At 42.0% G+C, this 72,089-nt stretch overlaps 2 protein-coding genes and 1 long non-coding RNA gene across 5 annotated transcripts; 1 reads left to right on the top strand and 2 right to left on the bottom strand.

Moving 5' to 3' along the window:
- Positions 1-19,457: 19,457 nt before the first annotated feature.
- On the bottom strand, positions 19,458-30,802 carry LOC308631874. The gene is made up of 3 exons (XR_014018364.1): positions 30,664-30,802; positions 21,671-22,328; positions 19,458-19,730 (listed from the first exon to the last, which is right to left on the bottom strand). It is a non-coding gene; the product is annotated as an uncharacterized lncRNA (long non-coding RNA).
- A 9,925-nt stretch (positions 30,803-40,727) lies between these two features.
- Positions 40,728-55,225, bottom strand: NFIL3 (nuclear factor, interleukin 3 regulated). 3 transcript variants are annotated; one of them, XM_081262534.1, is made up of 2 exons: positions 55,091-55,225; positions 40,728-42,587 (listed from the first exon to the last, which is right to left on the bottom strand). In XM_081262534.1, the coding sequence occupies exon 2, from the start codon at positions 42,418-42,420 to the stop codon at positions 41,029-41,031; it is 1,392 nt and encodes a 463-aa protein (XP_081118660.1). In that variant the 5' UTR covers positions 42,421-42,587; positions 55,091-55,225; the 3' UTR covers positions 40,728-41,028. The 3 variants fall into 3 exon arrangements, with proteins under 3 accessions (XP_081118660.1, XP_081118658.1, XP_081118659.1); XM_081262532.1 differs by lacking the exon at positions 55,091-55,225 and adding an exon at positions 54,431-54,575; XM_081262533.1 differs by lacking the exon at positions 55,091-55,225 and adding an exon at positions 44,817-45,313.
- LOC308632069 (uncharacterized protein) lies at positions 54,300-56,465 on the top strand (the record flags this gene model as incomplete). Its single annotated transcript, XM_081263714.1, has 2 exons — positions 54,300-55,510; positions 55,654-56,465. 2 exons carry the CDS (start codon positions 54,300-54,302, stop codon positions 55,964-55,966), a joined length of 1,524 nt encoding a protein of 507 aa, XP_081119840.1. The 3' UTR covers positions 55,967-56,465.
- Between the last annotated feature and the right edge of the window lie 15,624 nt (positions 56,466-72,089).

The following is a 72,089-nucleotide window of genomic DNA, read 5'->3' as shown; positions in this document are numbered from 1 at the left end:
CACACTGACAAAAATATTGACTAAAACAGAGATAGGTACAAAAAACTGAATAATTACTATGATTTACCTGACCATATGTTCAGAAGCCTTTGGAGCTGTTGTAAAGGGAGGAATTTTGAAAAGTTTAGAGATGCAAGATGGAAAAGTTTTAGAATATTTTAGGAGTTTGATAGTGAATACCATTGGGAATTCAAAAAAAATACCAAATTACTGATAGGACCGTGGACAATAAAGACAGGGCTCATGAGGTTTCGGAAGAAGAGGAGGACTCTATTGGAAATTGGACTAGAGGCCATTCATGTTACATTCTGGCAAAATAAATAAATAAAAATTGTCTATATTTTGCATGTCTTGAGACTTTGAGACTAAATTTAAAGGTAATGGACTAATTAATTAACTAATTAATCTGGTGGAGGAACTTTCAAGGAAGCACAGTCTTTAAGTGGTGACATGGATATTGCTGGAGGCTTTTAGCCAAGTTTAATGTGATACTCAGAATCAGAAAGCAAAAACCTTAGGTATATTGGGAAGAGGATAATCATGAATAAAAGACACTCCTCTCCCCCTGTAACAAGAAATCCCAAGGGAATTTCCAGTTTCCAGCTACCAAATATAAATTTCTTACTGTACCATAATATCACAAACCTTATGATGGGCTTCTTATCCAGAACCTCTTTTTTCACCTAATCTGAATTCATGCAGTCTCTGATTTAGGATGATTCACATTATAATTTTTTGAATTGACAATGATGTGAAAGCCATTCACATTCAGGAGAAATTGAAATCATAGAAGGTCTTTTATTAATGAATTTTATTTTGAAACTGACCTTTCAAGAACATGCACAGACATACAAAGATAAATACACAACCTTTCTTGTCATCCAACTAAAAAGCACCATTTCTCATCTTCCTTTCTATAAAATTCCCCTGTTACCAACTGATAAGGAAACAGGTTTGAGTTTCTAGGTCCTGGGATCCTTGACTGTCAGCAGTGCAAAAAAAAAAAAAAAAAAAAAAGCTCATTTTAATGAAAGATGCAATATTGGACAGCTGCAAAGAAATGATAGTGAAGGAGACTCCAGGTTGCCTGTGGAGCTCTCTGACTCACCTCAGAGAGGAGGGAGGGGAATCTTCTGTGTTTCAGGAAGGAGTTCTTCATGAAGAACAGCTGATGGATTCCCTGATGTGATTAAGACATACTCAGGGACACTATACCCCTACTTACCTGTAAGGCAGACCCAAGATGGCAATAGTTAGGCTCCCTTGCTGAGGCTTCCAGTGGGCTATGTTTTAATATTAGCTAAGGTCACAGACACTGTGATTCAGTGTATGTGCTCAAGGTCATAAACATTTTCTTGTGAGTATGCTCAAGGTCATAAACATTTTCTTGTGAGTATGCACTCATAATGCCTTAACCTGTTGGCATTGGCCCTTCTTTGTCTGGCCTGCAAATAAAAAAAGAACTATGGAAAGACCCAGAAGGCTGAAGATTGGAGCCCACAGAGCAGCCACCACCTCCAAATAAAGCATGTGTACCATCCTGCCCCTCTTAAAAAGAGAAAAAGCTTTTTCTTTTGGCAAAACTCTACTGTTCTTTGAGCATCAGGGAGCAAGTCTTCACTAGATAACAAAATCATGCATGGAATTTGAATTTGGATCTTTTCCTTTGCTAGCAATATGCAGCACTACCCACTCTTACGATATTGGGCAACAACAGCAGTAGTGTTGATGTGCAGTTCCCAGTCAGTCACACCATTGTGAAGGTGAACAACTGGGGTTCTGCAATATAATGTTGCTAGGCTAGGATATTCAGCAGGTTAGATGCATTAAATGCATTTTTAATTCACAGTGAGCTCATGGCTACATGGTTCATCACAAGTGAAAGGTTTGCTTACTTTTGCAATAGTATAATATTCTCTCCTGGTTGGAGCACCTCTGGGATGAGAAGTGCCCATAAAATTCTAAGATTCAGGGACCCACTTGTTATCCTTTACCCCTCTTGGGTTGTAAGGTACATAGTGTCTCCCTTATATCTCTCCCAAACAGGTAAATAGAGTCCCTGCTCTGTCAGGGATAGCCAGAAGTCTATAGTTGAGCCCTCTCCTGTTATGGTCCTGGGGTTCATTGTCCCCAGCCCCTTAAGCACTTGTTCAGTGGGTGGTAATTCTGTTCTGTAACTCCGCTCTTGTGCAGTAAAGGGGACTAGAGAGGGTGTATTTGTTCATTCAAGCTGCCATAACAAGTGTCCCAAACTAGGCAGCTTATAGAACAGACTTTGTTTCCTTGCAGTCATGGAGGCTGCAAGTCCTAGATCAAAGTTCTCAGAGTTGGTCTCTTCTGAGTTCTATCTTTTTGATTTGCAGAAGGCCACCTTCTCACTGTGTCCTCGCCTGACTTTTCCTCTGTGCCTGCATGTCCTTGGTCCCTTCCTCTCTTTATAAGGACACAGTCCTACCACAGTGAGGCTCCACCCCTAAGACCTCATCGAACCTTCCTTAATTACTTCTTATCCAAATACAGGGGGTTGGGATTTCAACACAGGAATTTGGGAGAGATATAACTCATTCTTTAACAAAATGATTCTTCCTCGTTTTCTTGTAAACGGCTCTGCTGACCTGTACCCTGTATCCTGAACTACCCTGGATCTGAAGCTGTGCCCAGGGCAACAATAGTGCCAACAGCCTATACCTGTCTTGTGCCCACAAGCACCCTGTCTCACAGACAAGGAAAGCAAGGTCACATCACTAGTAAGCCGCAGAACCATAGAACCATGTCAAAGCCATCTAGTTATAACATCTAGCTATTCTCATTAAAGCCTTTGTCATCACTAAATGTGATACCCTAACAGTGGAGGCACTGACGGTATGATGCTTCTTTCTGTTCAAAAACGATAGCCATTAGCTAAGTCACTGATCCTTAGTAGCCTGGCAAATAGATGACAGAGCGATTGATTTGTCCCTTTGATTTGTGACTGTCTAGAAGTCAAAAATCTCCCTCCCCGCAAGAAAACAGCAAAATGAATTCTACTTCAAGACTTGGCAGTGTTGTTCTTTTTGTACGTTGTATCAGGGTCACGATTGTCTCTTTGCATGGTTTTCCATTTATATCACAGACAGAAAAATCACTTGAGTGTTAATGGTGAGATTTTGCTGAGAGGCAGCCAGACGGTGGTGTTTGGTGGCCACTGTGCCTCCAGCTTGGTTCCTGTATTTACGGGGCCACCCACCCAGCTCTCAGATGTCAAACCTCCATCCAGTCTGTTATAAACAGATTGTTTGTGATCAGATAATTTTCTTGATCACGTTTGTTCTTTGCATTTAACTAATAATACTGAATGCAAGAGCATTGTTAGAAGTGATCAAGCTAACAGAGGTTTGCAGTGATAAAGACATACCTTGACACCTATGTTTTACTTTGTTCACCTGTTGCCCTCATGGGATTATGTTTTCAAAAGAAAGTATGTGTATGACTTACTGTATAAATTTTAAAAAATTTACTATAAAATAGAGATAAGAAAGTTCACCTTTCAGGGTTATAAAGAATAAATAACACATAAATATCCATTCCAAGTGCAATATAGAATGATGGATTTTAATATAATAGAACAGGAAATACAACAGTCTGTGATCTAGTTTCAGATTACACAGAGAAAATAACCTTTAAGAAGTTACCACCTGTCAAATTTTAGTGTAATGTGAAAAAGCAATATCCACAATTATCTGTAAAGGTCATTAAATTAAATATTCCTATCTTTCCAACTATATGAGGCCAGATTATCTTCATAGCTCAAACCAAAATGTTGCAGCAAATTTAATCTAGAAGCAACTATAAGAACCTTGTTTTCCTATTGAGTAAGGCATTAAAAAAAACCCTATAAACTATGCAGGGCTTCTAATTGTTTTGTTTCATAAAATATAGTTATTTTCATGAAAATATTTTATTCAGGTTAATGTATGATGGTTTTATTATTGTTGTTATTAAATAAATTTATAAACATTTAATATTTTACCAATTTCATTTTTAATGAGGTAAATATTTATATACCATAATCTACATAACAAAAAAAATTAACAGAGATTCTCAATAATTTTTAAGAATGTAAAGGGTCCTTGGACCAAAAAGTTTGAGAATTGCTTTCATTTGCCATTGGTCACATTTTCCTGTTTCTTCATAGGTGTAATAATCTTGGATTGTTCTCTGGACATTAGGATAGTAGTTATCCTAGACTCGACTGTGTTCTCCTGAGCAGTGTGACATTTTTGTTCTAGCAGACAATATACCTGAACACAAATGCTGCCTCTCTTGCAGAGGGGAGTCACTGAAGTCTCTTGCGAGTTCTTTTAACCTTAGCTGCATTACCTGGAATCTTCCGTGAAAGTGCATAATACAGGGGTCAGCTAGAGATTTGGACAGCATTCACAATCATTTGGGACACCTGTTCTGTGACTCTCTCCTTTCTGAGATTCCTTACCACCCCCTTGTTCTCTGAATGTTATACTCTCCCCAGAATTTTTCTCCTTTGGAACCTCAAGGGGTCTGCAGTTTTCTGAGGTGTAGCCACTATACAGAGTAGAAACCTCAGCTTGCCTAAAGGCTAAAGGTCATGAAAGCTGGACTCTCCCAGGATCCAAATCTTCCAAGTGCCAGTTTCTCTCCAGTTTCTTCCTATTCTGATCTTTCCAGTAACATTGGAGAGTTGTATGTATATTTAAAAAAACTATATATTTTTTTAATATTTCACCTGTAACTGTCATCTGCAGAAGGATTGGTTCAATACAAGCCAACCTGCCATTTCCAAAAAATGGAACCCAAATAAGAGGCAAATATAACTCAGTTGCACTTCTAAGAAGAACTTTTCTTCTTATGTTCGATATCATGGTATCTAGAACATTTTGGCAAGCGAGTTGGAAGTCAAGTGAGGCGGGCTAGAAGACTTTTTTCATTCTTTTTGTGCATTATTTGCCATTTATATTTTTAAACCATATTTCATAACTTTTTTTTAAAGAGAGAGTGAGAGAGAGAGAGAGAATTTTTAATATTTATTTTTTAGTTCTCGGCGGACACAACATCTTTGTTGGTATGTGGTGCTGAGGATCGAACCCAGGCCGCACGCATGCCAGGCGAGCACGCTACCGCTTGAGCCACATCCCCAGCCCATATTTCATAACTTTTAAAACAAGAAGAAGTGAAATTCAAAGACACACTCAGAAACTAAGGTCACTTTTACAAGACGATGATTAAGAATGTGGCCTCTCCATTCAGTCCATGCAAATGTCAGAATCGATAACACACTCCTATTACATACATCGTCCATTTAATTTCCTATTACATACATTGTCCATCTGGACAATGGGGAAAATGAATTATTAAGTTTGTATAATTGTGTCTCAATCCATTCAGGTTGCTATAACAAAATCCCCCAGGCTCAGAGGTTTGTAAACAAAAGAAATTCATTTCTCATAGTTTCAGAGGTTGAAAGTCTAAGATCAGATTTAGTGTCTGGTAGCAATAGGCAACCCACAGAAGTGCGGGCCTTGGTCCTACCCAACTGCTGTGCTGCTCTTGTTGGGTTGTAGGCTCAGGGTGTGACACAGCTTGGCGACATTGGTGGCCACAGGGGTGACATAGGATCCTGGAGCTAATCCATTTACAGTGACTCTGTCTAGAGCCAGGAGAATCGCTCAGTGTCTGACCACAGGCCAGCAACGCAGACATCTGGGCACAGGGGACACAGAAGGAGAAGTACTACATGATCTCATTCATATAGAATATAAAAAAGCTGATCTCATAGGTTTGAGAATAAAATGGTGGTTATGATAGGCCACGGAAGTAGAAGAGGGATGGAAGGACAGGAAAAGGTTGATCAATGGGTACCAAGTTACCGTTAGATAGAACAAGAAGTTCTGGTGTGCTGTTGAAAGAGTAGGGTGACTGTAGGAAATAATATTATACTGTACGTTTCAAAAAGCTAAGAAAAAGCATTTGAAAGTTTTCAAAGAAATGATGTTTGAGGAGCTAGATAGGTTTAACCTGGTTTAAACATTACACAGTGTACATGTTAAAATATTATGTGATACCTCATGCATAGGTACAATTTTTACATTTTTACAGATCAGGAAAAACAGCTGGGCACAATGGTGCACACCTGTAATCCCAGGAGGCTGAGGTAGGAGGGTGGCAAGTTCAAAGCCAGCCTCAGCAATTTAGTGAGACCCTAAGCAACTTAGCAAGACCCTATCTAAATAAAATACAAAAAGGGCTGGGGATATGGCTCAGTGGTTAAGTAACCCAGGGTTCAATCCCTGGTACAAAAAAAAAAATCTAAAGAAAAATAGACAAATAAAATTTTAAATTAAAATAAAAGATTTGGTGTCTGGTGAGGGTCACAACCTGATTTCTAGATGATATTCTTTGCTGCAACCTCTCATGGCAGAAGGAGAAAGGAAGCTCTCTGGGGCTTCTTTTATATGGGCATTAAAGGGAGGGGGGTGTGCACTTTCACAGTCTAATCCCCTACCAAAGGCCCCACTTCCAAATAGCATCATGCTGTTCACTGGATTCTGACATGTATATTATTGGGAGACAAATATTCAGACCACAGCAAGGTATTTGAGGATTAGATAAGATGATGTGAACTATTTGATAAAGTACAGCATATTTTAAACATTCAGTAAGTATTAGCTGTTATTATTTTTAAGGTACAATAACAAGGCTGGTGATATGGCTCAATGGTAGAGAATTTTCTGGCATGTATATGGCCCTAGGGTCAATCCCCAGCACCACAAATAATAAAAAATTAAAAAAAAAAAATTTAAATACAACAATTAGCATGAAGCAATAATTTCCAATACAATATCCACTGGGGTAGGAAAAAAATATCAGGACTTTTGTTTGGATATTTTACCTTTCCCCATAACTTTTATATGTCCTTATGTATATATGTGCATTTGAAAATACATGCTTAACATCTCTTTTTTTGTTGATAGAATATGTGATTTTAAGAAATTGGAGATTATCAGGGATTTAATACAGAACCACGAACCATTTTTATAGTATTTCATTCTCAAAATAAAGTCCCTTTTATGCAAACCACAAGATATTTTCAAGTCATGAATTAATTATTTAAGGTTTGCCAGCTTATAGTGTAGCGTATCAATATTTCCATTTTAAATTAAGACCTAAAAAGTCAGCATGATGCATTTATTCCCCAACCCCAGGGCTTCCTGAAAGTTCCTTTGTGGAATCACCCGATCAAGAGCAGGGTTTTGCCTAGGATGCTTGATTTATTTTAAGCAACTGAATTTTTAAATGATTCAGGAAATGAGTCAGTCCAACCTTATTTTCATCAGAAACACTACCATAGATGTGTCCAGTAGAAACACTCCACATATGTCATTGCATCTGAAGTCACTTGATAATTGTCTATCTCCAAATGGAAAACCTAGTTAAGTTCAACTGGGCTTGGGAAACACAACAGAGCAGCTCTCACTTTTCAGTCCCTGTTCACCAGCAGCAAGTTGGAGAACCCGTGGCTTTCCTAAACATTTGTCCTGGATCACAGTTTTTAGTAGATACTGCTCAGAAGCTGATGCAGAGAACCCACGCTGTTGAGCCTCTTTAATTATTTTTTTTTCCCGAGAAAAAGGTAGCACACAGTTGAGGTTCAAAAGAAAAGAGAAGCTGTGTCAAAATGTTGTTGAAGTAACGAGTAACAAATTAATCACTTGGATGTCGGCCTGTAATCGTAGGTCTGTAATCCCAGTGGCTCAGGAGGCTGAGGCAGTAAGATTGCGAGTTCAAAGCCAGCCTCAGCAAAAGTGAGATGCTAAGCAACTCAGTGAGACCTTGTCTCTAAATAAAAATACAAAATAGGGCTGGGGATGTGGCCTAGCAGTTGAGTGGCCCTGAGTTCAGTCCCTAGTACCATCCCCCCATCAAAAAAAGGGCTGGGGATGTGGCTCCATGGTAAAGCACCCCTGGTTCAATCCCTGGTACTAAAAAAGAAAAGAGAAAACCCAAGGATATCATCTCATTAGTCCATTTCTATTGCTAATTACACAACACCACACAGAATGGGTAAGTCATAAAGAAAAGCTTATTTTGATTCATAGTTCTGCTCCAAGTTCGGACCCTCATTTGGTGATGGTGTTCTTGCTGGCATTATATAGCAAAAGCCTGGGAGGGTGTGTCTATGTGGGTCTCTTCTGGTCTCTGTCCGTCTTGAAAAGCTACCAGGAGAGGCTAGGTCATAGCTCAGTGGTGGAGCCCTTGCCTAGCATGTATGAGGTCCTGGGTTCAATCCCCAGCACTAAAGAAAAACAAAATAGCAAAAATAAGGCCACCAAGATTCAAATATAAGAGTCCACATTAATGACTTTAAACCTTATGGGTTCCCTAAAACGCACCTCTAAACAACATAATCACCTCAAGGGCTCATTCTCTTAATTTCTATCCAAACACAGCAATCATACATATCAAGTGAATTCTTTCTTAACCAGTAGAGATGCCTCCTTCAGGCATTAGAAAGATTGGGACGTAGAGCCCAAGGGAGAGAAAACCACAAGCTGGAAACCGTGGTTTCCTATCTGTTCATCTGGTTGAACAAATGAAAATAAGGTCTATGACTTTCTGTGAAGTCAGCTAAAATTAGCACCCAAATCCTCCCAAATTATACTTAATGTTAGAAGTTTGTCAAGACTTAGCATTCGGCTTTTATTAGAATTGTGGAGCAGGTAATATTCATTTGTGACTGTTATTACTTCTGGAAGATTAAATATGTAAATCATTACTTCTTTAGTTATGTTTTTTAAATGCCTCATTTTTCAAGGTTCCATGAGTTAAATGACAATATTTAAAGTTTAAAAGACTACTCTGAGTAAACTAAGAACCACCATTTCAAGGAGGCAAGCACAGGCAAACTCCATTTTTAGATATGTTTCGAGGGGTAGGGATGTAGCTCAGTGGTATATAGCACCTGCCTAGCATGCATGAGACATGGTTTAATTCCTAGAACCTCACAATAAATAAATGAATAAGATTTTTTTTCAGTTAAAACATTATTTTAGTTTTTATGTTTAAATATCACAATTCTATGATTTGTATATTCTCACAAAAGTAACAGTGGTAGTTTAATAAATCTTTTTTCATAATAAGAAAGTTTGGCTCTAATAAAGCTAGAACTAATACTCTAAGCATTGTGTAGCAATGCAGTATATAGAGCACGCATACCCAGTACAAATGGGCCTCAATTCAGGACCACCACGCAGATCAAAGCACTGCTTTGTCCCTCGAAATAACAAACAGAGAGATCTTCCAAAGATTAATACGTTTATTCTGGAATAGCATTGCAATGGTAATGCACACATGCATGTCAAGTAAACTATGCGTGTATTCAAAGTGGTTGAGGCCAGGGAGGTTTTTAAAGGCAAAAGCAGGAGGATTGCAGATGTTCTTTTAATGCAATAATCTTTGGCCACAGAATCAGTTACAAGGGTGTTCATGAACCAATAACAAGGGTGGTCGGTCTGAGGTTGAACAGGTAGTTGCTGAACAGAGGTCCTTGCAGAAGTATTTATGTGTCAGTTTGGGTGACCTTGGTGCAAGCTTGTAGTTTTTGCGTAATTTTTTTTTGCAATATTTCCTGTTATCAGGCAACTTGCAAATGACATCCTTTCTCTACATAACCTTTCTCTGAATCTGTTTTGTCAGGGTTTGGCACCAGCAATTGCATCGTGAATCTGACAATTTTTACAATTTATATCATTAGTATTAAGAATAATTCTCTAGCTGGGTGAGGTGGCACATGCCTGTAATCCTAGTGGGTTGGGAGGCTGAGTCAGGAGGATCACAAGCTGATGCCAGCCTCAGCAACTTAGTGAAGCTCTAAGCAATGTAGTGAGACCCTGTTTCAAAAGAAAAAATAAAAAGGGCTGTGGATGTGACTCAGTGGTTAAGTGCCCCTAGTACCAAATACTACTACTAATAATAGTAATTCTGTTTTGGAGCCATCATATGACACAAAATGTTTTGGCAAATGATGGGCCTCATACACAAGGGTGGCCTCATAAGATTATATTTCCTAGTGACATTGTAGCCATCTAGTTTGTATGAATACATTCTATGATATTCACACCATGACAATATTGGCTTATGATTAATTTCTCAGAATGTGTTGCTCTTGTTGAGCCAGTCATGACTGTACTGGGCAAGTTTACAAAACTGATGGGATCATTCATACACTATGCCAGTGGATGAACACCCAGATTACCTGGGACATTTCAAAAGAAAAAGTAATAGACGTACGTAGCAAGGTCTCACGATGCCTGGCAGAAACCTCAGATGCACCAGCATTGTTACTACATGAGACAATCATGAAGGTCCTTGCAAAAGAAACAAGAAGGTAATGAAATAAATTCCTGCTCTTGGAGAGGTTTCCATCCTTGGGTATACATGGGAATCCTCTGGTTGGATAGAATTTTCAGAAATACGGGTGCCTGACCTCAGGGATTCTAACTGAATGTCTGTAGGTTATAGCTGGGACACTGACATTTTTAAAAAGTGCCCCAGTCTTTCTCATGTACATCCAAAGTTGAGAACTGTTCCCTCAAAGTGTTCTTAGGAGGGGCAGACTTTCCAGGCTTTGTGAATTATTTTTAGATACAGTACATTCAGGCATTCGAAAAGTCACTGTTGGTTTGCCTGCACTGATCTAAGCTGTATCTTCTGTTTGAAAGTACCTAAAAAGATTATGCAAAATTTTACTGTTGGGAGATGCTTTCTGCTGCTTAATGCAATCGCACAGGAAATGACTTTTGTCTTATAAGACACCACTTCTGATCTTTTTCCTGTCACAGTACCCACAGAAATTGATGATATTGTGCAAGATGCTTGAGGTCACTTGATGGGCAGAAGTGGCTAAGCTAATAGTTCCCATGGCTCCAAGAACCAAAGGCATCGCTGTCTCAGAAAAATAGTATGGAAGGCTGATTGAAAACCTGTTTTGAACAACTAGGGCTCTTTCAGCCCAGAAATGCATAAACCTGCTATTCTGTATTATCCTTCTCTGAATTACGGAGCAAGAACAGCAGTCCAAAACCTCATTTATTATCGGTAGCTAGGATAATAAAACACAAACTGCATCCCAATAATAACATTTTTATCTTTATTTTCATCTTCTTAATCAAATGGACCAGCTGCTTCTTTTAAATCACCATTAGGACACTATCCCCCAGCCTCTTCCTTCCAACTTGCACCCTGCAGAAGGGATCTTACAAATGAAGGATGGCAAGAAGAAGGGCCATTCTGTGATCTCCCGGGCAGTGACCCAAGAATACACCACCAACATTCACAAGCACAGGCACTGAGTGGACCTTGAGAAGTGCATCCCTTTGGGCATTCAGCAAGACCCAGATAGTTGCCACTAAGGAGATGTACAATGGTACCATGCTCAACAAAGCTGTCTAGACCAAAGGAATGAGAGTCGTTCCATATCATATCCATGTGTAGTTGCCCAGAAAAGCAAATCAGGATGAAAATTCACCAAACAAGCTCAATGCTTTGGTTACAGATGTACCTGTTACCACTTTAAAAAATCTGCAGACAGCTAACGTGGATGAGAATGAACTGGTCATTGTCAAAGCTGTAGAACCAAATGTACACACAAAATCACTAGTTGGTTCCATCTCACTCACTGGAGCCCATTTCACTGTAGGAAATATAAGGAAACAGAAAAGACAGCAGAGCATTCATTATTAGTTTAGCTACTATGTCATTAAATGATAAGTCTACTTATGAAGTTTTCCTCCCCGTGGACCAGGGGACAAAGGTGACAGCAAAAAAGAACATCTAAGATTCCTTTTTCTTCAACTTCGTGCCAAAAGGTCTGATTAATAGTTCTTACACAATGAAACAGGAAAGCAGGTTAAGAGTTTAAAAAAAATTCTGCGTTGCAGTGGTTCTTATAGGGAATATTTTAATTTCATTCTAGTAGAAATACACATATTAGGCTGATAAACTGAGCATTCATTAAGCATCATTTAATTTAATGTACATTTTGAATTTTATGAACTATTACAGATGGATCAAGTACAAAGTATAGTCGTGTCAAGTTTTGGGTCTCATTCTAGTTTAGAAATCCTGTTTGTCCTGGATTAAACAGATAGATGTGTATTTTTCTCTTGCTTCCTCTGTGTCTCCTGAAAGAAGGTTGAAATTGAATGGAGAGAGAAACCACAAGATTCAGGCTTGCAACCCCTCCTGGTACATTGACTGGTGTTGGACCACTGCCCAAGTCCTGGTTGATAGGTTAAAATAAGAGAAATAACTTTTATTCCACACCGTAGAAGACCTGTTTTCTCCTCTTTTTCTATTCTTATCAAGTCGGTTCACAATGTTCAAAAACTCTATGTTCATTGAAATGCTATGCAATTGTTCTAAAAAAAGAGTGAAGATCTCTTTGGGGTGATTTCCGAGATATATAATTGGGTGATAAAAGCCAAGCAAATATCGGACTATACGGCGTGTTATATGTTATGTAAGAAGGAGGGGAGATTAGAAGACATATATATGTATGCTCATGATTGCAAAGATAACCCCCTCAAAATGCGAGAATGATAAACCAGAAAACACTGAGGGCGTTACCAATAAGTAGCAGGCGGGTGGGGACAGATGAGGTGGAAGGGATACTGAACACAATGACACTATTTCTTCCTACGTTGTTCTGACTTTCAGAAGCATGCCTATGTTTCACATCATCAAAAAATAGCGTTAACATATGAAAATGAGAAAGAAGGGGGAAAATACCCAAAACTGATACCAACTGTATTCCAAATGAATATCATAATAACACCAAAAGTGGAAATAAAAAACTTATCAATTAATTATGAATATATAGTCCTTAGAATGTCCTGTGCTCTTGCAAAGATGGCAGAAGAAACTTCTGGAATATTGGCAAAGAAAAAGAAGCAAAAGATTTTAAAGTCACAGACTTATGTCCTATTGGTAAGGTTTAAGAGGATACCACAGCTAAATCTGAGATAATTTGAGCACCAGAATAATTAAGGATGGGAATGAATTAAACCATTGGGAATAAATGGGAATCCAAGAATCTATACTGGTGATAGATGATAAGTAGATGATAGATAGATATGGATGGATATTTGGATGGATGGAAGGGAAAAGCTCCTGTTTATGGGATGCTGAGGGCCAAGTGATAAATTTGAAGGAATGCTGGAGTTGGGCAAATCACTACATTACAGCAGCCAAACACTCCAGAGTCCACCAGGAAGACCAACACTCCAGAGTCCACCAGGAAGATCAATGGGTGATAAATCATTTGGGGGGCTGTTATGGTGAGGAGCAGATCCTAGGGTTCCACCACAGATTACTCACTGTATTGTAAGACAGAAAATAATTGTATAATGGATAAATCAGACCCTAGCTTTACTGGACGGTCAAAATTAGCATCACCAGTGACAGCACATGCCACCAAATGTGGACCTGAAAAGGACATGACTGCACAGTGTCAATATGACTTGACTCTAATCATGGGAGACATCAAACAAACCCCACAAAAAGAATATCCTAAAAAATACCAAAAATGATAGTCTTTAAAAGTATCCATCTTATAAAAACTCAAAGGCTGAGAAACTATTCCAGATTAGGTTTGTTAAATTATAGCAAATGACTTAAGTTTTTGTGATGACTAAAATCCACAATACATTTTTCTGATGCAATATTTCAAACATACAGAAAATTACACAGCATTAGCTGGGCACAGTGGTGCATGTTTGCAATCCCAGCAGCTCAGGAGGCCGAGGCAAGAAGATTCCAAGTTCAAATCCAGCCTCAGCAACTTAGTGAGACCTTCAGTAACTTAGTGAGTCCCTGTCTCAAAATTTAAAAAAATAAAATAAAATAAAAAGGGCTGGGGATGTAGCTTATTGGTAAAGCATTCCTGGGTAGATTTAATCCTCAGTACCAAAAAATAAAAAAGAAAGAAAGAAAAGAAAATTACACAGAATAATATAATGGCATCCTGGTATCCATAACCCAGTCTTTTCAAAACCTAATATTTTGCTTCAGGTAACAATATTTTAGGGTATAAAATATAATGAAGGCTATCAAAATTCCTTAGAAAACCATTCTGCCTTCTCTTCCTCCCTTTCTAGAGAAAATTGCTTTTTAAAATTTTGTGCTTAGTTTTTTGTGGGTTACACTAAGTCTTTGCAAATTGTGTGTGTGTGTGTGTGTGTGTGTGTGTGTGTTTTCCATAGCTCACTTTGGTTTTGAAACACATCTTTTTTGATACCTACAGCACTGGCTTACTCTTTTAATTATTTGAATTCAATTAATTTAATTATTTGTATTTAATTATTTGTATTCAATTAAATGAACATTCTCCATTGGTAGGCATTTGTGTTGTTTTAATTTTTTTTCACTATTATTAGCAATACTATAGAGAACATTCTGTTATCTATCTTCTTGCACACACTTAGCAAAAAATTTCCAATATTGTCCAAAACATGAAATGGGCCAAAAGGTATGTAAAGATACAGCTTCACAAGAGATTGAAAATTATTTTTCAGAGCAGTTGTATGAGTTTACACCTCAATGAACGAGTTTCAAAGATATTGGAAACAAGGTTTTCCACCAGTCTGATGAATATGAAACAGTTGCTCACTATGGTTTTAATTTGGATTTCTCAGGCTGCTCATGAGATTATTTTTTTTCTTTTTAGATTTCTAAAAAAAATTGATTTAATATATATGACAACAGAATGCATTACAATTCATATTACACATATAGAGCACAATTTTTCATATCTCTCCTTATACACAAAGTAGAGTCGCACCCTTTGTGTCTTTATACATGTACTTAGGGTAATGATGACCATTGATTCCACCGTCTTTCCTACCCCTGTTCCCCCTCTTCCACTCCCTCCCCTTTTCCCCTTTGCTCTAGTTAGAGTTCATTTAATCCTCCCATCCCTGCCCCCAACCCCCCCCCCTACAGCATATTATGGCTCATCATCCTTAAATCATAAAAATCATTCAGAATTTGGTTGGGGGGGGAGTGGCTAATTTCACTTAACATTATATTCTCCAGCTTCATCCATTTTACCTTAAAATGCCATGATTTTATTCTCTTTTATTGCTGAATAATATTCCATTGTGTATATAGACCACATTTTCTTTATCCATTCATCTACTGAAGGGCATCTAGGTTGGCTCCACTATTTAGCTATTGTGAATTGTGCTGCTATAAACATTGATGTGGCTGTCTTCCCATAGTATGCTCTTTTAAGTCCTTTGGGTATAGACCGAGGAATGGGATAGCTGGATCAAATGGTGGTTCCATTCCCAGTTTTCCAAGGATTCTCCATACTGCTTTCCAGATTGGCTGCACCAATTTTCAGTCCCACCAGCAATGTATGAGTGTGCCTTTTTCTCCACATCCTCGCCAGCATGGTATTGGCACCAAAATAGACTTGTAGACCAACGGTACAGAATAGAGGACACAGAGACTAATCCACATAATCACAGTTATTTTATGTTTGACAAAGGCACCAAAAGCATACATTGGAGAAAAGATAGCCTCTTCAACAAATTGGTTCTGGGAAAATTGGAAATCCATATGCAATAAAATGAAATTAAGCCCCGATCTCTCACCATGCACAAAACTCAACTCAAAGTGGATCAAGGACGTAGGAATTAAACCTTACACACTGTGTCTATTAGAAGAAAAAGTAGGCCCAAATCTCCATCATGTGGGATTAGACCCCAATTTCCTTCATGAGACTCCTATAGCACAAGAATTAAAACCAAGAATCAATAAATGGGATGAATTCAAACTAAAAAGCTTCTTCTCAGCAAAAGAAACCATCTGTGAGGTGAATGGAGAGCCCACAGAATGGGAGCAAATCTTGACCACATGCACCTCAGGTAGAGCACTGATCTCTAGGGTATATAAAGCACTCAAAAATCTTAACACCAAGAAAACAAGTAATCCAATCAATAAATGGGCCAAGGAACTGAACAGACACTTCTCATGAGACTGTTTTTATAAATAGTTTTGTAACATTTCAATTCTTTCTGCAAGCTTTCTGTTTATATCCCTTGTCCCATTACTTCTAGGTGAGATGTCGTCCTATTTTCATGGGTGTTGAAGTTTGGATGTGGATTGTCCCCCACGGCTCCTGTATTAAGGGCTTTGTCCCCAGTACAGCAATGTGCAGAGGTGGGACTTTGGAAGGTGGTTTGATCGTGAGGATGCTGACCTCCTCAGTGGATTAGCAGCTGAGTGGATTATTGGGAGGTGATGGAAACTGCAGGACGTGGAGCCTAGTGGAAGGGAAGGGGTCTTTGGAGGCATGTCCTTGGGAACTGTATTGTGTCCCTGGCACCTTCTTCTCTCTTCTGTCCAATTACCAGGAGGTGAGCAGCCAAACTTCAGGACTTGCTCCCTACCATGATTCTCTGCCTCATCAAAGGCCGTCAATCAGTGGAGTCAAGCAACCATAGACTGAAATCTCTGAATCTGTGAGCCCAAAGAAGTTTTTTCTCCCTGAAGTTGTTTTCCTCAGTCATGTTGTCACAGCAATGGAAAGCTGACTAACACAATTGGTTGTAGGATTTCTTTATGTACTTTGATTATATGCATTTTGGATATCTTTTCTCACTCTTTAACCTATATTTTCATGTTCTCTCTGTTATCTTTGGTTCAGCAGGATTTTTATATTAATGATATCAGGTGTATAGTTTTTTCTGATTGGGTGTGTCCTTTCTGTATATTTCCTCATCTGAGGATCTTAAAACATATTTTCCTAAATTTTTCTAATATATTAAGCATTTTCATTTTCACATTTATGTCTAATCTATCAAGAATTATTTGAGGATGATGTGACATAATAATCTAATTTTATTTTTTTGCTGTAATGAACGTCTAGTTGACATAGCCTCATGAATTTGGGTTACACAGTCTACTTCAAAGGCATTGTCTCTTTCTAGAAAGAAAGAGTTCTGGAAATCCTAAATTTTTCTCGTGAGGAAAATCTGTAGGTTATACGCCAAAACTGTGCCACTTTATGTAAGAGACATGAACATCTGCAGATTTGGGGATCCACAAAAAACCAATCCCCTGCAGATATAAGAGAAAGGTGAATAGTCCCAGCACTGTAATGTGCCAGTGACTTTGTGTGGTCTTCTTGTCAGAGAAGAGCCATTATCTTTTTTGTTTGTTTGTTTCCTTTATAACATCTGGTCTTAAACCCCTTGTGATCATGAAGCCTAAACATTTGATTGCTATGTTGGATGTATGGATTTTTTTCCTGGCCATTCTATCCTTACTCTTGCACGTATGAACGAAGGCACAAAGTGTTAATCCTTGTTTTTATTTTTTGCTTGTTTTTAAAGCTGGGGGTGGAACCCAAGGCCTTGTGTATGCTAAGCACACAAACTCCAAAGCTGAACTACTTTCCCGGCCTGCTTTTGTTTTTAGGATGCATTCATTCCCAAAAGATCCCAAGAGAGAAAATAGTCACGCAGGATCAGGAGACAACCTAGGAGAAGAATTAGACCCTGACAGCACTAGGAGACGATGGTGAGGTGCTGGGAGCGGGAACTCAGACAGTGCAAAGTGGGTCAGGCCCTTTGGAAAAGGGCTTGAGAGTTTCTTCTAGAGTTAAGCACACTTGCCATACGACCCAGCAGTCCCACTCCTGGTTTTGACTTCCATGAGTCAGCTTTGTATCACTGTAACTCAAATACTTGACAAGAGCAACTTAGAAGAGGAAAAGTTTGTTTTGGATCACGATTTTGGAGGTTCAGTCCTCCGTTGACCAACTCCATTGCTCTGGGCCTGAGATGAGGTAGAATATCATGACAGATGGGCATGGTGGAGGACAGCAGCTCACCTCCTGATGGACAGGTAGCAGTGATGGGGGAGGAGCCAGAGAGAAGAGAAGCCCTTCCATCCCCCGTTTCAGCCACGCCTCACCTGCCTACAGTTACTACCCATTCAGATGATTCATCCATCAAATGGATCGATGAACTGATTAGGTTAATCATTTCACCTCTGAAAATTCCTGCATGAACACTGGAGCTTTAGGAGGACACCTCATTTCCTAACCACGACAGTCCCCTAGAGAAACGAAAAGTCGTTTTCACACAGAACCTGGCATAGGCTTTCCTTGTACCAACCCTAAGCTGGAAACAACCCAAATGCCTTTCAGTGAGTGAATGGGTAAAACAACTGTGACATGGCTCTGCTATGAAACTCTACTCTGCAAGAGAAAGAAACAAGCTACTGAAACCCACAACCACTCAGAGCAGCTCAAAGCCATTATGTTGGGTGAAAGAAGCCTGGCTCAAAATATCACGTGATTCAAAACTGGGGTGATAGAGGGGTTCTGAGCAGACTCGTGTTCTCTTCGCTCAGTCCATCCATTACGTTTCTTAGGACCCGATGACATTCTTTTCTCATTTTCTTCAGATCTGAACTAATATAAGTTCCTCAGTTTTGTGACTCGAGTGACAGGGTGTGATAGTCTGGACCTAGAGCAGCCCTCAAAGGCGCATGGGTTGAAGGTTTGGTCCGCACTGTGGCAAAGTTCAGAGGTGGGATCTGGGGAAGCTACTGGATCCCAAAGGCTCCGAGCTCCTCCCTGGTTGGATCCACTGATACATTTAGGAGGAGGGACCTGTTTGAAGGGAGTGGATCCCTGGGGTCATGTCCTTGGGGACTTGGTCTTGTCCCTGATCCCTTCCATTCTGATTCCTGGCCACTATAAGGTGAGCATCTGCTCTGCCACGCCTTCCCCATCATGATGTGGTGCCTTACCACAGGCCCAGAAATAATGCGGCCAGCTGACCTTGGAATGAAACATTTGAAACTATGAGCCTAAATGAATCTTTCCTCCTGTAAGTTGATTTTCTCAGGTATTTTGTCACAGTGACAAAAAGTCGACTAACACATCCAGAGTAGTATTCTCACACTTTGAGAAGTTTTACTGGTCAACCTTAATATATTCTTCTTTATATTCTCCAGGCAGAAATGCAAGGAGACAAAGATTCCCCAGGGTGAGCTCCCTGAAGTTGAGCAGTTGCTGACTTAGCCTGATCTCTGCTGGTACACTCCTGCTTATTCTTTGGGTTTTTTATTTGCTTTCTTTCCCCTATGGATTGGGTTAGACCTCCATTGAATTTTGACCTAGATTTGTTTTCTAATCTCCGGCTCCATGCCTTTTCTGCTCAGTTTTTCACAGTCCTCTTGTAGGTGGGAGGTTCTCCTCTTAAATATGACTTTAATTCTAGAGAGTGTTTCTGCAGTGTGGCCTCATTTTCCTGTTAATATGAGATTCTCTCCATGGGCATCACCAACTTGATAGCACCAACCAACCAGTCCCAGAGGTCACAGACAGCCAAATCAAATTATTCCAAGCACTCAGTTTATTAAGCAAATTGGAAACACACAGGGAGACACTGTGGCAAGGAAATCGGGTTAGTTAGCTGATGGATAGGGTACAAGCAGTCATTCCTGTGGTATGTCTGTCTTCTTTTTTTGTCACACCAGCTGTCCCTGTGGGTGACATCATTTGGACTCAGAGTCAAGATTTGAGCTGGGGGTCCAATCACAGCAGATGCCTGGGCCTGATAGGGCAGGGACCTTTTAAGGCTTGTCAATCAGCCTGATGAGCAGCCAGGGGTTTTATTTGCATTTCTTAGACAGCAGATCTAAGGAAATCAGAAAGAACCAGAGAGGGTGTCAGAGATGGGCATTGAATATTTAGAGCTTTAAGTGCCTCCGCTCTTTGGAGTCATGAACTTTAGGTGTCTCTTAGTTTTTCTCTTTCTTTCTATCGGTGTTCAACAGGCTCTGCTTATTAATTACTTTTCTGTATCTAACATAACTTAGGAATTTTGCCTGTCTACCAAGCTACCTGCTTTCTAGCTACTTCTCACATCTTAAGCTTCCTCCTTTCCAATGTTTTTTCTCTTCTCACTGCCCTCTGCTACCCTCACCGCAACCTGTTGAAAAACGGGGCTGGAGAAGGGGAGGAAGCCAACATCCGTTTTTGAGTTATCTCATGTTTGCCTGTATTACGTTTATTACTATGGGGGGCTTTCTATCTGGCTCATACCAGGCTCCAGAAAATCACCCACTTTCTCAGTGACTGAGGACAGGACAACAGCAACAGCTGCTGTAACTATTTCCCTCCTCGTCTTTGAGGGGAGCTGATGCCTAAGACTCAAGGCGCAGAGGAACAATGGATACCTGCATGCTTCTGCAGATAGGTAGATCCCAGAGAAGAGGGTGGGGAAAGCCGCAAGCCACAAAGCTAGTCCTGCTGGCTCCCAATGACCCATCACGCTGGTCACTTCTCTTCCCTGGGACAAACTGAAGAAAATGGAAATGGAGAGAGGCCAGAGGGTCCCTCGGGGACCTTTATCTTGTGATAGTAGCACCAGCAGCACAATAGGCCACAGAGTCCAGTGTGCCCCCAGCTGAGAGCAGTCGGGAGGGGAAGCTGGCCCCTGATGGTCCTCCCTTCTCTGCTTACGCTCCATGTCCAGGCTGAGGCCTGACCACTGCTGTAGCAACTTTCAGAATGTGGAGAAGTGTATCAGAAAACAGAGAGGCCCCCAGATACTGGTGAATGTTCGCAATGTCTCTTTCTGCCCCATAGGCATCATTAAAATACTTGAACATAAGCTGTAGGCATATTTTGCCCCAAAGTATTTTGTTGTGTATCTCGATGAGACATGTCTCCCTTTCTCCTGTAGAATTGCAATGTGAGCTGCAAACATTATGTCATTTTTGCCGTCAAACCTGTGTGCATCTTTTAAAAGAACTTTTCCTTTAGAATGACACAATAACACGGTCATTCTCATATTACAAAAAAGTAACAATTTCCCAGAATCTCCAATATCAAGTCATACTGAGGCTTTCCAATTAACTCAAGACTTGTTTTTGTGTGTGTGTGTGTAAATACCAGGATCCAGTTAAAGACTCTGTACTGTATCGTCTAGTACAATCTCATAATAAAAAATTTGCCTTCTTTGCACCCATATACCTTTTTATATGATTTTAACTTTTTGCAGTGTAGGGCCCATTATCTTATTGAATGTTCTACCTTCTGGACTGATCTGTTTTTCTCCTTATGGAACTATTTCATTTCTTCTTCTACTTCATCTATCCATAACTCAGAAGGTACATAGAAAAATTTCCCTAGTCAGCTTTTTCCCTGCTGAGACCAAAAAACTTGACAAGAACAATTGGAAGAGGAACAGTTTATCTCAGGGCTCCCAGTTTCAGAGGTCTAGGTCCATAAACGGCTGACTCCATTCTTTGGGGCCCGAGGTGAGGCAGAATATCATGGCAGAAGAGTGTGGAGGAGGAAAGCAGCTCAGGACACAGTACCAGAAAGGAGAGAGAGAGAGAGAGAGAGAGAGAGAGAGAGAGAGAGAGAGAGGGAGGGAGAACTGTACTCAACAAGGAAAAAATAAATACCCCAAAGCCTTGCTCCTAAGGACCCACCTCCTCCAGACGTGCCTTACCTGCCTACAGTTACCACCCAGTTAATTCCTCTCAGTGGTTAATGCGCTGATTAGGTTAATTAGGTAATGCACTGATTACCCAGTTATAACCTCTGAACTTTCTTGCATTGTCTCACCTGAGCTTTCGGGGGTACCTCATGGCTAAACCATAACCCCTGGTATCAGGCTAGCCACGTCAGCAAGGACACTTCATGAGGACTAGTATCAAGACCATATTTCCTCACATTGGAAAGAGCTGCTGTCTGTCCTGCAACCCTCAGTGCTGCCGGCCCTGGTCACGGCCAGGCCTTCCGAGAAGACCGCATCTCCCCAGTTTCTAAGTCATCTGTGCAGTGAGAGTTCAGCACCGCATCAGCTCCCCGCAAAAGCTTCAGAAAGCATTTTTAAAAAGCAAGATTAATTTCTACTTGTAATTCTCCCAGGCAGTGAACTTTCAAAAAAATAGAGAGAAGCTATGCAAATTAAGCTGGCCGATGGGGCCAGTTGACTGCATGTCTGAAGTTAGTCCGGATCCTGTTTATGATGGGTCTCCTTCCATTCTTCTCCCATGGTTGAGCCTTGCCTGGGTCTGTGTGATGCACAGGTCTCTACGTTTTGCCTCTCCTTTAAAATGTTGTTTATAGGCTTCTTCCTGATCCTAAATGTGGACTTCTTCCAGGCCCCATCCAAGTCATTGTCCTCTTCATTCTTGACGCACACTCTTGGGAAGACATTATCCACATCTGTGGTGTTGACTGTCATCTATAAGCTGGTGAGTCACAGAACACAGTGGATCTGTTGGGGTTCACCGAGGAAGGAGAGAGGGAAGGAAGGAGGGAGGGAGGGAGGGAGGGAGGGAGAGAGAGAGAGAGAGAGAGAGAGAGAGAGAGAGAGAGAGAGAGAGAGAGGTGTTTACTTTAAGGAATTGGCTCTCACAGTTAAGAAGGCATGAACCACCCACGCCTGGATGGCCATATGTGGTTTTTGGGTTTCCCCACTTCAGCAAAAAATATAACAGAACTGAAGGTAAAAAGGTTAAGGAGGAAAAAAAATTAAGAAAACGATGATCCAGAGGCTAAAGGCAAGTGAGAATATTCTGGGTGCTTTCATCATCTCCTCAGTATCTTTCCTATCTGAAGTCTAATGAAAAGCTGGGCACTTTTTATTTCATATAATTTTAATTTTATTTCATTTTTGCAATGCTGGGAATGAAACCCAGGGCCTGAGGCATGCTAAGCATGTGCCCTACCACTGAACTATAACCCTGATCCACTGTTTGGTTTTTTTTGTTTGTTTGTTTGTTTGTTTGTTTTGGTATCAGGGTTGAATCCAGGGATGTTTTACCACTAAGCTACATCCTCAGCCCTTTTTAAAAATTTTTATTTTGAGACAGGATATCACTAAGTTGCTTAGGGCCTTACTAAGTGCTTGAGGCTGGCCTCAAACTTGTGATTCTCCTGCCTCAGCCTCCCAAGTTGCTGGGATTATAGGCCACAGTTTTCATTTTTAAGGAAAATTTTGAGACAGGTTATCTACTTATCTGTGTCCCCCGCCCAGGTAAAACATTTTTGCTACTTATTTAAAAGTGAAGATTCTCATTTAACTTGGTTCAGTAAATCCTTTAAAAATAATATAGCTTCATGAAGAATGTCTCTAATATATCCATTAAAATATTAGTAAAAAGTGCTACCATTTATTCAGTGCACCATCTAAACTGCTTGGTCACTAAAACACAAGAAAACCAAGACTTGGAAAGACAAGAACACATAAAAAGTGACACAGCTGAGCCTGGCATGGTGGTGCACGCCTGCAAGCCCAGCCATCTGGGAGACTGAGGCAGAACGATTGCAAGTTCAAGGCCAGTCTCATCAACTTAGTGAGGCTCTAAGCAACTTAGCAAGACCCTGTCTCAAAATAAAAACGGTTAGGGATGTGGTGCAGTGGTTAAATACCCTGAGTTCAACGACAGCCAAGATGTTGTCCAGGTTTGTTAGACACCAGGGTTACACTTTAATCTCATATGCCCTTTGGATTCTAACTTTGCCAGGCTCCTTTTCGGTAGTTTCCTCTCCTGTGGATCCAAGGTCAAGGGGCCAGCCACATCTGGTGAGGGCCTTCTTGCTGGTGGGAACTCTCTGCAGAATCCCAAGACACAGGGCATCACATGGTAAGGTAGATCGAGTATTCTGGGTGGGTCCTTTTCTGATTCTGATATACACCAATGTCAAAATAGAGGCTTCTCCGTCTTGATCTCAATCTAATCTTTTAAAAGTGTAAAAGAAGTATGGTTTATTCAAGCATGAAGAATAGAAAACAGAACTCTTGCAGGGCAGGAGGGGACCTGATAGTGGGTTGCCAACCACATCTAATCTTTTTTTAGGGGGAGGTAAGAATTTTATTTCATTTTAAATTTTTATTTGTTTTAATTAGTTATACACGACAGTAGAATGCACTTATAATACTTTGATATATCATACATAGATGGAATTCATCTAATCTTAATTACCTCTCAAAGGCCTCACTTCCAAATACAGTTAACATATAACTCCTTGAGGGCTAAGTCTCAACCTGAGTTTTTTTTTTCCAGTACTGGGGATTGAACTCAGGGGTGCTCTACCACTGACCAATATCCCCCAGTTCTTTATATTTTTTTATTTTGAATTGTCCAGGCTGGCCTCAAACTTACAATCCTCCTGCCTCTGCCTCCCAAGTCACCATGGTACGACACCATGCCCAGCCCAAGGCATAATGTGAGTTTTGAATGGAACAAACACCCAGATAGCATCTCTAGCAGATCCCGTTTCTGTTCACCTCCCTTCATCGACTTAGAACACAGAACTAAGACACAGATTTTGCGACATGAAATATTTCTAGAATAAGACAATGTGGCCTTTTTGACTTTTAAATCAAATTTATTTTAAAAAGCTAAGTTGTATTTTTAATTCTTCTTCCTTTCTCTTAAAAAAATCTTAAGACTACAGTTGAAAGAACATGAGACACATTTATTTGCCTCTTATATTTACCCATTGTTAACTTTAGTTTTTCTAAATAAGTTGCAGACATCACGACAACTAAGTTCTAAAGCATGTGTCCAATATAAACCCTAAAAACTATTTTATAGTACCATCTGCATTTCAAAATTTCTCAGCCTTTTATAGCTATCTTTTCTCCAATATATGGTATTGCCACCAAAATAGACATGTAGACCAACGGTACAGAATAGAAGACACACAGACAAACCCACATAAATAGTTATCTATCTATCAATTTATTCACTTGCTTATTTTGGTGGTGGGGATTGAATCCAAGGCCTTGCCTATGCTAAGCATGTGTCCTACCACAGAGCTACACCATATCTCCAAGTAGGTTGTTTTGAGTGGATTATCCTTGGCTACAAAGGCGATAACAAGGATGACATCAGTCCAAGGCTGGATAGGCAGTTGTTGGACAAGTAGGTGTTTCCTGTGTCAGGCTGCAGTGGCTTTTGTGTGAGGTTGTGTTTCTGCTACGGTCTTGGGTGATGGTTCTTGGCACCAGGCATGCATGCAAGAGACCTCCTTCGTCAACTCTCAGATTTATTTAAGCCTTGGCATAAGCCACTGTTTTGATTCCGAGAGTTCTCACACTAGAAAACATAGTTCTTTTTTTTTTTTATTGGTTGTTCACAACATTACAAAGCTCTTGACATATCATATTTCATACATTAGATTGATGTGGGTTATGAACTCCCAATTTTTACCTTAAATGCAGATTGCAGAATCACATCGGTTACACATCCACAATTTTACATAATGCCCTAATAGTAATTGTTGTATTCTGCTACCTTTCCTATCCCCTACTATCTAGAAAACATAGTTCTATTCTCAGCTTTTTGCATGATTTCATTTTCACATCCAAGGGTCTTTAAGGTGCATTACAGGAATCAGGGTGTAGCTCGGTGTTAGAGCATGTGTATTTCTCTTTCCTATCCTGTAGCTGTCCTGTGTCACCACTCGAGTGCCTTCCATGTGTAGTACAGGCTGGATCTCCCTACTCTTCTGATTCAGAATCTTCAACAGCTCCTCATGTCTGACGGGAGAAAGTTCAAATATTTTGCATGGGGAATTCTTCCTTGGGATGCCAAACTTCCCCTGCTTCATGTTTAAGCATGGTTTATTTATTAATAAATTTAGGGCTGAATTATTACACACGTACAGTGAAGCAAAGGGTGATACACAACTCAGTGACTTTTCACGAAGTGAACCCGCTCAAGTCAGCATCCTGAAAGCCTTTCTCGTTCCTCCTCCCAAGTGACTCATCTCATTCCTCCTCCTTTTTCTATTGCAGTGCTGGGGGTAGCACCCAGCATGTCATGCTAGGCACATACTTTACCCCTGAGCCACACCCCAGCCTCCCTTGACTTCCGACACCATAGATTAGTGGGCTCTTTCAAAACTCTTACATAAATGGAATTCTAGAATGAGTATTATTTGAAACCTGACTTCTTTTGTGTAATATTTTATTTGTCAGATTTATCCAGGAAAACTTTTGTGTCTCTTTAGATTTTTCATGTTTTGTCATATAACACTCATGGTATGAATATACTGAGATTTGTTTTTCTCTTTTATCATTGATGCATATTTGGATTTCTAGCCTTTGCTATTATGAAAAATGCTGCTATGAACATTCATGTTCAGGTTTTGTGTGGACACATTTTTATATCTACCAGGTGTGCATCTAAAAGCACAGTTGCTGAGTCAGAAAGATACATGTGCTCATCTTGAGTAGTTGCTGACAAATTGTTTTTCAAAGTGATTGTAACCATTTACGTTCTAACCAACACCATATGAAGTTCCACCTGCCAACACTTGGTATTTCCAGCTTTTTCAACCTAACCATTCTGGTATGTGTATAATAGAACTCGTGGTGGTTTTAATCTGCATTTCTCTGATAATAAAGAGTGTTGAACACTTTTTTCATAGGCTCATTAGCCGAATCGATATGGTCTTGTGTGAAGTCTGTTCTATCGTGATGTATTTGTAGGAGTTTAGTGTATTCTATTCTGGCTCCTCTGTGGGTTGTGTGTATTGATAGAGATCTTCTCCTAGTCTGAAATTGTCTTCACTCATGGGGGCATTTTGATGACTAGAAGTTCCTAATCTCAGTGCAGACCACTTCCTGGGAATTCTTCATCCAGGATTTTCATGTCAGATGCCAAAGTAACTTTCTTGGCCTTTCCTCCATGCATGGCAGCCTCAGATGAATTTACCCACTGACAGGGAAGGGGATTCACAGACATCCTTCCTTTTTCTATCAGGAGAGATCTCTCTCTTGGACTTCACAGCCAACTTCCATCACTTCTCTCTGGAGAATCAGGTCCCACCTCTACTCCTAGCTGCAAAGGAGCCCAGCACTGTATTTTGTGTGTTCCTGCCTGTGTGTTGTGGGGATGGCAAGAGAGACAGGCACTGGAAAGGGCTATTGGGTGACTGTATTAATCAGCGTTCTTCAGAAAAACAGAACCAGTAGGAAATATCTATATCTATATCTATATTTATCTATCTGGGTGCATTGACTCAATTGTTTCCAGGGCATCCTTTGGACACCAAAATCCACAGATGCTCAAAACCCCTACATAAAATAGTGTAGAACTTGCATATAACCAACACACACCTTCTCATATGATTTAAATGATCTAGATTATTTATGGTATCTAATATAATATTAATGTCATGTGAACAGCAGTTATACTATTTTTCTTCAAATATTTTCAGTCCAGGGTTGTTTGAGCCAGCAGATTCAGAACATCCTCATAGATATACCCAGAAATAAGCTATTTGGACATCCCTTAGCCCAGTTCAGTTGACATGTAAAATTAACTATTCAGTTACATATTAACAATGTCTGGGGAACAAAGAAAGAAAGTAATTTGATCTTCTTGCTCTCACAAGCAAATGGAAAGCATGTTATTTACCACACATACCTCTACCCAACGAAATATGTTGGTTATATATAATCTTGAACTGTTAATTGTAATTCCACTGAATTTACATCATGAAAATGAGATAGCATGATGTGTTACTGATAACAGTAAAATGGGTGTGAAAATTCCTCCATATGGAGTCTCCATATGTGCATATATTTAAGTATAGATTTGAATACATAAGCATTTTTAATAAGGAAAAATACACACTAAACTCCTCAGTATTGGTCACCTTGGGAGCATCAGAAGGGGTAGCTTAACATTTTCTTCCTCTACATCCAGATCATATTGATTTGATATTTCTATAACTTTAAAAACATTGTGGAAACCTCTTTTTCTATTTGAATCTTGTTTGAGCCAAACACCATTTGCCAAGTATGAACTGCTTCCGCTTATCATTATTAATGGTGCTGCATTCATGCAATGTCCTGCTGTTGGAAACCACTGGGACCCTCACAACGCTGGATTTGTGGAGAGGACCGACTGTGTAGGAGGCTTGTCAGAAGTATGAAAACCTGCCAAGTCCTTATTAAGCAAAATTAAGCAAGTCACTGTTAGGAGCTTCCTAAGTACAAGTCCTAACCCCTGGCACTTCAGAATCTGACTGTATCTGGAGTTACTGTCTTTAAAGAGGTCTTTTCATTACAGTTAGGCCATTAGCGTGGGTTTAAACCCACTCTCACTGATACCTTAATAAAAAAGAGGAAATTAGGACACAGGTATGTACAGAAGGAGGACTGGGTCAGGACACGGGGAGAAGAGGAGATCTGCAAGCCCAGGAGAGAGGCCTCAGGATGAAGCACACTGCACACAACTTGATTTTGGACTTCCAGCCTCCAGAACAGTGATAAAATAAATTTATCTTTTTTAAGTCACTCAGTCCATAGTACTTTTGTTTGAGGTGCTGGGAATGGAACTAGGGCCTCGTTCATGCCAGAAAAGCACTCTGCACTGATGTACACCCCTAGTCCTGTATCACCTTGTTATGGCAACCCTGAGTCACTAATATGGTCACCTAATACTCATATATGGTATGTCTTCTCTCTAGCAGGATGTTCAAAAACAAAGACTACTGTCTCATATTTATGCTTAACCATTTGTTTAATGCTTCATCTTTTAACCATTAAAAGTTGTTCCATATTCTTTGCTTTTTTATCCTTAGTAATCCAGCATACTGAGATTAGTCCGATATCCTGATTTTCCAAATAAGGGAACCAAGACATAGAGGGATTAAGTGACTCCATCAAAATTTCATAACAAGGGGTCTCCAGAATCATCAGTTTATCCCTTCCAACTTATCAAATGGAGTATTTCATAATAACTCTCTCAGATGATGCTTATTTCCAAATATATCACCTTAAGTCAGCCAATCCATACTGAGCAACCCGTGTGTGCTGATCCTTCTCAGGAGTTGAGAATATGATGCTGGAGAACATGGCCTCCGTGGGGACCAGAACACGGTGGCCAGACCGGACTGTAGCAAGGGGATAGTGGGAGGGTGGCATTCCAAGCATGGAGGAAGAAGTCTGGCCTTGGCCATATATGTCAGTGGTACCCAGATCTCTCCATTTCTTTTATCAGGTTTAAAACAAAATAATTAATAGAAAGCTGACACCATATTGTTGAATATTCGTTTTATTAAGTAAAAAAAAAACCCAAACTACTATTGCCCACAATTCAACCTCAATTTATATAAGGAACAACACCAAAATGGTAGGGGAATTATATTATCTTTTTAAAGACTTGGAATATGTTTAGCATTATGAAAAAATGGAGTATTCTCCATTGTTAACTCATTTTAGCAGGATAGATTTTGGAGGACTGTTCCTTCTCAAACTTGAATGAGCACCTGTGAATCACCCTGGAGGATTTTGTGAGAATGCAGATTCAAGTTCTTGTTGAGGCCTGAGTTTCTGTGTTTCTCGTAGCTTCTATGTCAGGTTCTTCCTAGAGCTCAGATCATACCTTGAGTAGCAAAGGTCAGTCTATATAGTTAGAAACCAGAAGATTGGCTTGATCACATTGGTATTTTGAGAAATTAAATCAGAGCAAGAAGGAGGACATCAGCCAGCCAAGAACCAGGTTCTCACCATAAACTGAATCTGCCTGAACCCTGGAATTCCCAGCCTCCAGAACTGTGAGAAAACAAATTTATATTATTTAACACACACACACACACACACACACACACACACACGAGGTTAAACCAGACAGACACATGTAAAACTGGTTGTAAATGATTTGCAACTGCATTTAACCCCACAGCAAAAGTTCTGTGGATGTATATTCTGTGGGGTTTGAGAGACGGCATTAATTTAGTTCGCTGATCCTCTGACTCATATCAGGAATTCCTGAACTGGCAGGAGTAATTCACTAAATACGCATTCTTTGAATTTATTATGTATGTATCTTCCCTGATTTAATATTTTTGTCTTAGTGTAGAAATAGAAATTTGGTAGAATCCTTTTAAGTAAGTAAGATGTTTCAATAACAGAAATATCTCCAGCAAAAAAATAAAATGACTTAAAATTTTTGGAAATAAAGCCAGTGGTTGATTTGGAGCCATATTTTCCTGAGGTCTTGAGGAATAACTGGGGCACATGCATGGATAACAGCCTGTTCTATGCCAGGCCTATTAGAAATCAATAGCAGAGCTGATATTCTTGAAGCTTCTGTTACTACTATAGATCCAAATCCAGGCAAGCTGTTCTCATTGCACAGAAAATAAATGTAATAATAATTAGCATACTTACCTTCATGCCTTAATAAGGATTCACTCATGAACATTCATAAAAGGGAAAAGGATGTTTAAAATGCTCTATTTAAAATGATTAATCTTTTTGTTATATCAGATACCTGAGAAAGTAAGAGCAGATGGCAAATTTAGTATCTTACAAATGTTGTTAAGGCTCTGGAATCCAAGGTAGAAAATTGCAAAGTAGAATAACTTGGGAGACATGTGTAAATGTAAAGAAGATCTAAGCTCAGAGCCCAGACAGAATTCCTTAAAAGTTTAATCTAGAGAGATTTCTCACATAGATTTAATAGGTGGTTTTTTTCTCTCTCTTAAAGCTGATTTGAACACCAGCTTTCAAAGGATGTATAGCTTTTCAAGGGGATCTTAAATTCTTTGGATATGTAGTCTATCCATTATCTAACATATGGTACCTCGAATGAACGCAATTCTTGATGTAGTCCAAGCCCAACTTTATGTGATTTCCCACTGACTCATTAACTTCACTTGGTCGTGGAAGAAAAACCAGACAGGCTGGTGGTTTTCCTGCTGTCCTTTAGGTAACACACGAGGCTTAGGCGACTTCTGAAACAAAAACAAGTTCAATTTCAAAATACAGTACAGATGTCAAAAAAGAGTTAAAAACTAAAAAATACCTATTAAGGCTATATTATCAATCATAATCCAAGTAGGTGAGAAGAAATTGAAAGAATACAAGATGCATGGATATCGTTAAAATTTAGAAACATTTAAGAGTCTAGAAGGGAGGCACTAAGTTATGCCATTTATTTATTTAGTTATTTTAATTTGGGGAGGTGGTACTGGGGATTGAACTCAGGGCACTGGAGCACTGAGCCACATCCCCAGCCCTATTTTGTATTTTATTTAGAGACCGGGTCTCACTGAGTTGCATAGCACCTTGCTGAGGCTGGCTTTGAACTTGGCAATCCTCCTGCCTTAGCATCCTGAGCCACTGGGATTACAAGTTTGTGCCACTGTGCCTGCCTAAACTATACTTTTTAAAGATAAAAATAAATTAACTCTCCTAGTTAAACTGATCAAGTATACAAAGAGCTATTATGGCTCACACAGACCTGTGGTCTCTACTTGGGTTCAGGACAATGTTCAGGATATTCACACAATTAACCTCTGAGATGCAGAGAGAATATTGGAATTTCTGTTTACATTTAGTTGTCCAAAAAATAATATACATTAAGTTCCACTGATGCTTACAGTTATAACTGACGTTAGCACCTGTATATTCTCTCTCATCATACACATGCATGCCCATATACATATATAAAATCTAGATACATATGCATACATACATACATACATACATAATAGATATTATATATATATATATATATATATATATATGTGGCTGGATAGATAGATAAATAATGGCTCAATTGGTAGGTGAATAGATGATAGGTAGATAAGTAGATAGATGTTAGATAATGGATAGGTAGGTAGGTAGGTAGGTAGCTGTACTAATTTTACTTTATTTATTTTTTACAGCTAGGACTATAGAATAAACAAACAAACAAACAAACAAAAGTTGAAACTCTCTTGTCTAAAATAAATACCAGGACATTTTTGTTTTGCATTTCCAGAGTCTGGTCATATGACTTTATTTGTCTTCAAGGGGTACAATCTAATTTTTAGATGGAAAGATCACTAACCTATGTTATCTGTAAAATGATTATCTTATGAACTCAGTCTTAAGTTTCTTGCATCAGAGTTTGTTTTCAATAACGTTGTGGGAATGGCAACCCCTGTTTCTGCAGGAGAAAACATGCATAGCCGCCCAGGCAGGCGAGTGTTAGAGAAGCCAGGGAATTTGGAGCTGCTAGGTTTTGGGGTAATGAAGACCATCTTTGCAGAGTAGGGAGGAGCTGAACTCTTTCACCAAGCAGAAGCCTAATAATGGAATAATAGGGTTGCAGGGGGAGATGTGCACTAATTAAGGGGAGCGGGCTCTGAGATCTCCTCACTGCCTCAATTCCCTTCCCTTGCCTCCTGGAGGCCAAGTAGCTCCTGGCCTCCAGGGCTCCATGAAGAACTGACAGTAGTGTGAAATGGTGGCTTTCATTACTTTTCTTTGGCTGATTCCTAGAATATGAGATTTTTACACTGTGAATGGAAACATATGAAGATAAATATTTTAAAAATTTGCAATTAGACTTGCCACCTACAATACATTGCTATGTCATCCATTTCCTCATTTGGAAAGTTGACTAATGTCCAGTGAGTGAGTGCTTCACTCCAGGATGGTTGTAACCAAAGCTTTAGGATTCACAGGTCATAGATGAGTCTGAAATAGTATTAGCCAAAATGTTAAGGGTCAAGGTAGTTAGACCTTTGTTCTGGGTAAGAGAGACTTATAAAGTTTTTTAAAGGCAGGTAAAACAACAAATTAATAACAGATAGGTGATGTCACTCAGCATGGGCTTTTAGGAGCTCATTCTGCAGCAGGGGGCATGGTGGCATAAATGGTCCTGACCCTTGGCAGTAAGGGACTACGGTAGCAGCCAACAGGCATTGGCAATTATGGCCTAAACAAAGGCAGGGAAATATTTATTGTGCTTTGTCCATTCCCATTTCTGCCTTTAAAAGCACTGCTGGTTCAGAAATAAGGTTGTGTGTGTAGTGATTAGGAGTGTGGCTCTTGAAAACTCAGTGTGGATTCCTCACCTACCAGCTCCGTAAGCTTGGGCAAGTGATTTCACAATTCCCTGCTGAACTCTGCAAAGGGCCGTACTCCCCCAAGTACAGTAGGTGTTGGCAGCATTTTATAAAAGCCCAGAATACAGTACAGAGGCCCCTTTCCTGCCATTTCTCTTTCCAAGGTTTCAGTTACTCTCATTCAATTACAAAAAAAAAAAAAAAAAAAAATTATTAAATAGAGAATTCCAGAAATAAAAAAAAAAAATCCTAGGTTTTAAATTGTATAGCATTCTGAGCAACATGATGAAATTGTGAGCTGACTCACTAGGGATGTGAATCATCCTTTTGTTCAGGGTGTCCATGCCCTGTATACTGGTAGTCACTTAGTAGCCATCTCAGATTTTTAAATTTTAACGATATACAGATCGACTGTTGTAGCAAAATAGTGCTTGTGGTTAATGAATCCTTATTTTATTTAATAATAGCCCCAAAGCACAAGAGTAGTGATGCTGGCAATTCACATATGCCTATCACAAAAAAGACCTATTGTTTGTCCATTCTCTATTATACTTTCATAATACACATAAATACACATTTCCGTATGTTTAAATTTTTGGTACTCCATTCAGGGCACTTAGATATAGGAGAACTTGGCAGAAAAGACAGGAAGTGACAAGAATAGCAGTTTCAGCAATTGCTGGTATTTTCTGCTTGGCCATTGCTTATTGCTTTTATCAGCTATTATATCACATTTTTATCCATCATAGAACATTCTGGCCAGAGGTTAATTTACTTTCAGATTTAAGCAATATGAAGAGTGAGCCTTTTCTAGATTCTTCCTTATCACATGACTCTAAAGAGGTATACAGATGATTCCTCCTATCTGGAGAAATGAGTTTTCTTATGTGTTTTGTAAACCCGGTCTTAGTTTGCACGTTCACAGCAAGTGAAGTGGAGAATATGGACAGTTATTATCATGTTTTTCTAAAAAGACACTCATTTACAATATCAAAGGATTCTAAATTCTTTCACCTGAATTTTCCAGATAATTACCCCAATTTTGTTGTGAAGTGATGTGTGAATGATTTTAGATGCCACTTGGGGTATAGAACACAAAATCTGCTACTGATGGAAGAAGTTAAAAGTAATTTGTAATATTTATTATGTTTTGTGGAAGACAAATACAAACTAGTCTTCAGTAATCCTGGATCAGACCATTCATGTTGTTGAAGTGTTCAGAAGGCTAATATAATATATATAATATGGACACATAAGAAAATTTCAGCTACATCCAAAAGATTTCCACAGTCATATCTCAGTATCCTGGGGGATTGGCTCCAGGACCCCCAAGGAGACCCAAATCCATGGATATTCAAGCCTTGTATATAAAATGGCATATTTGTGTATTCCTTCACATATTTCGTCATCTCTGAATTACTTACAATAATGCAACATAAATGCACAGAAATAATTTGATACTGCATTATTTAGGGAATCATGATGAGAAAGTGTCGTCACATGTTCAGGACAGACAAAATTTACCCCCAAATATTTTCCATCCATAGTTGGTAGAGTTTGCAGATGTGGAACCCTGAGGTCAGAGTTTACAGATGAGGAACCCTCAGGTCAAGGTGTGCATGTCACACCTTGTAGTGACACGGTTTTCAGTTTTTAGGGGAGGAAAGATAAGTGAATTTAGGATGGTCCACCGGTGTTAGTCCCGAATTTGGAATGGCTTCAAAGTGCCCTGTGCAGTGTGTGCTGAGGAGACAGAGGGCTCATTTCTGCTCAGCTCTTTGGCCTGACGTATGATCCTGAAGCATAGTTATTCTAAAGCTATCCAGATAAGACTGCTTGGTGGAAAGTGGTGTTGGTGTGGTAGTTTGGGAGTTCTAGCCACTTCTGGGGCAGGAGAACCATTGACTCCTCCCTTTCCATCTCTGTTTCGTTCTTCTCACCTTTTCTTCCTACCTACACCACTTTCTCTTTTCTCCTCTAAATGCTTATAGTTTTCCATTTGTTCTTTGAATAAACTACTATCTACTAAGAGAAAGAACAAGTTCAATGGAAGGCATTGGCTCCATGGCACATTTTGGGGGCATTTCAGTTTTGTGACATGATGCGTGAAGGTGTTCCGGAATGTTCCTCAGCCCTGTTGGGACAGGTGGGTGACTCAATAGCAGCTGGGATCAGTGACTGTCACCAGTTTTCACAGGGCACTCTCATAGCTGGCCATGCTGTCTCATCATGAAACAATTCTGAAAAGCCTGGAGAGCAAAGCCCTGAATGGCTTCGTGTGTGTGTGTGTGAGTATATGTGTGTGTGAGTGTGTGTGTGTGTGTGTGTGTGTATGTGTGTTTATACAAACTAAGATGGCTACAATGTCACCAGGCCATGTAACCTTGTGGGACCACCATCACCCACAAGGTCTGCGGTTGACTACAACATTGCTACGTGGTGCGTAACTAAGGTCATCCCTTCCCAATGCAAGTGTTCCATTTATCCTCTAACTCAGGTTAATTGATAAAATGTCCTTAGCTCCTTGCCCATGGTTATAGCTCTGTCCTCTGAGTTCCTTTGGTGGGCATAATCTTTTCTACATATCCTACCTCTCAAGAGTGTGTTTTATTGACTGTTGTTGCTTTTAGTGTTTTTGTCTGTCACGTGCAAATTTAAAACTTCAACAAGAGGGAATGTCTTGTTTTGTGATGTCCCTCCCCCAGCATGTGGCACAGAGCTTGGTCTCCATGGGGCAGTGCATCTTCCTGATAATTAGTTTGCAGTCTAGATAAGATATTCTCTGAGTCTTAGCAGCATGGGCTGTCCAAGGCCAAGTCTCCTTCCAGATTCAGCCACTCCTCAGGGGTGTCAGCCTTGGTGGTTATGGTCTTTGGCTCCTTCTGCATTCAGGTATGCTGTCTGGCTCGGCTGACCCAAATACAGTCTAGCAGACAGACAAAAATGAACCTGTGAAGAGGACTGCAAGTTCAAGGCCAGCCTCGGCAACTTAGTGAGGCCCTAAGCAACTTTGTGACACTCTGTCTCAAAATAAAAATACATAAATAAAGAGCTCTGGGGATGTTGCTCATTGGTTAAGCACCTCTGTGTTCAATTCCTGGTGTGTGTGTGTGTGTGTGTGTGTGTGTGTGTGTGTGTATAAATCCACCTACAAAAGCATGTGTGTGCCTAATAAAACTTTCTAAAAATCTGAGAAGGAAATGGAAGAAGTATTTTGCCTGTTTCCATTCAACAGTGGAAACAGTTTCAAATCACACAGTTGTCTTAGTAGGTCCTGCAGGTGCCTACCCACTGGGTGGCTGCACTGGCCCGTGTGCTAGGTGGGGTCCTGCCTCAGCCCCTGACTCCTCTTTTCTCCTTTCAAAAGTAACCCTGAGCTCTGCCCTTCCCTACCGCCTAAAAATCACACAAGCAGGCACCACCACCTATTTCTCTCCCTTTCTCTACAAAGTGACTCCCCAGGCACCTGCCGATCTCATTGTTTTTAGAGGGTTTTTTTTTTGTGACCCCCAGTAAGGTATTCAAAGTTCCTTTCTCAGAAACTTCCCTCTCCCACTGGAAATATGACAAAACTGTTAAAATATAACTTTTTTATGAAAATCTTGTTACATGACAAGAATTGTTTACTTCAGGGTTATCAATGTCCCTTTTGTTAAATTGCTATGCTATCGTTAAAAGACCTCCTTTCCCCTTTTTTCTGGGTTGCTCATGCTGCTACAATGTCCCATCTCTGTTAGCTCTTGAATTCTTTCCTTGTGTCCACTAGAATCAGCATATACCAGTATCAGTATATATATCAGGATATGGACTCCCTCTGTGGTCAAGATTACTAACATCTTCAAATTGGTCATATTCCAAACGTCTTTCCCACAAAACATCCTAGTTCACTTTTCTAATAAGACTGTAGTTCATAATTCTAAATTTTCTCTGATTTCTTCATCCTTCCTGGTGTTGTGAGTATCCCAATAACTTCTCATCTGTGGCAATTGTTCCTCATTTTCTGGGGGCAGGAGTGGCTGATAAGGGGACATGGCACAAATCATCCTGGTGATCTTATGGCTTCTTAAGCAGCTCCGGTCCCTGTCCTAACACAAACTAAAAACCAGGCAGGTGGTGCTGCTGATTCTCATTTTTGAAGGATGATGTCTAGTTTTATAAAAACAAGCTGAATAACTACCAGTTTTAAAAACAAGTCTAACATAATATTTTTATTATAAAATAGTAGTTCACAATGGCAATGTGATATAAAGATCCACCGATGAAGGATTAGAGTTCAGGGGGAAAAAAGTGTGGATATCCACACGAGGTGGAAGATGTCCATTTTGTTAGCTGGGAATACTCGCTCCTTGGAGATAAAAAAATAAAATATCATACCATGAAAAGTAGAAGCTTAAACAGCAGTTTTACTAACTCCCGAGAAAAGCCACTGTGGATATTTTTTAAAGATTTTCTCCTGTCCTCCCACAGGCTTGGAACTCCTCAGCCTCCTATCAAACCAAAGAACCTCAGAGAAGTTTTCCTGGCCTTCGTTTCCCAGCAACACCACACTGTCCTCTTGGATAACAATAGCTTCCCTTTATCCGTGATTACAGATACCTACAGGCAACCTTCATCTGAAAATATTAATGGAAAGTTCCAGAAATATTGAATTTTTAAAAAAAAAATTACGGCGTATGAATTATTCTGCTTTATTATTGTTTGCTAGACTCTTCCTGAATTCATAAATTAAAATTCATCATAGGTATGTGTAGGAAAAATCATAGTCTCTATAGGAGGCAGTACTGTTCATGGTTTCAGACATCTATCTACAGGAGTCTTGGAACATAAAACCCCTGCAGATCAACAGGGACTACTGCATTCTACTTTATAAAAAGAGCATAGTAATAATAATTTTTTAAAAACCTAACCACCAAAACTTCCCGTTGACATACTGTTGGACACAGGGCAGGAACACTGCACGGCAGGCTACAGGGGCCAGGAGGAACCACACTCCACAGGAGGAGCGGCTGGCCATCAGGGTGCGTGGCCCCATTTGCTCCTTGATGGGCAGTTTCTGCAGCTGTGTCTGCATCAACCCCCAGACTCCCTGCGGGCTCCTCCTGGGGCCCTTAGGCAGCACCTTAGTATGATGCCCAGCTGTGGCTTTCTCTGGCTACCTTGATCAACCCGAGTAGCCACATTTCTGAAATTAATCATTCTTTCTTTCTTCATCTCAGTGCTGATCACACCTAGGGCTGACTGAACAGCCTGCTACCACCAAACCACATCCCTAGCCTCCTTTCTGGAAATTCCTGAGATTTTGGAGTTCTGAGGTTTCCATTTCTCGTGGTTGAATAGTCATGGATGTACTTGGTTTTAAGCACATTTTCTGCCATTTGACGGGGGCTCTGTGGGCAGAGAGGAGAAGCAGTAGTACTTCTCCGTTGGCAACAACAACAAAAAAAAGTGTTACTGTGTCATTTTGCATTTCTCTGTTTCCTGGCTGGTTTATGGCACCCCTTTTATTTTTAAGGAGTAACTTTCTAGTTATCATCCCAGGGATGAGGTAGATCCTTGACAAGATAAGACTTGCTGACACTAAAGAAGAGAGTTCAAATCATGACATCCAGGTGTGATATGCAAGATGGTCACTAAATACTCAATAGGAGGTGCCAGCTGGACAGGAGAGGCACATCTGTAGTCCCGGCACTAGGGAGGCTGAGTCAGGAGGTTCATTTGAGCATAGAAGTTTGAGAGTAGCCTGGGTAACATAGCATGATCCTGTGTATTGAATCAAAGACCAGGAAAAAGCAAACAAACAAATAAAAAAACCAAGCCCCTGGCAAATTAGGTAGGTGCTATGGTCCAGGTAAGCACTTTGCTTTTGCACTGCTCCAAGAGTTACAAAGTTCTTCCTGAAAACTCGGTATTTTCCTTTCTTGCTGTCACCCATTTGTAGTATCCTTTTCAGGACCTCAGAAGGCCATACCCTTCTCTAGATAACTTACCAAATGTTGTATTAGCCCTTTCTCCTATTTATGTGAAATCCCCCATCTCCTTTGGAATGTTTTCTGTTGTACCTTTTATCAAACAGGTCCCTTAGGGACAGAGGACTTGGTTTGGACCCTGCCTGCATTAACACAACCCGACTCTCCATAGTGCCTTGACTCACAGCAAGCTTAAAAAAAACAAAAGTGCCTCCCCTTATTGTTTTTCTCCTTATCATGAATTCACATAGTATTTTTTTTTTCTCTCTTGTTATGTCGAGGATTGAACCCAGAGCCTTGTGCATGCTAAGCAAGTACTCTAACACTGAGCACCCTCAGCCCCCCGGATGGTCTTTTTTAAAATGTAGGAACCAGACTTTACATTGCACCTGTGTCATAGTTGACGCTTTTTGATTCATCTCATCCATTCTGGGCTGTGAAAGGCTTTCAGGTCCTGACTCTTTACAACATTCACAGAGGAGTCAGCCTCAGGCCTCCTCCGGCTGCCTGTAAAATACTGAAGAGAGAGGCCCAAGGCCAAGCCAGGCCACACATGCTCTAGCAGCCCAGAGAATTAGGAGAGAAAAGTGGCAGCTGTGGCCAAAGGACAAAAGTGCATGGCGTGTGTGTGTGCGCTATCGTCACTCCCTTTAACGCAAAGCACCATGCTTTGCAAAATATGAAAGTGCGAGAGACACAACATGTCCCAAATCGGGCCTTGGCTTGCAGTGGCAGTCAGAAAGACCATGGCCCCTCTAAATGGGATGCTCTGTTGGGCTCTACCTGTCTCTATTTTCTGCCCAACATGGTGCAGGTACAGAGTGAGGACTGAGTCACTGTGCACCTGTTCTGCCTTCTCTCAACTCCTTTACCCACTTCTGGAATAGAAAAGAGGTCAGTGTGGAAATAGGGCTTTGGTCAGGAGTTACCTATTGAGAAAGCTGTGCCTGACTGACACCCACCTCACTCTGCCTCAGAAGGACATGTGGAGGTCAGTCACACCATGTGCCACAGGACAGTGGAGCATCTTGGACAAATAATCAGGAACAATTTAGTTGGGATGATGCTTTTTTTCCCTGAAGTTATATAACTTTTAAACCAATGCCTGAAGATGTAGAGCTATTATTTACAGTTATCACGAATAAATCTTTTATTTTGTGGTGTTGGAGAGTTTTGTATGTGCAAGAAAAAAGCTCTACCACTGAGTTATAGCCTCAGCTCATGACCACATCTTTAAAAAATAAAAAATCATTATACATACTCGGACTACATATATATGTCGGCCTCTGGTAATTGATGTGTTCTTTGAAATTCTGGAAACCAAATAAAAATAGTTATAAGCTAAATAACTATTTTTATTCCCTAGACGATTTATACACCAGAACTGTTAAGATTTACAACATAAAAATGTTTCCATCCTTATTACCCACTCTTTAAAAGCAGCCTTTCATCTAATAAACGGGGTCAGTGACTCAACTATCTGCATCCCTGTGTCACACTTAAAAGGCAGATGACTAAAGGCAAATTAATGCCAGACAGCCTGGTTTTTCTACTTTAAAAAAAATTATAGAAAAACTATATTTTAAAGAAAATGATATAACAGTGAATATTAGCAAATTAGTCTCAGAAAAGAAAAGTCCTTGTTATTTTTTCTCTCTCTAGAAGGTTTCTGAAGTTGTTAGAGTCTAGAAAACAAACGATCTGCTCATGTACACTTCCGTTTTTCCTTATTCAGAAGGGGAAATTGCCTCGTATCGGTTAAAAAATAAACTTCAATAAGTACTTGGATCACTTAAAATTGTTTTTCCATTTTCCATTCAAATCAAGTGCAATGGAACAGAATGTCTGTGTTGTCACCAATCCTTTATTGAAACTGGCAACTTACACGCTTTATAATAGAACAACAAAAATAATGTCCGATATGTACAGCCTTTGTGTGGACTATGTGACTATACACAGGGAAGGGTGAGAACGTAACCTCATCTTCATCATAATTTGTGCACACAAAGACACTCAACAGACAACATGTGCACACAACAGTGAAATGACAACATGGGTCCAGTGAAAACTGAGCATCATACAAAAACGTATCCATCCATTGCAAATGACAGCTTCCTAAATATCCAGCTCTTAGTCAGTAGTGATTTACCCGGAGTCTGAAGCAGAGATGGGTTGTGTGGCTATGAGTCTCTTAAGTGAGACCACCTCTGCAGATAAGTTTGCTATCCCCTGCTTCAAGTACAAATTCTCCGCATCGGAAACTTTGTAGCCACTGTCTTTAATTTCCACCACTCCAGTTTTGAAACCATTCTGAGTTTTGCCACTCAGTTCTTTTGGATGCCAGTGTTCCGATTTGAGGGACCAATCTTGAATGTTTGTCACTTGCACTGAGAAAGGCGTGAGGGAAGAATGTACCATACTCCGGGGACTATGCTTTTCAAGTTCAAAATGTCTTTTCGACGTCATGTCGACGGGCAAGGAAAGTTTTTGCGTGGTCTCGAAATCATTATCGAAGGCTTCGACTTTGATCTGCATGGCTTTGGCTTTGATCCGAAGCTTGTGAGGCAAGGCTGAGGAATTCACTTCGGGGACTTTCACCACGGTCGCATGCCCACGTTTCAGTTCCACTGGAGAATGGATGGGGCCCTTGGGAACCTGCTGCTCGTCCTCCCCGTCGGATGACTTGCCCACGACACCGTCGTCAGTTTCTGAAGTTCTGGGAGAGTTGCTGGAGGATCTGTTGACTTGCAGGAGAGGTGGAGAGTGTGAGTAGCCAGAAAAAGAACTCCCCAGATAGTTCTGATAGATGGAGGCTGCATAGGAGCCCCGGTCGTCTCTGGGCTCCTTGGCATAGTGGTCGAGCTCCATGGGCTCTTGCTTGATGACGTGGAACTTGTTGTCAGGACTTCTGCAGCTGCCCTGCCCAGGACTCTCCTGCGTGTGTTCCACGGAGGACACCTCGGACATGTCGGACAGAGAGCTCTGCGGAGAGTGCTTAATGACAGAGATGCAGCTGCTGGACACGATGGAGGGTTCCTGCTCGTCCACGAAGGAGCCCACGGTGGCCTTGGAAGTCTGGTAGTCTTGAAAGTACACAGCTGGAGAATTGCTGAGCTTCTGAATCTCTTGGGCATACGCTGTGGAGCTAATTAAACCAAACTTTAATTTCAGGGAAAGCAGTTCTGCTTTTAAAGTGGCGTTTTCTTCTCCCAGCGCAATGAGTTTGTTCTCTAAAACCAGGTCATTCAGCCGGCGCTTCTCCCGAGACCTTTTGGCCGCTTCATTGTTTTTCCGCCTTTTTTCCCAGTACATGGCATCTTTCTTCTCATCGGGAATGAATTCCCGTTTCCTCCGACAGGCGGAAGATTTGTTTTTCCCCACGCTGCCTTCGTTCAGAAGCAGCTCTTCACCTGTGGCCAGGTCCTCCGTGGTGGCTTCAGTTAAGGCAGAACTGAGTACCATCCCTTTGTCCCCGTGGCTGGAGGTATCCAGAGATGCCTGCTCCTTTTTGATGGTCTGCATTTTTCTCAACTGCATCAGAAACAACCTGACCCTATAAATGCAGAGAAGAACAAGTGATTTCCCCAGGATTCTGAACAGCTTTGGGAACTGGCTTCAAATCCATCAATACTCTTGTCCTGCTGTCGTCGGAGATTCACCTGCCAGGCTCCTCTTCTTGAACAGAGTAGGGTCTTCCTGGTGATCTGCAATATACAAAAAGAAATAGTTATTTATTCGGACAAATCTTCGTTGCCAGTTACATAGACTGTGCTCAGCATTTACGGAATATAGGCATGGCAATTCTTTCCTTGGAAGAGCATGCAATCTTTTTTTTTTTTTTTAATCATTTTTCATTGTAGATGGACACAACATCTTTGTTTATTCTTATGTGGTGATGAGGATCAAACCCAGTGCCTCATACATGCTAGGCAAGTGCTCTACCACTGAGCTACAGCTCTGGCCCCAACAGCATGCAATCTTGAAAAGGAGGAAGTACCCAAATATCTCTACTGTCATCTACAGGAGATTAAGTGGTCCAGAGAATGAGAAACCAAACAAAAATAAATAAAATAAAATAAAATAAAACCACCTTTGTCCTAGGAAAAATAGTGGCAAGCTGTGTCTAATAAGGGAGAAATGGTTGGGTGTGGCAGGTGGCGGAGAGCCATTATAGGAAGGAAATTACAGATAGCCTCCAGTTGGTAAGTTTCTAAATAATACTCGCATATTGTGTTGTTTCTGAATAATTTTTGATAACCCTGACACCACTGCTGAACAAACAAGGTCACCTCTTCAAAGGAACATTGCTAGGTAAACTCTTTTAAGACCCATGAATAAGTTCTGCAGTCATACTTGGAAGAAAACATAAATGGAATTACTTTTTTTGTACCAGGGATTGAACTCAGGGGCACTTGACCACTGTGCCACATTCCCGGTCCTATTTTGTATTTATTCAGTGACCGGGTCTACTGAGTTGCTTAGTACCTTGCCATTGCTTGAGGCTGGCGATCCTCCTGCCTCAGCCTCCCAAGCCACTGGGATTACAGGCATGTGCCCCTGAACCCAGCGGAGCTAAATATTTTACTTCCAAAGAAACTAAAATAAAAGCCACGTTAACAACAGTTATTATGGATTTTAATCTGCATCTTCATGTAGACATAAACCTGCCTGTCACATCCCTGACTGCCTGATGGGCTTAGAGCCCAGGACATTCCAACGAGTGACTCACCAGACCTGAATGAAAAGGGTTCCTGTCCATAAGGCCGTCACTTCAGAAACACCTGTGCTCAGGAGATTAGAAACGTCCCTTTTCCTGACTTCCTTCAAACTGATTTATCAAACAATCAAGATCAAAGCCTCCAACATTTTTTTGTGTCCTGAAAATTCTGTTATTGTAGATTTCCGTTATAGAGTAGCTTTGAGACTAAAATGAATAGTCACTGTTCAAAGGGATTTATTATTATTATTTTTTTAAAGTCCAGGGCCCTTTTGAAACTTCAAATTAAACCAAGAGAATATAGTTGTGGAAAGAACTTCTTTCAATTTTACTAATTAGTTTCAAATAAAATATAACAACTCAGAGATAGAATCATCAACTAATTTCTTCTCTCTTGGGTGACATATTTATAATATTCATTTGGCCTGACTTTTTTTTTTTTTTTTTTTGAGGTGCCAGGGATGGAAGACAGGGCCTCTTTACTACACCTGGTAGGTAAGCACTCTACCACTCTACTTCCAGCCCCAACACTTTCTTTGATGTGAGATAATAAATCTGTATTATGTGCCCAAAAGCACTCTTTTCACAGTGGTTTTGGGGCCTATGTTTCCAGACACTGATTCTATAGTTTTCCAGTTGGAATACTTTTTGGAAGGCGGATGTGGACAACAACTCTTCTCTTGCTCCACTTGTCTAGCTCCATCCCACCGTATTGTAAAGATGTCGTGTTTTTAGGGCTGGGGTTGTGGCTTGCCTTGCATATGTGAGGCACTGGGTTCAGTTCTAAGCACCACATAAAAATAAATAAACAAAATAAAGACATTGCAACCATGTATAACTAAAATTTTTTTAAAAAAGATGTAGTGTTTTTGTTTTACATCACTATTTTTTTTCTTATGCACAGTTTTACAATGACTAGTGAAGTTTGATTTCATCAATTGTAAAAGCCTGCCAGATCCTTTTGTCTTTTCGGTAGCAACAGAAGGCATGATGTCATGATTTCAGGATCATAAAGACTAAGGTTTCGTGCCATTTTTCTGTCCACTAAACTGAGAAAACACAGTCCAGGAAACTGCTGGTCACAACTCAGAAGTGTGACTGTTAGCACTAAGCTTGTTTTTTGATAACGACACTTTAAAGAGCAACAGTGACCAGGCATGCGTCACAGTAGGCAGGGATCAGGATGTGGCAGTGATGGAATCTGTCTATTGATCACCTGGTGAAACATGATTTCCCATCCTCTCCACTCAGGTTTCGTCTCTGGACGTGACGACCCATTTTGCACTACGGATTTCTTGCTCAAGTGCGTACTGCCGTTCAAAAGTGAAATGGGTGGCAAAGCAAAGAGTGAGAAACTCTAGCTAATGAAGCCCAGAGACCTTTTCTTATCCCAGGAGCCTTTCAAAGCTGAACTGAATCTTCAGGTTGTCCTTCTTTTAACTTCGAGTTTTTCAACATCACACTGTATCTTGCACACTATTATTCTGGGTATTTTTTTTTTTTTCCATTTGAGAATTTTTCTCTTCCATGCATTTTTAAAACCTGTCCTTTCTTTTTTTGGTGAGGTTGGGGGGATGTACCATGGATTGACTCAGCAGTACTGGATCACAGAGCCCCATCCTCAGACCTATTTTATATTTTCTTCAGAGACAGGGTCTCACTGAGTTGCTTAACATCTCGCTTTTTCTGAGGCTGGCTTTGAACTTGTGGTCCTCCTGCCTCAGCCTCCAGAGCCACTAGGATTACAGGCATGCACCACTGTGACTAGTTCCTTTCCTTAAAAAAAAAAAAAAAAATCACATTTCCTTTACATCGTCCCACAATTCTTAGTCTTCCTACACGTTCATGACTTCTCTCCACATCGAGTGATGGGGACCCTTTTCAACCTCCTGGCCCCAAACTGTGTGCTACTTACAGGAACACGGGGTGTGTCAGCGGCAGGCAGACATCAACATGCTGCACAGAGAGCTGTAATTTAGCTAAGGTAGGCCCCTTGTCTTAAAATCTCTTTACCCCTTTCTTCTAGATGTCTAAGTACTGTATGTCCAACTTATCATCTCCACAACTTTGTGGGTCCATGAAAACCTACAAACAGGCTCATTTCATTTTAATCATCTTCTTATTTGATTCTTACCACCTGTCACTATGAATCTGGACATCCTCCCTATCTCTACAACTCAACTGGCAATCACGACCTGCCATTTTAGCATCTTTTCTGTATGTAATATTATGTATCAAATAATCTTGCAGTGGTGGGAAGAGTGTGTCAGCCCTGTGAGATAACAAAGAGGTGCCGATTGCATACATTGTGTATCTTTCTAGGTGTTTCTCCTATGTCTAACTAGACTGTGGAGGGCTTCAGGGAGGAAACTGAAATATATCATATTCTTCTAGCAACAAACTGAAGATATGAGGTACTCGACATTGGATTGATGGTCATCCATTCACCTTACAGAAGAGTTCTATAATCACAAAAGTTTTTAGGATGTTTCCTTTCTTTGAGATAAATGCCATTTATCATTTAATATTTTCTGTGTGAATAAGGGAAATTGTTTTTTAAACAGAGATTCTTTTATTCAACACATGGAGAACCTACTGTGTACTGAGCTACACTGGGCCCATATAAAAGGGAAAGAAAACCAAACCCCCAAAAGCTCAGTCCTTGCTGTCAGAATTGGCAGCCGAACACAAGAGATAACCAGAATTAAGGTGCATGGACAGAGTTCCCACAACAGAGTCTGTAAGCTGCCTTTTTCTTGTCACAAGGACAATAACAAAAACAATCATCATAGGTGCTATTTATTGAACACTTACTATGCTCCAGGCACTGGGGGGACTGACCTGCTTTATTTCATTAACCTTCCCAACCACCACTTTCAGAGGAGAAATTTCAAGTTCAAGGAATCACACAGCTTGTTAAACAGCAGAGATCTCAGCCCAGCTCAGCCCTGGCTACAGTTTCTTTGTCAGTAGCCTCTCCCACACTGGCACAGGGCTGCTCCCTGCAATGCAGTCTCATCCCTACACAGTCCTGGCTGTGTTCCTCCCGCTTCTGAGTCATGCATTCCCAGTCACTAAGTTTCTCGGGGAATTAAGGCACTTTGAGTTGCTGTCTTAACTTCCAGATGTTGTCCTAAACCAACAAAGGTACCTACCCCCTGGAACTATTTCCTGTGTTCCTTGGTGTTGTTTCATATTCTGGTGGTACTTAAAGGAATGGAGAAAACATTTGATCAATTTTCACATCTCTGCTAAATTTAATCTCCAGGATCCTACCTAGGTTAAGATAGAGGAAAAGAAATACAGCTGTGGACATTGTCACCTGTGATTTGTTTTTTTTTTTTAAAAAAAAAAAAAAACAAAACCCAAACTGTATCCATTTCAACAGAAGAGAACAGTCTCTCTCTAACCCTGGTGTAACTCTCCTGTAGAGGAACCAGATAAATCCCAGGGACTGAGCAAGGAGGCAGAGATTATGCAGCAGCCCAAAGCAGAGATGAACTCTGGACTGTTTACATCTCCTAGCAAAGAACCTAAGGCAAGTGCAAAAGTGGTTGACGAAGCCTTCTAAAAGCATCAGCATTTACGCTCACCCAACAACTTTATTTCAAATCCCAATATTTTCCTTTATGATTAATTTGACAATTACTTCATCGGTGCGTCATCTTTGCAAATCAACATTTAATGCTGCGGTACATTAGTCACCGCTTATGTTTCTTTTTTTGGTGAATAATTGACACTAAATGCCAATTCTATGATGTTAGCATATTCGGCACCATTAACTTCATTACACCCATTAGATGATAGGACTGTTTCTTAAAAACACAAATAAAAAGAGAAATTTAAGAGCAGGAGTCATTACATGCCAGCTGAGACATTTTTCCATACCTAATGTGAGGATGGCATTACTGCCCACTCCTTTTTTTTATGAAACGTCACATGGTTGCTACAAGCAGGAATTGTATTTCGTAAGCCTGGATTTTTTAAGTTTATTTAAGTCAGATGACCTAAATATTGTTTTTTCATTAAAAGACCTGATCTTGATCTACAAAGTTCTCTAAACAAATACAACTTTATGACAATTCTAGACCAATGTTTTCCTTGAGGACTCATTTATATTTATAACAGAAGTGTATCTTTGCTTGTCTCTACCTGATCTTTCTCTGAGATAAGTCTTTACAAGACCAGAAAAGAATAAACACTTTATTTTGAGCATTTAAAATTTTACTAATCATTTAGCCTCAATATCCACTTAAGAGAACATCTTGCTATGTGTCATCTTGTTCAAAGTACATTAATCACTGCCTATGTTTCTTAACATTAACAAATGTTAAATAACTTAATGTTATTTTCTCAACATTAAGTTTTGTTGCAAATTGCTTCTTTATTTGGATCTTAAAATTCTGTCAATACAAGGTGAAATGCAATGTGATGTGCCTAGTGGTTTGGAAATATTTTCATAGAAATATCTCGTTTTCCTCCTCTACTCTCTGAATATACTGTTCACTCTCTTGGATGTTTAGATAACAGTAAAGAAAAAAATTGTTTTCGAGCTAAACTTAAGTTACATAGACCTGTAAACCATCTTTCCACTAAAAAGGCTGTTGCTAGTTTTTGAGATAAATGCCATTTTCATGAAAAAATAAAATCAATCCATCATTTCACAGGACTTTATACCTGTCAACTAGTAAGACTAGCAAAATGTTAACCTACATTTTCTCAGAGTGGGTAAAATCCAGGATGTGTGCATAAATGAAATGCTTTACATTCTATGTGTAAGGGGAAAAAATCTAGCATTTTTAGATAAAATAATAAAGGAATTCACATGTACAACTAAGGGATCGTGAGTGATGTAAAAATTCAGAAATGCTGAAGCTATAAGGGGATTTTCTAATCATGATCATTAAAAATAGAAAGACTTTTTAAATTAAGAAAACTAAACGTTTCCAAATGGCCAGCTAAAGGCTCACATGAACACTATAGTTCCATCTCTAGTAAGAAGTTAGAAAGAAATGTGTACTTAGTCAAGACAGGGAAAACACACACACACACACACACACACACACACTCTCTCTCTCTCTCTCTCTCCCCCCCCCCCCCCCTCTGCCAGAATCTATTCTAGCACAGCAACAAATTGACCTAGTTTTTTCTATTTGGGTACATCTGTAAATAAATGTGTCAAAACCTGATCTGGGTTTACCATAAAGGAAAATATTTCAAGTTCAACAAAGGACTAATTGAAAATTAGATTTAAACTTATTAACTAGGATGACAACATTGCATTTTATTACAGCATTGATACAATTTAGTCATTGAAATATGAAATAGTGTAACTTGACATTCTTTTTAAGAGGCTACTGTAACCTAATGCACAATGAAATTATTCTGAAAATTGCAGAGCAGAGAACACTGACACATCCAAACAACTTCACAGCTTGGGAAATAAAGACAGCAGTCATCAGAAGGAGCCGGGGAGACAGGGGGAGGTGGTGGAACAGATGTATTAAAAAAAAAAAAAACTATAGAAACTTCAAACAGGGGATGACTATTGTCTCGAAACTTTTGAAAAGATAGTCAATCAGCCTAACAACTAATCTGAAATCTTAAGGGACACCAACAATCACAAAGTAATCGAGTTGAAGGAGATGCTGCATTAGACAAGCACTAAATGAAGTATAAGGACAAAAATGTTGTGGGGTGTGGGTGGGAGGGGAAGGGGAAAGCAGGGCAGAGAAAGTTCTTGAATATTGCTCAGCGATACTGGAGGATCATCCCAATTCTACCCAGCTAGGCTTTCTAATTCCTTGTTCACTTTCCTAATCAGCAGATGATTGCAAATGTCACTTATTTTACTCTATGCCTTATGAATAGAGTTTTTTTTATGTTTATTTTTAGTGTGTATTTGAAAGCCACTTAAATACAGTTTAAGATCCCTAGAAAGGGAATAAAAGACACCATATCCTGAAAACTATAAGACTTACAGGTATCATTCAATGAAACTGAGTCTTCAAAAAAACAGATTATTAAGGAATGGCATCTAGTAAATTCCTATTAAACTTTAAAAACGAGATTCTGCTCTTGAATTAAAACCATTTGAACAAATTATTCTTTCTTTTAAACTACAGGAAAGTTGTTTGCAATGAACTGTGAGAGATAATTGGGGGTGATGGTAATAAAAATTCATTTTGAAACTGAAAAACTCTTATGTAATGTCTGTGATCAAAGGTCAATGTCTTTCAACATTCTCTACGAGTGCGATCTGGATAAAAATCAACTTAAATATAATTTAGAAAAATAACAGGATACCAAACAATGGGCTAATCCTGTGAAATACAGGCATACCTTACAAAAACAAGAAATGAATATTATAGGAAATTTCTATTACATTGTTTCTGTTATATTTGAATTGAATCCCAAGTGTGCTCTCACTCCTCAATACAAATTAAAAATAAACAACTTTTAACAGCATCGATGCCATCTGGATTACAATGGAAATAATGAAGTACGTGTGATTTTCAACTTGGTTAAAAATAAAGTCCAGGCATGATGACTGCACCTTTTCCACCCCATGCTGCAATCACATCTACATCTCAGAACTGACTCTAATGACCACACAAGGTCAACTAGAAAAATCCACTCAGGAGTGAGTCAGGCACATTGCTCAACCTGTGTGTGAAAGGGCTCTCACAAAAGGTTTTAATTTTCAGATTGTTGCATCATAGTGATGTTATAATTGCACTTCAGCAAGATAAGCCCTTAGCACAGAAAAGGAAATTGTTACAAAAATTACAGTGATCTTGCACTCACTCTCATTGAAGGAACAGAACAGAAAAAGGGGTTGTGACAACCACAGCTTCCCATCTTTTTGAGCTCTGGGCTGCTGATGCGCATCTTTGAGCTTCCATTTCCTCATCTATAAAGTGGGGATGATGACAGGGCCCTCCACACTCTGCCTGACACCTGTAGAGTGTTTATGAAATATTACTTCTTAATCTCATTTCTGAAGAATGACCAACATGAAGGCAATGCTGACTACTAACTAGGTCCAGTCCTTTCTGCCCTTCACCAGTCTTGGCCAGGCACTGTCCTGTGTCACAAATATGCAATTTTCTCAGGTTAGTCGAAAGGGCCAAATATGAATAGTCTCACAGGGCTTAATTTTAGTTTTCAACCATGTAGCTAGATACATACATTCCCTTATAGGGGAGATTCTCCAAGGAGGGTCAAAGCAGCCACTGACTATCTCAGACCAGAGTATTAGAAACAGAGATCATGCAGTACCAAGACCACAAGTCACAGAAAGTCCCAGGAAACTGGAAAAAGACAAATTGCTTCTGCATAAATCAACTCATCTCTCTGCTCCTTCACGCAGACATTAACTTAATGATTTGGGATGTCTTCAGTTCTTCGATCCTGTCAAGAATTCCCTTCAAACTGAAATTAACACAAACATAATGGGCAGTGTTCAAAATAAATCATTAACTGGAACAAAAATGTCTCTCAAGAAATATCTTTACAGATTTAATGACAATATCAATTCTTACTGCACAGAAATCTAGGCAGAGAAAAATGGTGACCTTGTACATGAATCCTGATTACTGGTCATTCACTTGCTGAACTCCTCACAACTGCCTTGCTCCATGGATGTGATTCCCTCAATTTATCCTGAAAGCTGGCAGAATCATAGTAGAGTCAGAATATCACTGGCTAGGCCCGGGAACCGGGGAGCGCATGCGCCTTTTGCACCTCACCAAGGTGGGGTATCTAACTGCAGGTAGCCTGTAGTAAGAGGGAAACTGGCTAGGGACAGAAGTGTCACATATGGACCCTTAGAAGCCAAGCTTTCGGTCTGTTTTCAACAAAGAGCAAATTGAGTTGATACATTCTCAAAGAACATCTGCTAAGTCTCCGTGACTGCACTAAATTACTGCTTGAGCCCAATTTTGGAAGTCTTCAAGCCCGAGTGGAGTACTGTGCAGTTCTTTCACGGCCGCAGAGAGCATTTTGATTTTGTTTTATTTTGAACTTGGGGCAACCGAGTTCCCTTTGGGCTTTGATCACAAACTAAAGACTTAAAAAAAATAAGCATTATTTTAAATAAAATAATAAAGCATGAGTTTAAATGGCCATACTCAAGCTGGGGGCCTTCCTTTCCATTCCTGTCCACACCGGAGTGTTCCCCACCCCCAAGTTCTGTGATTTATTGATATTTGGAGATTTTTCTTTTTCACTTCATAAAAGGAGAAGCGCTTAGCTCTGAAATACAATGAAGATTCCTGGAACAAAGGTGTCTGCGGGTTTTAGAACCTCGCGGTGCAAAGGCATGGAGTTAGTTGGCCCCTGAATTTGTCCCATCGGAAGCCCGGGACACCCACACGAGAGCGCTCCGGGTCGCCCGGCTGCCCTCTCCTCCAGAACCCGGAGCCCGGAGTCCCTCCAGCTCCGCTCTCCGGCGGCCGGCGGGGTGAACCCAGAGCGCACCGGCAGCCGTGGGTCCCTCCCGCCCAGGCTCGGCCGCGCCCCCACGCTGCGCCTCTCCCTGAGACCCGCCTCCCACTGGGTGGGCGGCGCAGCCGGGCCTCAGCGCCGCGAGGACCCCCAGCGCCAGAACAAAGGAATGTTGGGGGGGGGGGCGGATAAGGCTGAGCGCAGCGCAGGCCACCGAGCAGCCCCTGTCCAACAGCAGCCGTCCGGAGTCCAGGTCTCTGCTCGCCACCACCAGATGCGCCCGAAGCCCCTCGGTTCACAGCTATGGCTTCCCGCAGACCCCGCGGGCCGCAGGAGGGAGGGGCACAACCGGGACTGCACGGACGCGCCCCCCGGAGGTGGCGATCGGAAGGTGGCGCCACGCTGCCCCTACATCCCTGAGGCTCCCACCCGAGCTTGCAAACTAGGTCGGGGCCTGACGCCGGGGGTGGGAGGTTGCGGGGTGGGGGGGGGCTCCAGCTATACTCGCTTCTTGGAAAACGACTGTAATTACTGCACTTTAATTATTTGAATGTTACGCGGGGGGCGGGGGGGGGACCTGTTCGTATACACACTTGTACATAAATTCACAAGTAATGACACTAGGTAAGAATCTAGAAAGAAATTCTCTGTCTGGGTACTTTACATATTCATTTATCTTCGCATGCATAAAACTAGGTTATTGAGACAAAAGTGCAATCTACTAACCTATATGTTTCCCATAAATCTCGTCTGGTGTGTGCGGGAGGAATATGATGTGAAATAAATACTTCTGACCTCATTAGCTGTTGTTATTTACAAAAGCCAAGAACAGAAGACGACACTTGGCCATTCCCTGCTGTTCTCAGAGAACAGCAGTTTCCTAAAGTGTCCTTTAAAAAGATAAATGAGAGTCAGCGTACAGCAAATCACTGGGCGCTGCGAAATGCCTTCCTAAAAATACAATCTTATCAAAGGTCTCCGAAGGCGTGGAGTTAAAACTACAGCAAATGGCCTTGAACTTGTATTTGCACACAGCCCTGGAGAAAACACCAGAAATAGCCCGGAGGCCACAATTGTTAAAATGTGATAGGGCTAAATTTAGAAGAACGAGCATTTCATTTAGGGCAAAAGAGACACTTTTGACAGCATGAGCTAACCCAACGCTTAGCCGGTTGTCTACTTTCCTGTTTAAAATATCCTTTAATAAAACCTGTTATGGTGACGTTCTTAAAGGCTGAGATTGCCCTACTTTCTTTGTAGCAAGATTATAAAATCACGTAATTAGCTCCCTCTTTCTATGCTCACTGCCAGCAAATTCGGCAGTTACATAATGCAACATTTCCAGGAAACTATTATGTGATCTGTCTTGTAGTGTCTGAAAAAGCAATGACAATAAGGTGAAAAAAAAAGGGCTGATCGAATGGAATGCATTACAATTAGGAAGGTGGGGAGGTAAACGTCACAATGGTTCGTCCCAGATTTAAAAATAACAGCTCTGAACATTTAAGGAGCAAACCCCTCCCCCTCCTGTAGTACCCAAGATCAGCATTCCTCCCCAGGAATTTTTCTTTTTATGTTTTGGAGGGTCGTTTTAAAACATGTTTATTTGGGATATCATAGAGATTAAATAACGATCTAATACCCAAAGCTGCGCTAAAATTACCAGATCATTGCACACATACGCGCATATTCCCACATCAGCCCGCCCGTAATCCGTGCCAACATTTCACCGTGGGCAGATTATGCAATGTAAGAAAGGACAAATCCCACAACCTTCCCGAGGGCTTGTAAAACACGCTGACGACAAACAGGGTGGAAAACGTCGGTGCCCGTACGGCGCCTGACACAAACAGACGCCGCGCAGGCATTCTCCGAATGCCGTCACCTTTCGCGCTCGCCACCCTCTTTCTCAACCAGCAAATCAAGATCATACCCCCATTACTCAAACCTCTCCTACCACCCCCCACTCCCCGCGCCGCCAGCCCCGGAGAAGGGACGAGAAAGGAGAGACAAGTGGGAGGAAAGAGCATCTTCCCGCTCCGAGAGAGCTCAGCCTCTGCCCAGCCTCCCTGGCGCTCTTCTCTACCAAAACATCAATTTTCCTGAAATCAGGAGACATTATGCAATAGCAGCGGGGGGGAGAGCGCAAACCGGCCCGGACGACGTGCCGGCGCGAGGGCGCTGCAATCAAAGCCGCCACCTTAAGGTGGCGAGTCCCATCCTGACCAGGCAGCAAAAGTTTATGTAATGAATGCGCCGCGCACACTCGCCGCCTCCGGGAGCCCCGCGCACCCGGGCCGGCACCCCGCGCCCAGTGCCCGCCGGCCGCGCGCTCCGGGAGCGGGCTGCGGGCCCCCGGCCGGCGGTGGGCGGAGCACTTACCGTGTTTCTGCGCCCGGAGCCGGAGAAGCCCAGAGAAAGAAAGGGGCGGCCCGGAGTCGGGCTGGCGGCGCTGAGGCTCGGGCCGGGCCGGGCCTGCGGGGCCGCGGCGGGCGGCGGCGAGGGCGCGGCGCGGGCGGCGGGCAGGCGGGCGCGCCGGGTCCGCGGGCGCCGCGGCCGCGCCGAGAGATGTGTGTTAGTAGGTCAGTTGCGAGCGCGGCGCTGCGTCGCCGCCCGCCAGCCCCGCCGTGACGGGCGGCCCCGGCCCCAATCGCCGCGCCCGCTCCCGCCCCCCGGCCGCCGCCAATGGCCGCCGCCGGCCGGGGCGGGCTCTCCGCGGCCCCGCCCCGCCCCCCGCCCCGCCGCCCGCCCCGCTCCCCCGGGTGGCGGCGCCACTGCCAGTCCGTGTCTCCCCCTGGCTGCGGCCACAGCCGCCGCCCGAGCGTCCGCCAGGACCCGCGGCCCGCGGGAGGGTGGCGCCCCGGCCGGCCCCGCGGAACCGGCCGGGGCGCGGCTGGGAGGAGGGGCCGGGACCCCCACCCTGGCCGGGCCGTGTGCCCCGGGCCTCTCGGCCTTCCCGGTCGCCGCCGTGGCTCCGGGCGACCCCCGAGCCCGAGCCGAGGCGCTTTTTGTCCGCCCGAGAGCCGCCGCCCGCCGGGCTACCTGTGGCCGGCGCAACGCCGGCCCGGGGCGCGGGCTGCGGCGACCCGGGCGTGGCCGGGACCTCGGCCTCCGTCCTCCACACGCTCCCGAGAGGACCCCAGCGCCTGGGCAGGCGGCGGCTGGCGAGCGGCCCGCACTCGGGCGTGCGGCGGCGGGGACGGGGTCGGGACGGCTGGTGGGCGCGGCGCCGTGCCGCGCGGCGGAGGCCACGAGGGAAAAGCCCCGGCGCCTCTCCCGGGAGCCGCGACGGCCTGCAGCGGGGAGGAAAGCTCCGCGCGTCGACACCGCCCCCTGCACAATGAGGGCGAAGATGACGGCTGCTAAGTGGTTGCGTAACACGACCGGGAAACCAGGCTCGTCCAGGTCCCTCTGGCCCGGGGCCACGTGCAGCGCTGGCCGCCGCCGCCTCCCCCGGAGCAGGTGGGGGCCCCCGCCGTCCGGGTGGGCCGGGCGGGGTCGCCCACCGGCCTGGGGTGCGGAGGCTGCAGAGGACCGGACCGTGCCGGGTCTCTTCTGGCGATCTTGAATTCGTAGCTCTTTAGTGTCATTTCTGTCCCCAATAGAATGCGCTCGTCTTCTTCCCTCAAATTCCCGTGCTACGCAGGAGACGTGAAGAAGTGGGGGAAAGGGCGCCCGGCCGAGGTTGTAAAAGCACGTGGCATACACACCCCGCGTTTCCGGATACATAAATGGAGGGGCTTTGCGGGCCTTGGCGGAGGGAGCCACATTCCTGACAGTGACACGCACACGCTGCCCAAAGAGGGGATGTGGCAGGTGGCCAGGACCTCCTCCCTCTGCTTGGACTACGTGGGAGTTGGGCTGAATTTCCTTCTCTTTTTTCCTCTCCCATTTTTAAAAAAGCAAACACCCAAGTAAAGAATGGAGTGAACACAGGTACACCGTCAAGAGTGTCCACCATCAAAGAAAATACACTCGGTTAGAGTGAGTCTTTCCCACCTTACTCATTCTCACACAGATACTCTCGTAAGCACCCAGGGTGATGTTTTAAAGATATTGGTCACCTCTCAGGGAGGTTTTTAGAAAGCCTTGCAGGATGATGCTGTGGTTCAGAATGCTGTCCAACTCTTGTTCATAATTCATCCGGTAAACAAGTCCAGTTTTGCCAATAAGGCTCTGACAACTTGGAGGCGTGATGTGGGCTTTCACATCTCCAGCCCTCTACCCCCTTCCTCGATGCAGAACAATTCAAGAACCACATCCCTTCTAGTTCACATGTATTCCGAAAAATTGATTATCTTGAAAACAAATTCTGATTTTGGTTTATCATTTCCACTTTTCTCCCATTTACTGATAGTTTTCTCTTCTCCAAGCCCTCAAAATGCCTGTTTATGGCTTTGAAGAAACCTCAGATGAAATCAAAACCTTATCGGTAAATCAGTTACCTTTTCAAGGTGAGAAATCAGCTATTTCCTAGTAAATGAGAGTTGCTGTACATGACATTCCCTCCTCCTACCAGGTGTCATACACATTTTGAATAATGTCATAGGATTCCAAAGCTGGTGTAGATTGGGCAGATGTCTACATAGAAAGATAAGTGGATTTTCAAGATGGGTAAATAAGGAGCCTGGAGTCACTCCATGCAGTGAGAGCCAAGGAATGCTTTGACCCTAGATACTTGTTCTTTATTCTGAATTTTGAAACCTGATGCCCCTCCAATCTCCTGCGATATTTTAGATTGTGCCTACATGATATATGTGTTTTACTGTTTACGACCATCTAACTTGGAGATCAGAGGAAGCATAAGATGTCTATGATACCAGCTTAGAAAATAACTCTTTAGCTCCTCCTGGTGATTAGGAAACTGCTAAACCTCTGAGGAAGGAGCTGTCCCCAGGACCCAAGTGTTGGTATGTCTCATGCTATGTCCTAGAGCAAACAGACAAGTAGTCACTGCTTAACCAGAGTAAATGGAGCATAGGAGCTAAGAGGTTTGAAACAAATTAACCAGGGTGGGGAGGCTTTCAGGAGGACATAATATTTGCCTCATTGTGCAGCAGTGCTGTGACTACATTGTCGGGAAGAAGAGGAAGGAGTTCTGGTTCAAGTATCATGTCAAAACTTACTTACTTAGTTTCTTTCTTTCTTTTTCTCTCCCTCCCTTCTTTCCTTCCTCCTTTCTTTTTTCCCAGTGCTGGGGATTGAACCCAGGTCCTCTTGCATGTTAGGCAAGTGCTCTACCACTGACCTATACCCTGTCCAAAAGTCAATACTTTTTTTTTTTTTTTTTTTACTTTGGGTGGCCTGTCCCTCTCAATGCTGAGTTGGGGTGGGCGCTAGGGAGGTGGTGGCTAGGACAGCAATGAGAGCTACTAGCAGAAAACAATCACACTTAAATGCATTTTCTTACCCTACCAATATGCTCTCTGATTAAGCAAATTTAAAAGCTATAACTTGAGATCAAAATAACCCAGACTGACTTCTCCTTACTAAGATGGAAAGACCCCAGCAGGACGTTTCAAGCTGAAGATCCTAAGAAGCCATTCACATCCAGAGGCTTTTACAGGGGACCTTGGCGGGCAGAGATGGCTGCAAAGTGGGCTTCTAATGAGAATTCAGGAAGTGAGCTGCATGTGGATTGAGACACAAACAGAAAAAATCATGCCCCACTAGGGAGACACTGGCTTTATTGCTTATGCTGGAAAATAGTTCCAGGGGGCTCACAGCTCCAATTTTTCAGAAGAAAGTTGACATTTTAAATTTTTGTAAAATATCCTGATTTTCAATGTTGAAAAAAAAATCATTAAAAAAAATAATGTCTATGGGGCTTACCCAGAATCATCTGGAAGATGGAGCCATCTTGCAGAGGTGCCAGGAAGGGGAGGGCTGAGGGCTGAAAAACAGACTCCCTATCAGGCAAGTCAAATCTGGCAGCTTCACCTTATCTGCTTTGTCTATTGGGCTTCTGGATTTCTTTGTAGAAAAGTTTTCATAGCCCAGAAACCTTCAGCCACTGCTTCTCTGGTCTACTGTCTCCCAGCCAGCATGAGTCCTGTTTACCAGGACCACCTTCTTTCTGCTCTACGATGTTTCCTGACATCTCACATCCTTTTGTTAAACTTCACGAACAGAAGTTCAGGCCATTTCTAGGAATCCATACATTATCACTTTATTTATTTTATTTATTTATTTATTTTGTTTTCAAGTTGGGGCTCAACAGTATGAGCTAGGGGTGCCCCCCCATCATTTTGCGATTTATGCTGGAATTTTGGCTTTGACCTAATGAATCATTGACTGTTTCTGCAGAAGCTTCCTGGAATGGTCTTTCTTTCCCTCATGTACTTTCTTTTATTTCTATAGTACATGCCATTTCCAATCATTTACCTCCTCCTCTTTCTCTTCCTCTTTGACTTTTCTTTTTATACTTCTACTTCTGGTGACCTTTATTCTTTTGTGTGTGTGTGTGTTTCCCCTCTTGCTTTACTTGATGCATTCTTAGTTTTAACTCTGGCCTTTCTGCAATCCTTCAAATTCTTAGTACTCCTTTGCATACCTTTATTCTACCAAATTTCGACTTTCTCTTGCCCCACACCTATCCCAGAGTTTTAGGAATTTCTACTCTCTCTTTCAGCCTTTGCTCCTCGCCCCCTGACTTCTGCCATATGGTTCTACTAGCAATAGTTCCATTAGCATGCTTGGCCTTAGTCTTCAAAAACTATTTTGTGTGTGTGTTGGGGGGGGGTGGTGGTGGTTGGAATTGAGTAATAGAAGAGGGTCAAATAAGAGTCCCTGTAGAAGTGTAGAAGTGATGGCTTTAAAGCAGGGGAAGCCAAAATGTTTCCTATTAAACAGCTCTTGCTCAAGCTAAGAAAGAAATTAGATCTCTGCACTGACTACATGATTTCCCCAGACAAAAGCAGCTGATGGATTGAATACATTTCAAAGCATTTCCAAGAGACCCAGGGAAAGACCAGAAAGGGGTGATTCTACAAAGAAGAATAAATGTTGCAAGGACCCTATTACAAAAACTGAAACACGTTTTCAAATCCAGCCACCACAGATGGCACGTATTTCAGTAATCATTTTTATTCATTCAGATGAAATGGTAAATGTGAGCATGTGAGCAAGGGTGCCAAAATAAAGGAGACTCAAAAAAAGAAAAGAAAAGAAAAGAAAAGGGCGGACAGGAAACAGAGGAAATACACTGAAAATGGTCAAGAATTTAGAAGCGGCTAATTGCGTCCATTGCAAAACCTCAGGGATGGAGCAACCATTGTGGCAGCAGTTTGCTGGCCACTGGGGCACAGCCAGCAGGGTTTCAAGTATGTGAAATATAAAATTGTGAAATGTGTTCTAACAAAAATCATTTTACTAAGAATAAGAGATGACACATCCACATTGCAATGCCGCTCACATCAATGAGGTGTAAAGCTTATCTAAATGTTTCTGCGAAGTCATGCTCAGGGTGGTTTACTGGAAAGGACCACAGCTGCCATTCAGAGGCCTGGATTCCAGTACATTCTGTACCCCAGACCCACAGAGGGGAGCACTTCATGTCACTGAATGTCTCTTTCTTCATCTGCGACCTGGCGGAGTTGAAGCAGATGTTCTGGCAACTGTTCTAGTGTCACAGGAATGATCCCTCAGTAGGAGCCACAGGCACTGAGTGCAGAAAGAGAAACCTGCAAGTGTGGCATCTGCAGAGAAACTGCTTCAGGCGGATGCTGGCTCATTCATAACCTACGCGCTGCCTGATGGTAACATGCACGGGAGGAAATTGCATTGCTGGATTGTACACTGACACTCACAGGGACAAAATCGTCTTCTGTAGGTGTAGGGACTGGTGCTGTTTGTTTTAGCAAGAGATTAAAATGAGTACTATGTTTGGTAAATACATGAAGCAGCCCGGAAATTGGGTGCCTGACCACATTTCTGGTCTTCTGAGAAACTTCCAGTTGAGCAGGCTCTTAGCAACTCATCAGATGTACTCATGATTTCAGCTGCTCTTGTGTGATGATGCCCAAAGGCAGGGCACAGGAGTTTGTGGAGGATGCTGTGAGTCTGTGGATCATCAGAATAGCAAAAAAGCAGGCTTCCTGGCTGTCACCAAGAGGTATGAGCAGCAGAGCCCAGGGGTGCACCAAGAGAAGAAAGCCTGTGTCTGTTCTCAGCCCCTGGCTCACCAGCCCCGTGGCCAGAGTAGGCCACTTGTCTCTACCGCTGTCTGCCTCCATTCCCGTTTTGGTAATCATTGATGAAGTGTCAATCTCATATTGTGAAGATAAAAATTAGTATTTCAAAACTGCTTAGGAAAGTGCTTGATACGTGAAGAGTGGCGTGTCTGAGTTATGACTATTATTCCAATAAAAAATCAGCCTGCATCAGGGAAATGGTGCCATCAATCGAGAGTGTTATGTGCCCATGTTGGGGTTTGGGTGTGCCCATTGAATTGGATATGGACAGTGAGTCCCCTTGCCCTGCTGGTCCTTATTCATTCAGTTTAAACAGTGAGTGCCGACATTTATAAGTCTGCCTCCCAGAGGTGGATGGACGTTGGAGTTCATTAATTCTTCCACTGACAGCTTACCTACAATGTGCCAGGCATCCCTCAAAGAGTTGAGCAAGGTCTCGTAGCCTTCTCTAGACTATGAGTTTGTCCATTCATCTGTTTAGTTAATATACATTTGCCGATTGCTTCCCAGGGGCCAGAGACAGCCGTGTCCTAAGCGGCCAACTGGGGGGTAAGGATGTTGGATTTAAAACATAATAGAAATCATCTCACATGCGATAACTGTCATCAGAAGAACAGACTGTTTGCCAAGAGGTGTACACAGGAGAGGAGATTCTCCTCATCCCATGGCAGGGGGCAGAAGCACTTCCTGAGACAGCAGGAATTTGACCCAAGGTTTTAAAGATGGGGGAGCAGTGCAAAGAGAGGAACTACCATGGAGTGGGTCATTGCCAGGCAAAGGCCAGGAGCTGGACACCCACCCAGTGACCTGACTGGTGACCAAGGGAATCTCGGGGAGCCAGGAGGTCTGGCAGTGAGCTTGATGAGAGACTCACCTATGTGGATTGGGTGGGAGGAATGCAGGCTAGGAAGGTAGAACAGACCCAGGCCTGGGGGACAGCAAGGGGCCAAACCAACAGGACATGTGCATTTCTCAGGAACATGGGAATATAGCTGATTTTGAGGACATTTTCTACAAAAAAAAAAAAAAAAAAGACATTGTTTTAAACAGTTTTCTTTTTTCATATGAAATGTCATCCACACAGTAAGAATCAATGTGGGGAAGTGGTTCAAAGCCCAGACTTCAGAAGCAGTAGCCCTGGGCAAGTGATATAAATACCTAGGAATGATCAGGGTAACAGGGTGATATTTGCATTTCAATGTTTATAGTAGCACAATTTGCAATAGCCAAATTATGAAGCTAGCGTAGATGTCCATCAACAGATGAATAGATAAAGAAAATGTGGTCTATATACACAATGGAGTTCTACTTAGCCATAAAGAAGAATGAAAATGTGGCATATATACACAATAGGATATTACTCAGCAATAAAAGAGAATAAAATCATGGCATTTGCAGGTAAATGGATGGCGTTGGAGAAGATAATGCTAAGTGAAGTTGGCCATTCCCCCCCCAAAAAAAAACAAATGCCGAATGTTTTCTCTGATATAAGGAGGCTGATTCATAGTGGGGTAGGGAGCAGGGGGAATAGACGAACTCTAGATAGGGCAGAGGGGTGGGAGGGAAAGTGAGGGGGCAGGGGGTTATAAATGATGGTAGAATATGATGGACATCATTATCCAAAGTACATGTATGAAGACACAAATTGGTGTGAAAATACTTTATATACAGAGATATGAAAAATTGTGCTGTGTATGTGTAATAAGAATTGTAATGCATTCCACTGTCGTTTATTTTTAAAAAATCGATTAAAAATTAAAAAAAGAAGAATGAAATAATGTCACTTTCTGGTAAATGAATGGAATTGAAGAAGGTCATGCGAGGTGAAATTAAGACAGAATCAGAAAGTCAAGGGCTGGATGCTTTTTTTCCTCATATGCAGAAACTAGACAGAAAAAAGAAATGAAAAAAAAAGGGATCTCACAAAAACAGAAGGGGGATTGGTAGCGAAGAAGAAGGGGATTAAGTGGGGGCAGGAAGGGAAGGAAGGAGAAGAAATGGAGGGAATAATTGACCAAACTTTGCTACATGAATGTATGAATAGACCACAATGAATCCCACTTTCACGCATAATTATAATGCATATATGATAAAAGTATATAAAACAAAAATGTATAAAAAATACATGTAAATAAATAGAAGGAAGATGAAGGAGTAAAGGAAGGGGAAGAGGGGGAGGTAAGAGGAGAGGGAAAGGGGAAGTACAGGAGAATGAATTGAAGCAAATCGTTTACATAAATGAACATGTCATAATGAACCCCACCAATAAAACATAAAACAGAAGTGAAAAAATAACAACAAGTACTGGAAATGTGCCACCGCATGCACACACGTATTGGGTCACCACACATGAAGGTGTTTTGTCCTTGTGCCATTTCGTGAAGAAGCCACAGGTACAAGAAAAGCAGAGATGCAAGCTCAGCGACTCACTGCAATCGTTTTTGTTTTTTTTTAAGTATTTTTTTTTTCGAGAGAGAGAGAGACAGAGAGAATTTTTAATATTTATTTTTAGTTTTCGGCGGACACAGTATCTTTGTTGGTATGTGGTGCTAAGGATCGAACCTGGGCCGCACGCATGCCAGGCGAGCGCGCTACCTCTTGAGCCACATCCCCAGCCCCCTGCTGTGCTTTTCTGACCGGCTGTTTTCATCCCCCAGGGAGGAGAAGCCCAGCTCAAGACAGTAAGGTATGCACCTGAACTCCACGGATTAACCAAACCTGAGGCCAACAAGACTTTGGAATGTTCTACTCCAGACATCCTTTTGCTCCTGCTCCTTGGCTGTCCAAGATGATTCTTTTTTTTTTTTTTTTTTTTTAATTGGTTGTTCACAACGTTACAAAGCTCTTGACATATCATACTTCATACATTAGACTGAAGTGGGTTATGAACTCCCAATTTTACCCCAAATGCAGATTGCAGAGTCACATCGGTTACACATCCACAATTTTACATAATGCCCTATTGGTAATTGTTGTACTCTGCTCCCTTTCCTATCCCCCACTGTCCCCCCTCCCCTCCCCTCCCTTTTACTCTCTCTACCCCATCTACTGTAATCCATCTCCCTCCTTATTTATTTTCCCATTCCCCACCCAGTCTCTTATATGTAATTTTGTATAGCAATGAGGGTCTCCCTTCATTTCCATGCAATTTTCCTCATCTCTCCCTTTCCCTCCCATCTCATGTCACTGATTAATGTTACTCTTTTCTTCCTACTCTTCCTCCCTGCTCTGTTCATATTTGCTCTCATTATATCAAAGAAGACATTTGGCACTTGTTTTTTAGGGATTGGCTAGCTTCACTAAGCATAATCTGCTCTAGTGCTGTCCATTTCCCTGCAAATTCTATGATTTTGTCATTTTTTATTGCTGCATAGTACTCCATTGTGTATAGATGCCACATTTTTTTTATCCATTCATCTACTGAGGGGCATCTGGGTTGGTTCCACAGTCTAGCAATTGTGAATTGTGCTGCTATGAACATCGATGTGGCAGTATCCCTGTAGCATGCTCTTTTAAGGTCTTCAGGGAATAGTCCAAGAAGGGCAATAGCAGGGTCAAATGGTGGTTCCATTCCCATCTTTCCAACAAGATGATTCTTCGTTCAAGTCTGGTGCTGCTCAATGACCCATGCCACGGAGCACTTGTCGTTCGATGCATGAGAAAAGAGCCACTCTCCTGGGTCCAAGAACCAGCACGTCTCCCTCCTTGATTCTGACTCCCTTGGCCTGAGCAGTCCCAGGCCTCAGCTGCGTGCTACCTGGACTCTATGTTGAGATAAAGAGCCCTTACCCCTCCCCCCACCACCAGTCCACTCCAGCCCTCCTGGGTTGTGGCTGGCATCACCGGGTCTTCCTGGTGCACCATGTTGGAATCAATCCAACAGGGCACCTCCCATCACTGAGGTAGGCAGACCAGTGCAGAGAGGGCTGGGGACCCGGCTTTCTGCCCACTTCACTGAGCCCTAGCCTGTCCTGGGAAGCTCTGCTCAGCCCGGGGCACATCACCTTGGCCTTGCATTTATTTTCTCTCTTTCTCTACCTCCCTTTCCTTTCCCCTCACTCTTGCAGGCCTAGGGTTGTAGCTCCCTAGAGTGTTAGCAGCAGAGTTTTGACTCTGACTATGATATCTGGGAAACCCAGGCTCAGTCCATTTCTTTCTCTCTTCTGGAAACTGTAGATGCCCAATGCAGCACTCTTCTCCAGAATAAGTGTCCTGATACCATGTCCCTCAGGAAAGGCAGCAAGCAGAGCAGGACAACTCTCCCAGTCTTGCAAACAACTTCATGTCCATTTTTCTTGTCAGAAAACTGCTTCTGACGTAGGAGAAGCCGGATATTCTAGCAGCGTTGCTTAGTTTCTTGTCAGTTCTAAATTCTGCTGGAAAGAGGCACAGCAGAAATGTCCTAGTAGTGGGAACATGTCAGGGACATCTTTTCTAGTGTTGTCTTTGGGGTATGATCTGCACTGCTGACTTTTCTGGAAAGTAGTCAGAAGCATAGATATTTTGTTGTGATAAAAGGAAAATACGGCACATGCAGACTAGAAAATAAAAGCTTATTGTTGTCAGTTTAAAAAAACTTACTTTTACTATTATTTGGAGAGTATTCTTTTTTTGGTATAAATCCAACAGTGAAACAATAAAGATCTTCATGTTGGAAAACAAACAGGAAACCTGTAATGACTGAATATCATTTTTAGTTCGTGTAATAGAGTGAGATAGGAAAAAAAAAAGATTGATAAATAAAAGCATGCGTACTATACTCATGACCACGTGGTTATGGGAAAATTGTTAAGAGTCTTCTTCTGTACATTTTGGATAGTATTGTACCTCCTGTTTTCCTTTCTTTCTATCTTAAAGGTGGGTGTGACACTAGACCCTTAGCACCCACGGGACCATGAGAGGAAAGTCTTTCAGTGTCAGTCAGCACTTACAGCTTTTGGAGAGAGAGAAAAGCAAATCCCAGTAGGTGGAAGCCATTGCAGGACGAGTGTTTGTGACATACAGATATTTCATTTGTGTCTGAATAACATGTAAAACATGGCATAAAGACCATGATGAGCCTGGTGCCGAGGCACCGTTTAATAGATGCTAGTCCTTATTTTTTTTAAGTATGCAAAGATGATTTATGGTGAGGTTTACCTCACAATGCTAGTTCTTATTACTGTGCTTTAAAATATTGTGCCTAAATATATTTAAAATATCATTAGTCTTATTCATAGCAACAAAAGCTATTAAATAATGAATACCACATTCAATGAAACAACCAACTGGCCCTATGTCAGAAAAACTATTAAACACAGAATAAGGATATAAAAGAAGATATATAAAGTAAAAAGATTGAACATGTTTCTGGATTTAAAAAAGTTAGTATTATAAAGATGACAATTATCTTCAAATGCACCAATGATTATCATCCATCTTAATCAAAATTCCAATGGCTATTTTGAGAAATGCAAATTGAATTGGAAGGACAAATATTATAGACTAATCAAATTGGCTTTGAAGGAGAAGAATAAACGAGGTGAATTTATTCAATGCATCCAACAAGATGTTAGAACCAGCTAAAACTGCGGGATATTATTAAAAGGCAGATAAATTGATGAATGGAATGGGATGGAAATTCTAGAAGTAGAGTCCTATATAAACGCAAAACAATTCGAAATGCATTCTACTGTGATGTATAACTAATTAGGACAAATAAAAAACAAGATTCTAAAAAAATAAAAAGTAAATGTAAAACAATATGTGGTAAATATGATCATTTAAATCAAAGAGCACATGAGTTGGAGTTTAACACAGGAAACAGAAGTGATGTTAGGCATCTTGAATGGAAAGTAATTTAATAAAGGGCTTTAGCTGATTTCCACACTGGTGGCCTGCTAGGTGACCAGATTCCGGGCTGGGCCTCTTGGAATGACTTAGCACAAACCCAAGTGCATCGACTCAAGGGGAAGCCAAGGACACTGTGCCAGAAATCATCACTGAAGCTGTGTGGGAACAGGGAGCCTTCACCAGGGCCACTCACGTTCAGGAAACTGGACCATGGTTGACCCTCACATGGAGCATCTGTCCCCTACCATTGTTCCTGCATGCAGGAAGTGAGCAAGGAGGGCCACCACATGGACCCCTGAGAGCCTCAGGTTTTGTGAGTTCCCTTGTTGCTACCAGCATCCAAAGGCCACAGGAGAGGGTTCTCTCGGCCTTCCAAAATCCCCATGAGTGCATCTAAATGATATACTATATTTGCTTCTAGAACCTCAGGTTCGGGGTGCGGTGGGGGGTTGGAATATGTCTCTCTAGCATGCCAATCTTCTTCTTTAAAAAAAAAATATTTTTAGTTATAAATGGACTGAAGCCAGTGCCTCACACATGCTAGGCAAGCACTCTACCAGTGAGCCACAACCCCAGCCCCATGTCAATCTTCTTAAATAGATGCCAGATAGCAAGAAGCCTGGGTGAACTGCTGCAAAATGTCAACAAACAATGGGAAAACGCATCCTGGGGGAGCAGAGGCTAGAGCTTCACCCTCATCCCAAACATAAAAATATTCCCATGCCCTTAGGTGTGGTGGTGCACACCAATAATGTAATCCCAATGACTCAGGAGGCTGAGGCTGGAGGTTGGAGGCCAGCCTCAGCAACTCAGAGAGGCCCTCACCACATAGAGACCCTATCTCAAAATAAAGAATAAAAAGGGCTGGGATGTAGCTGATGGTAGAGTGCCCTGCATTCAATCCCTAGTTGTAGGGAGGAAAAATTATCATAAGACTAAAAAATTAAGTTTTAAAATTACATATAAAGTACTTAAACAAAATAACAGAGAACAGGTCTCTAACTTTGGGCTAGGATACATTAATGAAACCCAGAAGTTATAAAGTAAAGATAAACCTACTTTTAGTAAGAAATAATCAAGCAACTTTGGCTTGATAAAGTTGTTAAAGTTAAAAGACAAAAAGTTGGGAGAAATGTTTATAATTTTGATTCTAAGCAAAGGGTCAACATTTAATATGTAAAGAATATTAATGCTTTTTTGTTAACCTGTTAATAAATCCTCAAGAATCACATCAGCATCCAAGAGTAAAATAGGCAAAGCCTCTAAATAATCAATTTTTGAAAAATCAAGTGCAAGCGACTTTGAATCATATGGTAACATGAGTAATTTCATTAATAATGAAAAAAATGCAAATTAAAATGAGATCCTGTTTACTTATTTAACTGGCAATGATGAAGAATCACAGTACCCATTGTTGGCTTGAGTGTTAGGGAAATTAAGTGCAAACACCCCCCCAACTTCTGAAAGTGAATTTGGGTACTATGCAATAAATGTTAAGTTGTCCCTATTTCTGAACACCCGCTCATACTACTGAGAATTTATCCCAGAACTAGCAGTATACATTTCTCAGGATCCGTCTCACAGGAATGATCACATCAGTGAGCAGACACAGACCACGAGGACATTCACTGCAGTGATATTTGTGAGAAGAAAAATCAGAAGCAACTTTGTAGGGCCCAGCGGTGGGACATTAGTTAAATAAACTATGATATTTCCATATAGTGGAACATTGACACTGTTAAGAAGCATCAGCTGCACTCCTGCCAACATTGACAATAGTAGAGTCAAAAGCGCTGCAACGATTTTAATGGGCAAATGTGTATTTTATATGCATGAAATCTAAATGGATGTGCAGTCAGTAGCTCCTGGTGGTCGCCTCCCAGGTTACAGAAGAAAGGGCGGGTGTGGGCACCTCTTTCACCTTTTCATATATGCTTTATTTATTTTTGTGGTGCTGGGGATTGAACCCAGGGATTTTGCATGCAAAGCAAGCACCCTACCAACTGAGCCCTATCCCCAGCCCACTATATGCTCTTTTTAAGTTTTTTTTTGGGGGGAGGAGGGGCTTAAACTTAGTCACCTTATCTTTCTGCTGCCCTGCAAGCTGCGGTAACTGGTCTCTTACTGTAATTTCCTGAATTCCATCATAGATATCACATTGCTCAAAATTTTTCTTTGAAAGGTGGTAACTTGAATTTTCCGATCGCAACCCAGTCTCATTTGTAATTTTGTTCTCTGATTCTTTCCAACGGCTGAGGCTCTATTATGTTTCTGGCTCTTTTTTTTTTTTTTTTTTTTTAATCATTCATTTAAAAGTGGTTGAATCCCGTGTGTCCAGAGGGACAGCAGTACTTGTGATTGAGAGCATGTCCTCCAGAGCCTCTCTGTCCTTAATCAGCTGAGTGACCTTGAGCAAACTGCTTGATTTCTCTGGGCCTTTGTGGCCTGACATACAAGTTCTGTATGAACGGTTGTTAAAGTTGGACAGAACACATCATGAAAGCCTTTGGTTAAAGATTTGATCAGTAAAGTCATCGTACACCAGAACTTTATGTGTTCAACACTGCATTGCTTTGAAGTTTGAGGAGTCCTCTTTATGTGATGCACGAATTGTGGAGAAGCTAAATAAGGTACAGCAGGAGAGCTCCCAAAATGGATCTTATATCTAGCCGTGAATTTCCACTCTTACAGCAGCTGCTATCTTGGTCCAAGTCACCTTTATCTTCACTTGACCCTACCATCATGTCCTAATTCATCACAGAGGGAATAACACGTATCCAGTACTAGTTATAACCTGTTCCAATCCTCCTGCCCCTTAAATCCATCTCACACTGCTCTTTTTCCAAGTCTTACTACCCTTCTTTCAGTTTTCGAATGTCACTTTATTTCTCACCCCAGGGCCTTTGCATGCGCTATTTTTTTTCTGTCTGGAACATTCTACCCCAAATTTGTATAGCTTTCTTCTTTTCTGCCTTAGATCTAGCTTTAAAATATCTCCAATGTGGATGGGTGCTTTTCTGCCCAGCACCCATTCACGTTTTTATTTCTTGGAGAAGTAGCACTCCAAATTTCCTTTTTTGGAAATGTCCCTCCCAAACTCTCCATAAGGCTTGAACAGAATGAAACACATCAGGTTCAGTGAACATGAAGATACAGAATTTTTTCTTTCAGTTTTTTCCGGGGAAGAATCACCCAGTCATCCCGGTGATGGGGTGTGGATATCTGATGGTTCCATGATGGGGAAGATGGAGGAATAAAAGTCACGTGCGCCCGACTCTTGACCAATGCTGTCAGCCAGTTGTTCTCCACTTTCACTCCCACCTTTCTGCTCTCATTCCTGGATTCTCAGTTTTTACTGAGTGGACACCGAGTCCCATTTCATTGACCTCTTTGCTAGCGGGGCCGCTGCCTCGCTCAGCTCCGTCCGCCAGGGCGATTCCTTTTGCCATTCAATTTGCTGAATTATCTCATCCTTGGGTGATTTCCCTCCCTCCCACCCTTTTTGTCCCAGTGGGTGGCACTTTGAAAAGCATACATTTTTCTTGCCATTTTCCTGGACCTTGCAGACAGACAGAATACTTTAGAATGACTGCAAACTGGGAATGGGCGGTGCACACCTGTCATCTCAGCAGCTCAGGAGGCTGAGGCAGGAGGATCGCAAGTTCAAAGCCAGGCTCCACAAAAGCCAGGCGCTAAGCAACTCAGGGAGACCCTGTCTCTAAAGAAAATACAAAATAGAGCTGGGGATGTGGCTCAGTGGTGGAGTGTCCCTGAGTTCAATTCCTGGTACCCCATCCCCTAAAGGAAAAAAAAAGACTGTATATAACCAGATGCACCCTCAGGTGGATCCCTGGGGATGGCTGCAAAGCTTTCTGCCTTCTTCAGTCCTCCTACCTCATTACCCGTTGTCCAGACCCAGGAATGACGGGAATTCTACAGTCTCACAGAGGAAAGCCGAGCAAACACCCTCTGTTTGCCATCATTGTCTATCAGTGCAAAGTTACCTGGATGCACAATCTCCTTTCTGTGTCTGTCACCATGGGGGGTGGTGCCGCTCCTGCTGGAGCCCAGCCTGGTCCTTCTCTTGATCTCGGGGTCTCCTGAGGTACCCCCTGTGTTACTGGGCATTCCTCTCTGTTGCTGGGTACTCTTTCCTCCGGCATTTGGTGGTAACCCAGAAGGCACCAAGTGATCCAGACTTAGGGTCAGCAACCACTCTAGTTGGCTGGGGACCCAGGGGGTTCTCAGTTGCACTAGGATAAGATGAATTTGTCATCCTGTTTTGTTTTTTTTTTTTTCCTCCCTGTAGTTTGAACTCATCATCCCACATCCCAAACTGTCTTCCTTTCACTAAATCCCTCCTGCTCTTCACAGCCACATTCCTTGAAGCAGGTGTTTACAGCTTGGTGGCTCACCTCCCAGCGAGAAAAAGAGGAAACTTGTTCCTGATTGCCTGAAGGAGCAGCTTGGGGATTTGCCTGGTATTTTTTTTTTAATATTTTATTTTTTAGTTATCGGCGGACACAACATCTTTGTTTTTTTTGTATGTGGTGCTGAGGATCGAACCCGGGTCGCACGCATGCCAGGCGAGTGCGCTACCGCTGAGCCACATCTCCAGCCCAAACAATGATGGGTATTTCTTTGTTTTTCTTTTTTTGTGGTGCTGGGGATTAGAACCCAGGGCCTTGTGCATGCAAGGCAAGCACTCTACCAACTGAGCTATATCCCCAGCCTTCTTTTTTTAAATTATGATTATTATTTGTACTAGGGATTGAACTCAAGGGTGCATAACCACTGAGCCACATCCACAGCCTTTTTAATATTTTATTTAGAGACAGAGTCTTGCAGAGTTGCTTAGAGCCTCACTAATTGGCTGAAGCTGGCTTTGAACTTGTGATCCTCGCACCTCAGCCTCCCGAGCCGCTGCCTGCCGTTCTGGGTGCCTGACGCTCCAGCTTGAGGCAGTGCTGACGACAGGAGTCCTTTCGCTCCATTATAGCCCGTGGCCTCCGCCTTGGCCATATGAAAGCTGGTGAAGCCAAGTCCGTGTCTGGTTCAGATCTCTCTCTTGTGGTCAAGACTGGTCTATCCACATGTCTATGGAACCTGTCCATGTGGACATCAGCTTGCCCCCAATCCATCTCAACATCACCCCTAGTCAGACCTGGACCAAGGCCTGCTTACCCGTCTCCGACAGTGGGGCCTCTGTCTGCAAGTCATCAATATCTAGATGTCATCAGTGACCCTTCCGTCGCCCCTACCTACTAGGTCAGCCAGGAGTTCTTAGTCACCAGCCAGGGACACCAACTCTGCTTCGTCCCAGGAGGAGGGATTTTGCTGAAAGGACGTTCACGAATTCTACAGCAAGACTGGAGAGTGACCGAGGCTCAGAACCAGAAGGGCAGTCCAGCCAGTCAGCAAACTGCCTCCAAATCCAGGCACGTGACCCTGTCTTTGGCATCACTGACCTTTCTGATCCTGGAGCACAGATCCTATGGCTTGTGTCACCACCAGAGACGTCCCATTACCACCTGCAGAGGGCGGAGTCTGTGTAGCACCCTGCTTTCCCTTGGTCCATCCATACTCTCCCCCCTCACTCATATATACTCCCATTTGTTACCCTGGAAAACATCCTGTAAACGTCAAGAGAAGCCGAGAACCGTCAGATGGCCATCTCCACTTCCAATCTAGAGAGATAACTAACTGCTTTACAGTCTCCACTTCCCGTCTAGAGAGAGAAATAATCGCTGTGTCAACAGGTGGGAACGTCCTCCCCTGGGGTTGGGCGTTCAGTCCTCTAGTGATCAGACCCTAGAGCTGTGAGGACTGGAATAAAGTCATTTGACAGAACTGACCCCTGAGTAATGCCGCTGTCAGGCCCCTGCAAATGCTTCTGCAGAAACACTCTACGTTTTTATGACCTCGCTTGCCTGCAGCAATTGCTACATCAGCAGGAAGACCTGCCTCGCCCCTCTTTCACCATCTGATTTTCTCTCAAATTGCATCTAGAGAGACTA

Source organism: Spermophilus citellus, assembly GCF_964194105.1.
Source record: "Spermophilus citellus genome assembly, chromosome: 12".
Lineage (NCBI taxonomy): Eukaryota > Metazoa > Chordata > Mammalia > Rodentia > Sciuridae > Spermophilus > Spermophilus citellus.
The sequence above is the reverse complement of the archived record's forward strand: the minus strand, read 5'-3'. Positions and strand labels throughout refer to the sequence as shown.

Bases quoted from the DNA above. Each gene is read 5' to 3' on its own strand.
- NFIL3 (XM_081262534.1), bottom strand. From the start codon at position 42,420: ATGCAGTTGAGAAAAATGCAGACCATCAAAAAGGAGCAGGCATCTCTG.